At 37.2% G+C, this 72089-nt stretch overlaps 2 protein-coding genes across 2 annotated transcripts in view; both read right to left on the bottom strand.

The window, feature by feature from the left end:
- Nucleotides 1-5225, bottom strand: part of zgc:174917 (uncharacterized protein LOC565650 homolog) — a 6337-nt gene extending 1112 nt beyond the window's left edge. Inside the window, exons 1-4 of the mRNA XM_062043783.1 lie at nucleotides 5034-5225; nucleotides 4591-4764; nucleotides 1216-1468; nucleotides 1041-1132 (exon numbers count right to left, since the gene is read on the bottom strand). Coding sequence (XP_061899767.1) covers nucleotides 1041-1132; nucleotides 1216-1468; nucleotides 4591-4720 — 475 coding nt within the window. The 5' untranslated portion in view covers nucleotides 4721-4764; nucleotides 5034-5225. The remainder of the gene's footprint in view (nucleotides 1-1040; nucleotides 1133-1215; nucleotides 1469-4590; nucleotides 4765-5033) is intronic.
- An 11140-nt stretch (nucleotides 5226-16365) lies between these two features.
- On the bottom strand, nucleotides 16366-57620 carry si:ch211-153b23.7 (TNFAIP3-interacting protein 3). Its single transcript, XM_062043782.1, has 7 exons — nucleotides 57436-57620; nucleotides 41300-41441; nucleotides 30880-31023; nucleotides 25479-25580; nucleotides 25349-25414; nucleotides 25019-25144; nucleotides 16366-17356 (listed from the first exon to the last, which is right to left on the bottom strand). Exons 1-7 carry the CDS (start codon nucleotides 57540-57542, stop codon nucleotides 17123-17125), a joined length of 921 nt encoding a protein of 306 aa, XP_061899766.1. The 5' UTR covers nucleotides 57543-57620; the 3' UTR covers nucleotides 16366-17122.
- Between the last annotated feature and the right edge of the window lie 14469 nt (nucleotides 57621-72089).

The raw sequence follows: 72089 nt of genomic DNA, 5'->3' as shown, positions 1-72089 counted from the left end.
TGGAGAGGACCGCATATGTGGGTAACCCCCCCCTCTAGGGGAGACCGAAAGCAACGGATGTCGAGTGGGTCTGACATAACATTGTGAAAGTCCAGTCCACAGTGGATCCAACACAACAGCGGGAGTCCAGTCCACAGCGGGGCCAACAGGAAACCATCCCGAGCGGAGACGGGTCAGCAGCGCAGAGATGTCCCCAACCGATGCACAGGCTAGTGGTCCACCCGGGGTCCCGGCTCTGGACAGCCAGCACTTCATCCATGGCCACCGGACCTATGCAACTCCCCCTCGCAAGGGACAGGGGAGAAGAGGAGAGAAGAAAAGAAACGGCAGATCAACTGGTCTAAAAAAGGGGGGGTCTATTTAAAGGCTAGATTATACAAATGAGTTTTAAGATGGGACTTAAATGCTTCTACTGAGGTAGCATCTCTAACTGTTACCGGGAGGGCATTCCAGAGTACTGGAGCCCGAATAGAAAACGCTCTATAGCCCGCAGACTTTTTTTTGGCTCTGGGAATCACTAATAAGCCGGAGTTCTTTGAACGCAGATTTCTTGTCGGGACATATGGTACAATACAATCGGCGAGATAGGATGGAGCTAGACCGTGTAGTATTTTATACGTAAGTAGTAAAACCTTAAAGTCGCATCTTAAGTGCACAGGAAGCCAGTGCAAGTGAGCCAGTATAGGCGTAATATGATCAAATTTTCTTGTTTTTGTCAGAAGCCTTGCAGCCGCATTTTGTACCAACTGTAATCTTTTAATGCTAAAATAAGTAATGGTTATAAACTGAAACTAAATGACAGGTTAGTCTGTGACAAAGAAGCATACTTATTCATGCAAGCTTTCTCATTTCTACATTTAACACATTTAGTTGGACTGTGCATCCCTCAGTTTAATACAGGTCTATTCAACTCTGCCACAGAACTAATTAAGGTTAAGCAAGTTGAGGTACTGTATATACTGTTGTCATTTATCTCCCATAAAGACCATAGTTATGTTGGCGTGTATTGAGAGTATAAATGTAAAAAGCTATACATCTACCTGGTATTACCCGAAGGGCTCCGTTCTCTTTCACCGAGTCATCGAGAGCGAGCCATACAGACAGAACGAGCCCACCAGCAATACCCCAATACCTGACAACATGAATTACAATCAAACATTTGCATTGCATTGTATATAAAAAAATAACTTTTGTCATTTTGGGAAGTTTCTGTACCTCATATCCTGATGCCAGGCCACATACGGCAGTACGACATCAGCTTTAGTTTCCACCTTCCTGTCCTCTTGGCCCAGGGGGCTGCCAGGTGTGAGTGTTGGATATTTGCAGATGAAGCGGGAGTCCAGCAGGATGACGTCAGGGCCCACAATGGCTTTGACCACTTGCAAGATGCGGGGGTGTTGGGTTAGGCCCATTACCCAAGGAGTTTGAAGGTGAACATTATGGAGGCTGTACTTTGTGTAGTCTTCCCCTGGTGGTTAAAACTCAACATTAGGGCACAGAGTTTGCTTTTTGGAATCAAACAATATAAACATTGGCATTGATTGCTGTGGCGGTAGGCAAACAACTGTTTGTTTGTTTTTTAATCCCACAAAATAGAAGTAGCTTCATTAGAAGTCTTATACAGAGCTTTATCTACCTCTGCATGCGCTTTAAAGTTATCTGTAATTCCTATATTAAATTTACAGTTAGCCTGTATCCCTCAGGATAAGATGGATACATCCAATAATTACTGTTCTGTTGGTAGATTATTTAGCTTTTTAAAAAAAAAAATACACTACCGTTCAAAAGTTTGGGGTCACATTGAAATGTCCTTATTTTTGAAGGAAAAGCACTGTACTTTTCAATGAAGATAACTTTAAACTAGTCTTAACTTTAAAGAAATACACTCTATACATTGCTAATGTGGTAAATGACTATTCTAGCTGCAAATGTCTGGTTTTTGGTGCAATATCTACATAGGTGTATAGAGGCCCATTTCCAGCAACTATCACTCCAGTGTTCTAATGGTACAATGTGTTTGCTCATTGGCTCAGAAGGCTAATTGATGATTAGAAAACCCTTGTGCAATCATCTTCACGCATCTGAAAACAGTTTAGCTCGTTACAGAAGCTACAAAACTGACCTTCCTTTGAGCAGATTGAGTTTCTGGAGCATCACATTTGTGGGGTCAATTAAACGCTCAAAATGGCCAGAAAAAGAGAACTTTTATGTGAAACTCGACAGTCTATTCTTGTTCTTAGAAATGAAGGCTATTCCACAAAATTGTTTGGGTGACCCCAAACTTTTGAACGGTAGTGTACATATACTTTGGTTGTTATTGCATATTACTAACATATGCAAATTGGTTTGACATTTGACAAAATATTGGAAAAAAAATAGGTATTTTTGCTAAATGTATTCTATATATTGTTTAGGGCTGCAACTAACGATTCATTTGATAATCGATTAATCTGTCGATTATTACTTCGATTAATCGATTAATAATCGGATAAAAGAGACAAACTACATTTCTATCCTTTCCAGTATTTTATTGAAAAAAAATAGCATACTGGCACCATACTTATTTTGATTATTGTTTCTCAGCTGTTTGTAAATGTTGCAGTTTATAAAGGTTTATTTAAAAAAAAAAAAAAAAAAAAAAAAAAAAAAAATTAAAGCTTTAGACCAGTGATGTCAAACGTACGGCCCGTGGGCCGGATCAGGCCCGCGAACAGGTTTTATGCGGCCCGCGTGATGAGTTTGCCAAGTATTAAAGTATTTTGAAAGAAAGAAACTGCTGTTCTAAATGTGTCCACTGGATGTCACAATAGCATTTCTGTTAGGACTAGCAAGAAGTACAAAGTAAAGCGTGGCGTCTTCCTCTCCCTCGACCGAAATGAAACAGAAAAAATCTTGGGTTTTATGTCTTCTGCTTCAAACACATCGTTATTTGGCTCCCTTACTCCCCCATCATGTCTCTGTCAAAAACGAGAAAACTTAACCCTTCTGAATAGTTTTTACCTCCGTTTCTTACGGTTTGTTGAGTTAGCACTGGATTGATACGTGGACATGACAAAGGAGGTATTAGATACCTAGAAGAGTTTACACGTTGTGATTAAGGGATATATAAATAAACATTGATTGATTGATTGATTGAATCTTTAAAGTTTAATCCTAGCTTTGTAGATACACCGAGACAAAGTCTAAGCTCATTGTTTTTTTTGAAGCTGCACCAATTTCCTCAGAATTTTCAACAAACTTGAAGTGATTTGTCCAGAGGATTATCTGTGATTTGTACGTTTTCAGAATGTGCTTGTTCTATTTTTGGCCAAAATAAAACGAAGAAAACAACCCAGAGTTGTCTTTATTTTTAAGTTATCATGCCATGATTTTACCATTCCGGCCCACTTGGTAATAGATTTTCCTCCATGCGGCCCCTGAGCTGAAATGAGTTTGACACCCCTGCTTTAGACCAATGTCTTGAAAAAATATATCACTCTAGAATCAACACAGTAGTTAATACTATGATCAATGTTAATTCAAATACTAAATGTGGGTTATAAATAATAATGGAAGTACAATTGTTTGTATATAGTATATAAATTGGTACAAAGGTTTAACATGTCTACAAGGATATTTCACATGCCTTTACTGTGTATATAATTGAACTGTGTTTATGTTATGTATAATGTGTATTTATAATATGTTGTACAATGGACATTCAATAATTTTCGGAAGTTTATTTTGTACTTGACATTGTTTATAGGGTTAGGCGCAATAAGTGTTCAACTTCAGCCTAAACCCTTTCGGTCTGCAACATTTTCATTTTCAATTTAAGAATGTACAACTGTTTGTTTATTTTGTTGACGATTGACCGAAGAATAATACACTTCAAACTTGAAACTTGAAAGCCACTGCGCATGCGCATAGCATGGATCCAACGAATCGATGACTAAATTAATTGGCAACTATTTTTATAATCGATTTTAATCGATTTAATCGATTAGTTGTTGCAGCCCTAATATTGTTTATGCTCAAAATGCAGTTTTAGCATTAGCACATTGTCCAATTAAGACATGTTGCATCTTTAACTTTTTACACAGGAAGCTTGTTTACTAAAGTGTGGTCGTGTTCATTAAAATGTATTATATAATAAATAAAATACATGTTTTAGAATACATGTATTGATTAACCATTTCATTTTGTGTTTTGGAAGTTAATTCATTATTTATTCATTTTTTTTTTTTTAACAGTTGGGTAAGATGAAAAAAACCTAAATACTAATTAATACAAACTTAATTTAAGAACGGTTCTATATACACTGCAAAAAAAACTGAAACACAAAATTAAATAACTGGAACCAAGGTAGAAAGAAAATACTTAATTGTGACCGGCAATGGTTTTCTTCCCAAACACTTTCTATACACTATAGCACATTTTAAAAGAGACATACTTTTTAAAATAAGCAAAATAATATGTTCACACTATTCGAAAATTGTACTTTTTGACAAAAGTTTAAACATTTTTTGCAGCCTAACTAAGTTTAACCAATATTGTATTTAATTACAAATACAAGCATTTATCTAGGAGTTTTTTTATTTTCATTTTTACCAAATTCTTTCTCCAGCTGTGAAAAGGCAAGCGTGGCCTCCCTCAGCTCGGTCTCAGTCAGCACAGGAAGGCCTGAGAGGAAGCCCTGTTGCTTGTAGGTCTCCTGGATCTTGCTGGTGGATGTAGTCATGTCTGCACGCACGCTTTCACTGCTTCACGTCTTCTCTATCCAGCCTGTTGGGAGTGAAAATAAAGACGTGACCAAGGTGGCTGAGACTGTTCCATGAACTATTTTATGTATTTTTCCTAACATAAGGGCCACCTGACTATGGGAAAAAAAACAGAGTTTGTTAGGGTCACACTTTACTTTGTTATTTCTGACCAGTAGCGACAATAAGAAGCTGTTTCAGTTTTGACAAAGACCACCTGGCGCTGTACGGTGGGCTGTTTATTGTCCACAGGTCGCGGCACCTCGTACTTCATAGCGAAGGAGCCAACATTACCTTTTTGTGTGTCCAGCTTGTCGCGCTCTGAGTGGTGCTCTGAAGCAGCCTTGTAGGTCAGGTGTTTTATACTGTTGAGCGAAGCTTCTGTGAATGCACACCCTCTTTCATCATGCTAAGCTGGAAACTTTCAACTCTACGTCAAAATGAGATGATTATCATGCCAACCTCTGACAGAGAAGAGGGGAATTCATGACGCCGTGACGTACATTGTTGGGAGTGACCTGTCCCCACTCCTGGCCTATTGTATTCCCACTCAAAGGAAGGCTTGTCTTACCAACCGACCAGGAAGGTATGTGTATTTTTGCGTGCTTCCTGATGGACCAGGGGTCACCAACCTTTTTGAAAGCAAGAGCTACTTCTTGGTTACTGATTAATGCGAAGGGCTACCAGTTTGATACACACTTAAATGAATTGCCGGAAATAGCCAATTTGCTCAATTTACCTTTAACTCTATGTTATTATTAATAATTAATGTTATTTACACTTAATTGAACGGTTTAAAAGAGGAGAAAACATGAAAAAAATGACAATTAAATTTTGAAACATAGTTTATCTTCAATTTCGACTCTTTAAAATTCAAAATTCAACCGAAAAAAAGAAGACAAAAACTAGCTAATTTGAATCTTTTTGAAAAAATTAAAAAAAGAATTTATGGAACATCATTAGTAATTTTTCCTGATTAAGATTAATTTTAGAATTTTGATGACATGTTTTAAATAGGTTAAAATCCAATCTACACTTTGTTAGAATATATAACAAATTGGACCAAGCTATATTTCTAACAAAGACAAATCATTATTTCTTCTAGATTTTCCGGAACAAAAATTTTAAAATAAATTCAAACGACTTTGAAATAAGATTTAAATTTGATCCTACAGATTTTCTAGATTTGCCAGAATTTTTTTTTTGAATTTTAATCATAATAAGTTTGAAGAAATATTTCACAAATATTCTTTGTCGAAAAAACAGAAGCTAAAATGAAGAATTAAATTAAAATTGATTTATTATTCTTTACAATAATAAAAAAAATTACTTGAACATTGATTTAAATTGTCAGGAAAGAAGAGGAAGGAATTTAAAAGTGTTTAAAAATCCTAAAATCATTTTTAAGGTTGTATTTTTTCTCTAAAATTGTCTTTCTAAAAGTTATAAGAAGCAAAGTAAAAAAATGTATGAATGTATTTAAACAAGTGAAGACCAAGTCTTTAAAATATTTCCTTGGATTTTCAAATTCAATTTGAGTTTTGTCTCTCTTAGATTTAAAAATGTCAGGCAAAGCGAGACCAGCTTTTTAGTAAACAAATACAATTTAAAAAATAGAGGCAGCTCACTGGTAAGTGCTGCTATTTGAGCTATTTTTAGAACAGGCCAGCGGGCTACTCATCTGGTCCTTACGGGCTACCTGGTGCCCGCGGGCACCACGTTGGTGACCCCTGTGATGGACTATTCATGTCATATAAAAATAAAAAAATCCTCTTTGCTGATTCATTTACAGTATTATATACCCAAGAGTAAACCAGTTATTTTTATTTTTTATTTTTTTGTCAGAAAAAAATACAATCATGTGTGCTTACGGACTGTATCCCTGCAGACTGTATTGATCTATATTAGGGATGTCCGATAATGGCTTTTTGCCGATATCCGATATTCCGATATTGTCCAACTCTTTAATTACCGATACCGATATCAACCGATACCGATATCAACCGATATATGCAGTCGTGGAATTAACACATTATTATGCCTAATTTGGACAACCAGGTATGGTGAAGATAAGGTACTTTTTAAAAAAATTAGTAAAATAAGATAAATAAATTAAAAACATTTTCTTGAATAAAAAAGAAAGTACAACAATATAAAAACAGTTACATAGAAACTAGTAATGAATGAAAATGAGTCAAATTAACTGTTAAAGGTTAGTACTGTTAGTGGACCAGCAGCACGCACAATCTTGTGTGCTTATGGACTGTATCCCTTGCAGACTGTATTGATATATATTGATATATAATGTAGGAACCAGAATATTAATAACAGAAAGAAACAACCCTTTTGTGTGAATGAGTGTAAATGGGGGAGGGAGGTTTTTTGGGTTGGTGCACTAATTGTAAGTGTAATAAAAAAACCGATACCGATAATTTTCGATATTACATTTTAACGCATATATCGGCCGATAATATCGGCAGGCTGATATTATCGGACATCTCTAATCTATATTGATATATAATGTAAGAACCAGAAATATTAATAACAAAAAGAAACAACCCTTTTGTGTGAATGAGTGTAAATGGGGGAGGGAGGTTTTTTGGGTTGGTGCACTAATTGTAAGTGTATCTTGTGTTTTTTATGTTGAATTAATAAAAAATTTTTTTTTTAAAAAAACAAACAAAAAAAACAAAACCGATACCGATAATAAAAAAAACGATACCGATAATTTCCTATATTACATTTTAACGCATATATCGGCCGATAATATCGGCAGGCCGATATTATCGGACATCTCTAATCTATATTGATATATAATGTAGGAACCAGAATATTAATAACAGAAAGAAACAACCCTTTTGTGTGAATGAGTGTAAATGGGGGAGGGAGCTTTTTTGGGTTGGTGCACTAATTGTAAGTGTATCTTGTGTTTTTTATGTTGAATTAATAAAAAACAAAAAAACAACAAAAAAAAACAACGATACCGATAATAAAAAAACCGATACCGATAATTTCCGATATTACATTTTAACGCGTATATCGGCAGGCCGATATTATCGGACATCTCTAATCTATATTGATATATAATGTAGGAGCCAGAAATATTAATAACAGAAAGAAACAACCCTTTTGTGTGAATGAGTGTAAATGGGGGAGGGAGGTTTTTTGGGTTGGTGCACTAATTGTAAGTGTATCTTGTGTTTTTTATGTTGAATTAATAAAAAACAAAAAAACAAAAAAACAAAAAAAACGATACCGATAATAAAAAAACCGATACCGATAATTTTCGATATTACATTTTAACGCATATATCGGCCGATAGGCCGATATTATCGGACATCTCTAATCTATATTGATATATAATGTAGGAACCAGAAATATTAATAACAGAAAGAAACAACCCTTTTGTGTGAATGAGTGTAAATGGGGGGAGGGAGGTTTTTTGGGTTGGTGCACTAATTGTAAGTGTATCTTGTGTTTTTTATGTTGAATTAATAAAAAAAAAAAAAAAAAAAAAAAAAAAAAAAAAAAAAAAACGATACCGATAATAAAAAAAACCGATACCGATAATTTCCGATATTACATTTTAACGCATATATCGGCCGATAATATCGGCAGGCCGATATTATCGGACATCTCTAATCTATATTGATATATAATGTAGGAACCAGAAATATTAATAACAGAAAGAAACAACCCTTTTGTGTGAATGAGTGTAAATGGGGGAGGGAGGTTTTTTGGGTTGGTGCACTAATTGTAAGTGTATCTTGTGTTTTTTATGTGGATTTAATCAAAAAAAAAAAATAATAATAATAATTTTTTTATTTCTTGTGCGGCCCGGTACCAATCGATCCACGGACCGGTACCGGGCCGCGGCCAGGTGGTTGGGGACCACTGCTCTAGAGCTCCCAGCACCCCACTGTATGTATTTATTTAGTTAGCCTTTTTTTTTTGGCCCACCTCTATAATGTTATTAATTTTCTCTACTTACAGTAAAACTTGTGTGTTGTTTGGGAACAGTTGGTAATGGTTATGTGCAGTAAAACTGGTCATGTACTTCCATCCATCCATCCATTTTCTACAGCTTGTCCCTTTCGGGAGGTGCTGGAGACTACCTCAGCTGCATTCGGGTGGTAGGCGGGGTACACCAACTTAACTCACCTTAATGTGTGTTTTTTAAGTGTGTGTTCCATGTCTTAGATGAAGAGAGTTTTGGTGTACAGAGTAAATAACTAAAAACTAAGGTTTTTGGCATTGTTTTCTCTAAACGCATACGTTTTAATGTCGTAAATGTGATGTTTTATGTATTTGTTTACTGTTTTTAATGTAACCTTGCTGCTGCCCTCTTGGCCAGGTCTCCCTTGGAAAAGAGATCCTTGATCTCAATGGGATTTTACCTGGTTAAATAAAGGCTAATAATAAATAAATAAAAGTTTGTCCAAATATGGCCATGGACACGCATTATTGTGGGTTTCCTGCACGTCATCTTAATCACGAAAGGAAAAATCTATTCTGCTCTGCCATTTTCAAGTACGTTTTTTTTTTTTTTTTGTGTGGTGTGACATTTCTGTTATGATTTTGCTTCCTGGTTTAGATGACCCACCTTATCTTTCCTGATTGGCCAGTTTTGTAATGTTTCGCCCTAACCTTAGCCAATTGTGACTCATCATACGAACACTACAGATGTCCGATAATGGCTATTTTTTTCCGATATTGTCCAACTCTTAATTACTGATTCCGATATCAACCGATACCGATATATACAGTCGTGGAATTAACACATTATTATGCCTAATTTTGTTGTGATGCCCCGCTGGATGCATTAAAAAAATGTAACAAGGTTTTCCAAAAATAAATCAACTCAAGTTATGGAAAAAAAATGGCAACATGGCACTGCCATATTTATTATTGAAGTCACAAAGTGCATCATTTTTTTTAACATGCCTCAAAACAGCAGCTTGGAATTTGGGACATGCTCTCCCTAAGAGAGCATGAGGAGGTTGAGGAGGGCGGGGTTGGAGGGGGCTGGGTTTATGGGTAGGGGGTAGCGGGGGGTGTGTATTGTAGCGTCCCGGAAGAGTTAGTGCTGCAAGGGGTTCTGGGTATTTGTTCTGTTGTGTTTATGTTGTGTTACGGTGCGGATGTTCTCCCGAAATGTGTTTGTCATTCTTGTTTGGTGTGGGTTCACAGTGTGGCGCATATTTGTAACAGTGTTAAAGTTGTTTATACGGACACCCTCAGTGTGACCTGTATGGCTGTTGACCAAGTATGCTTGCATTCACTTGTGTGTGCGAAAAGCCGTAGGTATTATGTGATTGGGCCGGCACGCAAAGGCAGTATTGTATATATTATTGGCGCTCTGTACTTCTCCCTACGTCCGTGTACACAGCAGCGTTTTAAAAAGTCATACATTTAACTTTTTGAAACCGATACCGCTAATTTTGAAACCGATACCGATAATTTCCGATATTACATTTTAAAGCATTTATCGGCCAATAATATCGGCAGTTCGATATTATCGGACATCTCTAACGAACACCAATCGATCATCATGGATTTTCTCCGGATGCTCTCATTCATCCAGGTACTTGTATTTTCTCAATTTGGAGGGTGGAGGGGCTGGATTCACAGTCCATTTTCTCTTTATGTAGCTTGTAGCTTTGATGTAAGCTACTCGCTACATGGGTCTAAAAGTAGCTAAGCGACCAGAAAAGCTACTCATTAAAAAAGCAGCTAAGCTACCGCCAAGCTACTGGAAAATGTAGTTAAGCTAGTAGCTTAGCTACATGTAGCGTGTTACTGCCCATCCCTGCATACAGTATACTGTTATTAAGACATTCACTACTCACTTGTGTTGCCAGCTATTTAGACAATACCTACTTAGAGTGATGCAATTACGTCACAATACCGTGAGGTCACAGAAATGTCCTTGTGAGTGATGATGTTGCAACTACTGTTAAACAAACAGTATCGGCTATTTCTTATTTTTAATGTCAAATAAATATAAGGGAACAATAGAGTGAGTGACGCAATACAAACTCAAGTACTGTGAACTATTATGTTGTTTGATGATGCATAAGAGTGGTTTGGATGTGGACCAACGACTTGGACAAACAGCATTCTCCTAACTGTGACACTCTACATCAGGGGTCACCAACGCGGTGCCCGCGGGCACCAGGTAGCCCGTAAGGACCAGATGAGTAGCCCGCCGGCCTGTTCTAAAAATAGCTCAAATAGCAGCACTTACCAGTGAGCTGCCTCTATTTTTTAAATTGTATTTGTTTACTAAAAAGCTGGTCTCGCTTTGCCTGACATTTTTAAATCTAAGAGAGACAAAACTCAAATTGAATTGAAAATCTGTAGAATCAAATTTAAATCTTATTTCAAAGTCTTTTGAATTTTTTTTAAAATTTTTGTTCTGGAAAATATAGAAGAAATAATGATATGTCTTTGTTAGAAATATAGCTTGGTCCAATTTGTTATATATTCTAACAAAGTGTAGATTGGATTTTAACCTATTTAAAATATGTCATCAAAATTCTAAAATTAATCTTAATCAGGAAAAATCACTAATGATGTTCCATAAATTATTTTTTTAAGTTTTTGTCTTCTTTTTTTTCGGTTGAATTTAGAATTTTAAAGTTTCGAAATTGAAGATAAACTATGTTTCAAAATTCAATTGTCATTTTTTTCGTGTTTTCTCCTCTTTTAAACCGTTCAATTAAGTGTAAATATCATTAATTATTAATAATAACATAGAGTTAAAGGTAAATTGAGCAAATTGGCTATTTCTGGCAATTTATTGAAGTGTGTATCAAACTGGTAGCCCTTCGCATTAATCAGTACCCAAGAAGTAGCTCTTGCTTTCAAAAAGGTTGGTGACCCCTGCTCTACATTAAAAGGACAAATGCACTACAACAGTGTTTCTTAACCATTGCTGGGCCGCCAGCGCCCCCCAGAGGGCCGCCAAAAAAACATCTGTTTCTCAGCTGTGGTCCCGTATGGGTCGCAGCGGTACTCAGTTGTAATACACTTTTCCACCGCTTGTGGCAGTAATGAGCAATGAACATCTCAAACAAACAGAAAAAGTCCGGAGCTAAAGTCATAGAGAAGTTTCTTGAGCACAAAAATTATGACTAAAGTGGTGAAGCTGTATTTTCACCAGAGGTGGGTAGAGTAGCCAGAAATTGTAGTCAAGTAAGAGTACTGTTACTTTAGAGATGTATTACTCAAGTAAAAATAAGGAGTAGTCACCCAAATGTTTACTTGAGTAAAAGTAAAAAATATGTTGTGAAAAAACTACTCAAGTACTGAGTAACTGATGAGTAACCTGTTCGTTTAATGATGACGGCAACAAATCATGCACAAAAACATTAAAATAGCAATGAGCAAAGTCAGAGCCAGGAATATCTCTTAAGCAACTAAAACAATAATATAAATTAAATAATAATACATTAAAATTAAAAAATTAAGGCAAATTGAGCCACAATAACTTAACAGCACCATAGGCTCAGTAGGCATTCATTGATTGAAACTTGTATTAGTAGATTGCACAGTACAGTACATATTTCGTACAATTGACCACTAAATGGTAACACCCCAATAAGTTTTTCAACGTTGATCAATTCATGGTAAACACACTGTGCACTTCTGATTGGTGTTTCTATGCATGTGTGTGTGTGTGTGTGTGTGTGTGTGTGTGTGTGTGTGTGTGTGTGTGTGTGTGTGTCTGTGAGTCTGCAGTGCATTCATAAATGTCCCCACACGATGTACATTTGACAGTGATTCATAGCAGGAAAGCCAACATCAGCCTACGGTGACAGCCATAATATCTACTAACGTTACTTACCGCAATGTGCTTCCTCAAATTTGAAGTTGAGTTCATGTAAGCCAGGGGTGCCCACACTTTTTCAGCTGGCGAGCTACTTTTTAAATGACCAAGTCGAGGTGATGTACCTCATATATACAGTACATATACACACACATATCATATATATATATATATATATATATATATATATATATATATATATATATATATATATATATATATATATATATATATATATATATGTATATATATATATATATATATATATGTATATATATATATATATATATATATATATATATATATATATATATATATATATATATATATATATATATATATATATATACTGTATATTTTATTATATTTATATTATATAAATATATTACTGTATATTTTATTATATTTATATTATATAAATATATTATATTTTAAAAATCTCCTGATGATTGAGGAAACCCTCATGAAACAGGCCTGTAGAGTTGAAATAGTCTTGTGATTTTTTCCCACACATACATATTACGCTCTACCACGGTATCGAGCACTATTTTTTTTTGGATAATCTAATTAAGACATATATATATATATATATATATATATATATATATATATATATATATATATATATATATATATATATATATATATATATATATATATATATATATATATATATATATATATATATATATATATACATACATACATTTATATATATATACTGTACATTTTATTATAATTATATTATATAAATATATTACTGTATATTTTATTATATTTATATTATATAAATATATTATATTTTAAAAATCTCCTGATGATTGAGGAAACCCTCATGAAACAGGCCTGTAGAGTTGAAATAGTCTTGTGATTTTTTCCCACACATACATATTGCGCTCTACCACGGTATCGAGCACTATTTTTTTTGGGATAATCTAATTAAGACATATATATATATATATATATATATATATATATATATATATATATATATATATATATATATATATATATATATATATATATATATATATATATATATATATATATATATATATATATATATATATATATATATATATATATATATATATATATATATATATACACTACCGTTCAAAAGTTTGGGGTCACATTGAAATGTCCTTATTTTTTAAGGAAAAGCACTGTACTTTTCAATGAAGATAACTTTAAACTAGTCTTAACATTGCTAATGTGGTAAATGACTATTCTAGCTGCAAATGTCTTGTTTTTGGTGCAATATCTACATAGGTGTATAGAGGGCCATTTCCAGCAACTATCACTCCAGTGTTCTAATGGTACAATGTGTTTGCTCATTGGCTCAGAATGGCTAATTGATGATTAGAAAACCCTTGTGCAATCATGTTCACACATCTGAAAACAGTTTAGCTCATTACAGAAGCTACAAAAACCTTCCTTTGAGCAGATTGAGTTTCTGGAGCATCACATTTGTGGGGACAATTAAACGCTCAAAATGGCCAGAAAAAGAGAACTTTCATCTGAAACTCGACAGTCTATTCTTGTTCTTAGAAATGAAGGCTATTCCACAAAATTGTTTGGGTGACCCCAAACTTTTGAACAGTAGTGTATATATATATATATATATATATATATATATATATATATATATATACACATACATTTATATATACAGTATATAATTTGTATTCATTTATTTTGCCGTTTTTGTTCACACGTTAAAGGTGTTTTAATGAATATACATGCATGTTTAACATATAGATTCCTTTCTCTCATGAAGACAAGTATATAAGTTGGTGTATTACCTGATTCTGATGACTTGCATTGATTGGAATCAGACAGCAGTGCTGATAACGTCCACGTTTTCAAAAGGAGGAGAAAAAAAGTTCCTCCTTTCTGTCTAATACCACATGAAAGTGGTTGGTTTTTGGCATCTTATTTGTCCAGCTTCCATTTTCATTTTTATACACTTTACAAGAAATACATCTCACGTGACTTCAAACTAGACACCTCGTTGGCTGGTTTTGAGACAGGATCGATTGCTTCAGCCTTAAATTATCGGAAGTGAGTCTTGCATTTTGAAGCAGCAAATTTTTCGACACTGAATTTTTCAGCAGAATGTTTTTACACTGAACGTTTACACACTTAATTTGTTTTTTTTACGCTGAATTGTTATACACTGAATTGTATATTATCACATCAGTTACATAAATTGAGTGTATAAAAAAAGCTTTCGTAATAAAGACCTGCATAGGATTCGATTCTTGGGCGGGTAACGGTTCGATTCAGAATTGATTCTCAATTCGAAACAATTTTTGATTCAAAATCAATACTTTTTTTCATTAACATTGGGTTCCGGTTCTATAATTAACTACCGGTACATTGAAAATGATAAAACACCTCTAATACATTTCTATATTACTTAAAAGAAAACTGGTTTTGTTTAAGAAAACAATTTTAACCAAACATTTAATACAATCAAATACAAATAAGGCAAGATAAGAATCCAACACTTCTCTTTTCTAAAGTACATCTGTACATCAGATATGATCGTCTAATACAACAATAGGATTTATCTAATTGTGTGGAAAAAAAAAAAAAAAAAAAAAAAAATTTTTTTTAAATCGATTAAAAATTGTTACAAATAAGAAATGCGAGGAATTCCATTTTACAGGATTTATATATACCGTATTTTTCGGACTATAAGTCACAGTTTTTTTTCATAGTTTGGCCGGGGGTGCGACTTATACTCAGGAGCGACTTATGTGTGAAATTATTAACACATTACCGTAAAATATCAAATAATATTATTTAGCTCATTCACGTAAGAGACTAGACGTATAAGATTTCATGGGATTTAGCGATTAGGAGTGACAGATTGTTTGGTAAACGTATAGCATGTTCTATATGTTATAGTTATTTGAATGACTCTTAGGATAATATGTTACGTTAACATACCAGGCACGTTGTCAGTTGGTTATTTATGCCTCATATAACGTACACTTATTCAGCCTGTTGTTCACTATTCTTTATTTATTTTAAATTGCCTTTCAAATGTCTATTCTTGGTGTTGGGTTTTATCAAATAAATTTCCCCCCAAAAATGCGACTTATACTCCAGTGCGACTTATATATGTTTTTTCCCTTCTTTATTATGCATTTTCGGCCGGTGCGACTTATACTCCGGAGCGACTTATAGTCCGAAAAATACGGTACTTACAGTATAAACACTTTGTAGGACTCAACAAAAGACAAGACTGGCACATTCAACTTAATAGCAAAGACTGCTTTCTAGACCTCAGAAAAACTGAAATTAATGCATATTTGCTATGATTGAGATATCCGTCCATCCATTTTCTACTGTTTGTCCCTTTTGGGGTCGCGGGGGGTGCTGGAGCCTATCTCAGCTGCATTCGGGCGGAAGGCGGGGTACACCCTGGACAAGTCGCCACCTCATCGCAGGGCCAACACAGATAGACAGACAACATTCACACTCACATTTACACAATTTAGTGTTGCCAATCAACCTATCCCCAGGTGCTTGTTTTTGGAGGTGGGAGGAAGCCGGAGTACCCGGAGAGAACCCACGCAGTCACGGGGGGAACATGCAAACTCCACACCGAAAGATCCCAAGCCCGGGATTGAACCCAGGACTACTCAGGACCTTCGTATTGTGAGGCCCATGCACTAACCCCTGTGCCACCGTGTGTTGGATTTTATCAAATACATTTTCCCCCAAAAATGCGACTTATACATGTTTTTTTCATTCTTTATTATGCATTTTCGGCCGGTGCGACTTATACTCCGGAGCGACTTATACTCCGAAAAATACGGTACTTACAGTATAAACACTTTGTAGGACTCAACAAAAAAACAAGACTGGCACATTCAAATTCATGGCAAGGACTGCTTTCTAGACCTCAGAAAAACTGAAATTAATGCACACTTGCTATGATTGAGATATATTAAAATCAATTATTTTCAAAATTATAAATTAATTTAGAAAAGGGGTGAATGAATGAATCCAATTTTTTCTGCATATTGTACCAAAAATTGCTTGACACAAAATGTAACCAGGTTGCATGTTTAACTGAATCAGCATACTAGAAGATATTAATGTGTCAAATAAATTTCCCCAAAAAATGCGACTTATACTCCAGTGCGACTTATATATGTTTTTTTCCTTCTTTATTATGCATTTTCGGCCGGTGCGACTTATACTCCGGAGCGACTTATACTCCGAAAAATACGGTACTTACAGTATAAACACTTTGTAGGACTCAACAAAAGACAAGACTGGCACAAAATACGGTACAACATTTTGACAAGTCAGATAACAAAATAAACATAACATTGAACAAAAAGAGCCTTCATTCATGTTTACATTTTTCTAATTCTTATTACAGGTTTAATGTGTTTTTATTTATGATTATTATTTGAACACTAGTATGAATTCAAGTAACTGCATCCATGCTCCCACATCATGTTTTCTTTTTTTTTTTTAGTCTTCTTTAATTTTTTCATGAGTTCAGCGACATGAATATTGTTTTTCCTCAGTCTTTGTCCCTGTTTGGGTGCTTGGGACAGAGGAGGTGGTGCTGTTCTCTCGCTGGGTGGACTCCCTCTGCATTTTGTGTGCCTTTGTCTCTCTCTAGTGGCGGCAACACGTTATTGCAGCGGTGCACCAGCACTGGTTCCTTGCTAGGAAGGGTTTTTTTCAACAGCAGCTTCTGCAGCATCTGTTTGTCTGACCGCTCACGTCGGAAGTCGTCCTCATACACTTTGAGCTGCAATCCACAGGCAAAGAAAAAAAGTATCGAATTAAAAAAATACTATTTAAAATATAATTACATAGTAAGTCAATCATTTTTGCATTGCAGTCTGTTGAAAATAAAGAAACGCGCCAACCTACAAAGCAACTGATACTGTGGTCACAGTTGGAGTTGCCCCAAAACACATTTAAAGACTTTCAACATCTAGTGGCTAAAGTGAATAATACACTCCCCCAAATTGTCACGTTTCATGTGTCAGGTAAACCGATCAACATATGCTTTACTGGAAAATAAAATGAAGAACACATAAACAAAACATGTCTATTTGTACTAAAGCATATACATACAGAGGTGGGTAGAGTAGCCAGAAATTGTACTCAAGTAAGACTACTGTTACTTTAGAGCAGGGGTCACCAACGCGGTGCCCGCGGGCACCAGGTAGCCCGTTAGGACCAGATGAGTAGCCCGCTGGCCTGTTCTAAAAATAGCTCAAATAGCAGCACTTAAAGAGCTGCCTCTATTTTTTTAATTTTATTAATTTACTAGCAAGCTGGTCTCTCTTTGCCTGACATTTTTAATTCTAAGAGAGACAAAACTCAAATAGAATTTGAAAATCCAAGAAAATATTTTAAAGACTTGGTCTTCACTTGTTTAAATAAATTCTTTAATGTTTTACTTTGCTTCTTATAACTTTCAGAAAGACAATTTTAGAGAAAAAATAAAACCTTAAAAATTATTTTAGGATTTTTAAACACATATACCTTTTTACCTTTTAAATTCCTTCCTCTTCTTTCCTGACAATTTAAATCAATGTTCAGGTAAATTAATTTTTATTGTAAAGAATAATAAATACATTTTAATTTAATTCTTCATTTTAGCTTCTGTTTTTTCCACGAAGAATATTTGTAATATTTCTTCAAACTTATTATGATTAAAATTCAAAAAAATTATTCTGGCAAATCTAGAAAATCTGTAGAATCAAATTTAAATCTTATTTCAAAGTCTTTTGAATTTCTTTTAAAATTTTTGTTCTGGAAAATTTAGAAGAAATAATGATTTGTCTTTGTTTGGTCCAATTTGTTATATATTCTAACAAAGTGTAGATTGGATTTTAACCTTTTCAAAACATGTCATCAAAATTCTAAAATTAATCTTAATCAGGAAAAATTACTAATGATGTTCCATAAATTATTTTTTTTATTTTTTCAAAAAAGATTCGAATTAGCTAGTTTTTCTCTTCTTTTTTTCGGTTGAATTTTGAATATTAAAGAGTCGAAATTGAAGATAATCTATGTTTCCAAATTAATTGTCATTTTTTTCGTGTTTTCTCCTCTTTTAAACCGATTAATTAAGTGTAAATATCATTAATTATTAATAATAACATAGAGTTAAAGGTAAATTGAGCAAATTGGCTATTTCTGGCAATTTATTTAAGTGTGTATCAAACTGGTAGCCCTTCGCATTAATCAGTACCCAAGAAGTAGCTCTTGCTTTCAAAAAGGTTGGTGACCCCTGCTTTAGAGATTTATTACTCAAGTAAAAGTAAAGAGTAGTCACCCAAATATTTACTTGAGTAAAAGTAAAAAGTATGTTGTGAAAAAACTACTCAAGTACTGAGTAACTGATGACTAACCTGTTCGTTTAACGATGACGGCAACAAATGCACAAAAACATAACAATAGCAATGAGCAAATTCAGAGCCAGGAATATCTCGTAAACAACTAAAACAATAATATATATTAAATAATAATACATTAACATAAAAAAAAAAAAAGGCAAATTGAGCCACAATAACTTAACAGCACCATAGGCTCAGTAAGCAGAGATTACAAAGGAAAATAACAAGTTAGCCTTTATGCAAACCATAAACTGATAGGTGTGGGCTGCACCTGGGAACACACTGTGCACTTCTGATTGGTGTTTCTATGCATGCGTGTGTGTGTGTGTGTGTGTGTGTGTGTGTGTGTGTGTGTGTGTGTGTGTGTGTGTATGTGTCTTTGTCTGTCTCTCTATGAGGCTGCAGTGTGGTAATAAATGTCCCCACACGATGTACATTTGACAGTGATTCATAGCAGGGAAGCTAACATCAGCCTACGGTGACAGCCAAAATATCTACTAACGTTACTTACCGTGATGTGCATCCTCAAATTTGACGTTGAGTTCATGTAAGCTTAAGCTTGTTGCCGCTGAAACTTTATGTGCAGTTAATCACGTGACCGCCTGGCTCTGTTTGATTGGTGAAACGGAGTCAAACGTCACCAGTGACTGTATTTGATTGGTGAACTGCAGGCATGCGACAGATCCTACTTTGAAGGTCTGTCTGACAAACCAAAACAAACAAAGCGTGCATTAACAGATCGATAAAAATCTGTAGCGAGTAGCGAGCTGAATGTAGATAAATGGAGCGGAGTAAAAGTAGCGTTTCTTCTGTATAAATATACTCAAGTAAAAGTAAAAGTATGTTGCATTAAAACTACTCTTAGAAGTACAATTTATCCCAAAAGTTACTCAAATAGATGTAACGGAGTAAATGTAGCGCGTTACTACCCACCTCTGTATATATATATATATATATATATATATATATATATATATATATATATATATATATATATATATATATATATATATATGCATATTTTCACCAGTGCATAATGATGCTTAGTCAAATGACAGAAATGCAGCAACACGTCAACAACAACAGAGGTAGACTGTGGGAAGCTAATGATGTGCAGAGAAGTGCATAAACACGGACACGCTAACATTGCTGAGTGAACATGACAATCTTCTAATCGCCGGAACAAATAATGTCTCCACATAAGACTATTGGACTATATGTGGCAATTTCTCATTAGATACTGTTGATATGGGTTAATATTGGAAAACTCTTTAATGTTAAAGGGTAATAATGGTGTCCATGGACTAATGTACTTACAGTAACCACCCGTAAAAAGGAGGTGCTTCTTTGAGGGAAAATGTTTATTTCTCATAAATTGATATTGCACTATACTAACTTTTCTTATTGTAATAACTTCTGATATTCTGACAAAAAAAAAAAATGGTCTCATTTACATTGCAGAGTTGTTTTCTTAGTTTGTAGCTGTTGTTACTATAACAATGTAAAAGGTTAACATAGTCTGCTCCTCTTTCTTCAATTCAATTAAAAAAATGTTATTTGTCCCCGTGCAGTAATTACATATACATATACATATACATATACATATACATATACATATACATATACATATACATATACATATACATATACATATACATATACATATACACATACATATGCATACATATATTTCTCTCCCCGTCTCTATCTGCTTCCTTTTGTAATTCAAGTATTCATTACATTTCTGTATTGTTGCATTTGAAGCGATTGTAATGTTGATAATATAGAGGCAATTCTATTGTTATTCATTATCAATATTGTTATTTATTTAGGTATTTTTATTGCTCTATTTATAATGCAAACTAGTTTATTGTCATTTCTGTGTTATCAATATTTACTTCACTAAACTGTTCTTCTTTATCATTTTTGGTATCATATTTCTATATATCGTACATGCTGATGTTGTTCTGTTGTTGTTGTTGTTTTTCATTGTTGTTGTATTTCTCAGATTTATTCCCCTCTTGTCTTCTTTTTCTTCTTCTTTCCATCCCCTCCTGTTCCAGTCAGGCTGCGCCAAACATTAAATAAATACATTTAATATAGTCAAATACAAGTACTATAGGCATCTATCAACAATATTATTGGCCTGAGTGCAGGACATATTCAAAATTAAAATACACAGTTTGTACATGTTTGTTTTGTCCCTCTGTCTTATTAGCATATTTTCCATATACACGATAGTGCAGACCTGGGCATTCTGCGGCCCGCGGGCCGCATCCGGCCCTTTGTGCGTCCCTGTCCGGCCCGCGTGAGGCCAATTATAAATTACAAAATACATTTTAAAAAGTATCTATGTCGAGTGTGCAATACAATGGTGCTGCTTTTGTTTTGAAAATCGTTATTTGTATTACTTCCGTGTGGACGTATGCGTGTGCGTGATTGTGAGTGAATGTGAACAGCTGCAATCACAAATTACAAAATAAAGTTGAAAAAACATCTATGTTGTGCGCGCAATACAACTGTGCTACTTTTATTTTGAAAAGTATTATTTATGGGCGTATGTCCGTGTGTAACCTGCGAGTGAAGGTGCACATGCAGCGACAAGTGATGCACGGTTTACACCCAATACACTAAAAAGAGAAAAGTTGATGACGAATGGCATGTTTTCAACAAGACATGGACTGCCAAGCAACGTTCCCTCTAAGGTGCGTGCCTGCGCAATTGCGCACTGCTCAAGCGTCCGCTGCGCACAGCAAGTATATGCCGCGCACCAAATCAAATCCCATCTGAATTCTAAACAAAATAAACATATTTATTCTATGTAATTTTGCAATGCAACTTTGAGTGACAGTGACAACAAGCGGCCCTAACGGTGTTCGTCAACACCGTTCAATTGAACACCGTTCAATTATTGTAACGTCTATCGAGATGCTTCGAGGACAGGAATTATATCGATCACTTTATTGAGCAAAACTGTTTATATTCGGACATAACCACACCAAAAACATGAGTAAAACACTTCTATCTCGAAAAACTAGTCATTTTCTGCCGTACAAACCAGGCCAAAACCAACTTGTCATCTGTCACCAACACGCATAGCACTAAACCACTGGTGCGTTTAAGGCCACACAAAAATTCGGACAACTCAAACACCACACAAAGTTACACTATGACTCCTCAGTCATACGTGTGCTTATTTTACTGTCATTTATTATTCATGTTAATTTATTTATATTAGTCATGGAATGCTGTTACACACACTATGTTGAAGTATTATTATTATTATTAATTATTATTATTATTATTATTATTATTATTTATCTTACAGTATATATCAAAAATAATATTGAGCAAAATTTAATTGAAATATTGTCGATGTGGCCCTCCAGCAGTGCCCGGGTTGCTCATGCGGCCCCCGGTAAAAATTAATTGCCCATCCCTGCGATAGTGGGTCTAGACATCACTCCTGGTCAATGGTGTGTGAGTGAGTGACAGGAAGAAAAGCTCTGTCACACTTGAAATGTTGCAGGGGTTCTTCAGGGCCTTGGACCTGCTCAAATATTAAGACTGAATTAGTCATCTTACGCTTGTCAAATGATATGAAACCATGTGTTAATCACAAAGACTTTGGTTAAGGCTTAGGTCAGGCTAATTACAAAATTAATACTAATCAAATATACTGAAAAAGAAGGGAGTCTGAAAAACTGTTTAAATACATTTACACACAATTACGCACTGCAAAAATAAATGAATTCTAACTAAATTAATAACCAACAATAATGATAACATATACAGTACGTTTCTTAAATTAACTATCAATAGAATTTAAGTGCAAATAAAATAAAATGTTCACCACTTTAGTCATATTTTTCACGCTTAAGAAACTTCTCCATGACTTCAACCCCAGACTTCTTCTGTTTGTTATTGTCATTACTGCCACAAGTGGTGAAAAGGTGTATTACAACTGGGTACTGCTGAGGAACAGATATTTTAAACAATGGGCTCAAGCCCTATGTTTAAGAATCACTGCTGCAGACAACCTGTCTTTTAAAAAAAAAAAAAAAAGTTTCATATGTGAGTACAATTGAGAGAAATTGAAAGTAAAGAAAAAAGCCCCTCTCTCTTTTCGGTTGTTTTCCTGTTATGTAGGCTGTAGAACAGGAGTGTCAAACTCATTTTAGCTCAGGGGCCGCTTGGAGGAAAATCTGTGCCATACGCGGCCCGGACTATTAAAATCATGGCATTAAAGGCCTACTGAAAGCCACTACTACCGACAACGCAGTCTGATAGTTTATATATCAATGATGAAATTTTAACATTGCAACACATGCCAATACAACCGGGTTAGATTACTAAAGTGCAATTTTAAATTTCGTGCAAAATATCTTGCTGGAAACGTCTCGGTATGATGACGCCTGCGCGTGACGTCACAGAGTGTAGCGGACATTTTGGGACAGCATTGCGGCCAGCTATTAAGTCGTCTGTTTTCATCGCAAAATTCCACAGTATTCTGGACATCTGTGTTGGTGAATCTTATGCAATTTGTTTAATGAACAATGGAGACAGCAAAGAAGAAAGCTGTAGGTGGGAAGCGGTGTATTTCGGCCGGCTGCAGCAGCACAAACACGTAGCCGGTGTTTCATTGTTTACATTCCCGAAAGATGACAGTCAAGCTTTACCATTGGCCTGTGGAGAACTGGGACAACAGAGACTCTTACCAGGAGGACTTTGAGTTGGATACGCAGACGCGGTGCCGTGAGTACGCAACCAGAATGTTGCCATAAGCATTTTGTTTAATTTGTATGTGTAACGCAGTACGCAGCTGCGGCTTCCAAACATTTGATCGCTTGCCCGTACGTGCGTGCCGCTATGTGCATGTCACGTACGTAACTTTGGGGAAATATATGTGCTGTATGAACTTTGGGGAGGTGAACGGTACTTTGGGCTGTGGGATTGAGTGTGTTGATTTGTATTGGCGGGTTATATGGACGGGAGGGGGGAGGTGTTTGTTATGCGGGATTAATTTGTGGCATATTAAATATAAGCCTGGTTGTGTTGTGGCTAACAGAGTATATATATGTCTTGTGTTTATTTACTGTTTTAGTCATTCCCAGCTGAATATCAGGTCCCACCCGCCTCTCACAGCATCTTCCCTATCTGAATTGCTTCCACTGCCCTCTAATCCTTCACTCTCACTTTCCTCATCCACAAATCTTTCATCCTCGCTCAAATTAATGGGGAAATCGTCGCTTTCTCGGTCCGAATGGCTCTCGCTGCTGGTGGCCATGATTGTAAACAATGTGCAGATGTGAGGAGCTCCACAACCTGTGACGTCACGCTACTTCCGGTACAGGCAAGGCTTTTTTTTTATCAGCGACCAAAAGTTGCAAACTTTATCGTCGATGTTCTCTACTAAATCCTTTCAGCAAAAATATGGCAATGTCGCGAAATGATCAAGTATGACACATAGAATGGACCTGCTATCCCCGTTTAAATAAGAAAATCGCATTTCAGTAGGACTTTAAAACCAAAACTAAACACTAAAACGTCAGATTGTTTTCTTTGTCTTTGGCCAAAAATAGAAAAAAAATACATTCTGAAAATATTACAATACAAGTATAGATGAAAATACTGGCAGCGGTAAAGTTTAGATCCATGAAGGAAAGAAGAAAGTGAATGAATGTTTATAACTGAATATATTTACATATGCATCAAAATTTGTTTTCTTTTCTTTAATGAATTAACGTTTATGACAACCTTTTTCCAAAACACAATATAGAATGTGAGCTATAACAGGATAATGCATACATTTATCAATTGTTTTCAAAACGCTTACAAAAAAGTGGGACGCCGACAATTTACTGTGGGACCCCATTTTCATGACTTGATGGGGGTCCCTGGGACCCCATTTAGAAAATGATGGAGTATTGGTGCGTGCGAAACAGCAGCAGGCGGCCGTGGCCTGTGGGCCGGTTCTAATACTAATCAAGTATCATCCCGGGGGCCATAGATCATTCATTGACTTTGGACACCCCTGCTGTAGAACAATAACACCATACCTGCTCCTGCAGTAGCTCCACCTGTTGGCGCATCTCCTCCCTTTTCCTCCTCAGCCTGCGGTTGTCCTGCTGTGTGTGTTTGTGCTTGTTGTGCTCCGTCTGGTATTCCGTCTCGTAGATCTCGTTCTGCCGACATCATCATGACAGCGAGTCGATACCAATACAACGTATCAATACCTTCAATCTCATGCCAGAGCCTCGGCAGCGACCACTTGGTGGTGCGTTTGACCATTTAATTCTGAGCCCTCTCTCCATGACAACAGTTGACTGTCGAGCGGTTTTCACCACAAAAAAAATGATTTACATTCCGTGCTGAAATGTGAAGCTCACCTGACACCGCAGAGTCTCTAGCTGCTCTTTTAGATCCTGCACGTCTGGCCTGGAAGAGGCACTGCACTGCAATGATAAACAATAGCTACGTTACAGATAATCCAGAGACATAATAAAAGGGTCAAGGTACCTTTTGGTGCGTTCTGCCCTCCAATAGCCTGATATATGCTTGGTGCTCTTCATTCTTCTTCAACTCCAGCATGAGTGCCTGCTCGTAATAATCCTTGGCATTCTGCACCACGATACATGAAGACGAGCAATTCAGTGATCACATGTTTCTTCCATGCATCAACATACATGTTAGTGTGTGTGTTCTTGTATTTCTACCCTTCATGAGACACCAACAAGGAACGGTACCGTCCATATGGGGACCGGTGAACAAGTTAGGACCGAAATCATAGTCCCAATACGGAAAAACCATTGCATCTAATAGAGAATGTCTCATTTGCACCCCTGGTGGTGAAATCTATCAAAAATAGGGGGGTCCCATAAATGAGGTATTTTTCAAATTTACTGAGTGTCGGTTTTAAAAGTGTTCCCCCTCTGGTCAACATATGAAATAACAAGTGTGTGTAGAAATTGAATTGCTCCCCCTCTGGCCAACGTATGTAATAACAAGTGTGTGTGAGGAATTGAAATGCGCCCTCTTTGGCCAAAATTAATAAAAAACATAAAATAAATATGTATATAGGGACATATTGTAATAACTTGAAGTAAATAATTAAAATAAATACAAATAAAGATTTTCAACCAATTTCAAACAAAAAATATAAAACTATTATTAAATAAATATATATATATGAATACATTTTTTCACAATGTGTCGACTTTTTTCTTATATAACTGAGAACGATTACTCATATTCTTTCTGTTTCTGTAATATTGCAATATTTTCTTGTAAAATTATTACTTTTTTTTAATGTAAAATTACTACTTTTTAATGCAAAATAGTGACGTTTGTCATATAAAATTCAGACTTTTATCACAACATTGCCAATTTTTTTGTTGTTCTTGTAAAATAGTGACATTTTTGGGGTAAAATGATGACTTGTGTCATAATTTTGCCAAGTAAAATTTCGGATTATTATTATAATATTGGGAAAATTTTCTTATAAAATTGTGACTTTTGTCGAGTAAAATTACGACTCTTTTCATAAAGTTGCCAAAATGTTACGCTTTTCTTGTGAAATTGCGACTGTTATTGGGTAAAATTCCAACTTTTATCATAATATTGCACAAATGTTCAATTTGTCTTGTAAAATTTTGACTTGCGTTGAGTAAAATTACGACTTTTATTATAATACTGCCCAAATCCTAAGTTTTTCTTGTGAAGTTGTGACCTTTTTCTTGTGACATTCCAACTCATTTTTCACAACAAGCTTTTTAATATTTGCATAATCTGTATATATTATTAATGTTGTAAATACAAATCTTTATATATCTAGAAAGGGTGGTCCTAAAGAGGTAGGCATTTTTCAGAGGTCTCAAGAAGGTAAGAAACACAAGAGTGTGTAATAATCCTTGGCACTCTGCACCGTGATACATGAAATCAAGCAATTCACTAATTACATGTTTCTTCCATGCAGCAACGTGAATGTTAGTGTGTGTGTGCGTGTGTGAGTGTGTGTGTGTGTGTGTTCTTGTATTTCTACCCTTCTTGAGACATCAACAAGGAAAGGTACCGTCCATATGAGGACCGGTGAACAAGTTAGGACCGTAATCATGGTCCCAATACGGAAAAACCATTGCATCTAATAGAGAATGTCTCATTTGCACCCCTGGTGGTGAAATCTATCAAAATTAGGGGGGTCACATAAATGAGGGATTTTTCAAATTTACTAAGTGTCTGTTTTAAAAGTGTTCCCCCTCTGGTCAACATATGAAATAACAAGTGTGTGTAGAAATTGAATTGCTCCCCCTCTGGCCAACGTATGTAATAACAAGTGTGTGTGAGGAATTGAAATGCGCCCCCTTTGGCCCAAATTGATAAAAACATAAAATAAATATGTATATAGGGACATACTGTAATAACTTGAAGTAAATAATTAAAATATATACAAATAAAGATTTTCAACCAATTTCAAAGAAAAAATATAAAAATATAATTAAATAAATATATATATATAAATACATTTCCTCACAATGTGTCGACTTTTTTCTTATATAACTGAGAACGATTTCTCATATTCTTTCTGTTTCTGTAATATTGCAATATTTTCTTGTAAAATTATTACTTTTTTTAAATGTAAAATTACTACTTTTTAACGCAAAATGGTGACGTTTGTCATATAAAATTCCGACTTTTATCACAACATTGCCAATTTTTTTGTTGTTCTTGTAAAATAGTGACATTTTTGGGGTAAAATGATGACTTGTGTCATAATTTTGCCAAGTAAAAATTCGGATTATTATTATAATATTGGCAAAATTTTCTTATAAAATTGTGACTTTTGTCGAGTAAAATTACGACTCTTTTCATAAAGTTGCCAAAATGTTACGCTTTTCTTGTGAAATTGCGACTGTTATTGGGTAAAATTCCAACTTTTATCATAATATTGCACAAATGTTCAATTTGTCTTGTAAAATTTTGACTTGCGTTGAGTAAAATTACGACTTTTATTATAATACTGCCCAAATCCCAAGTTTTTCTTGTGAAGTTGTGACCTTTTTCTTGTGACATTCCAACTAATTTTTCACAACAAGCTTTTTAATATTTGCATAGTATGTATATATTATTAATGTTGTAAATACAAATCTTTATATATCTAGAAAGGGTGGTCCTAAAGAGGTAGGCATTTTTCAGAGGTCTCAAGAAGGTAAGAAACACAAGAGTGTGTAATAATCCTTGGCACTCTGCACCGTGATACATGAAATCAAGCAATTCACTAATTACATGTTTCTTCCATGCAGCAACGTGAATGTTAGTGTGTGTGTGTGTGTGTGTGTGTGTGTGTGTGTGTGTGTGTGTGTGTGTGTGTGTTCTTGTATTTCTACCCTTCATGAGACACCAACAAGGAAAAGTGCCGTCCATATGTATGCACAAGTTAGGACCGAAATCCATATGTATGCACAAGTTAGGACCGAAATCATGGTCCCAATACGGAAAAACCATTGCATCTAATAGAGAATGTCTCATTTGCACCCCTGGTGGTGAAATCTATCAAAAATAGGGGGGTCCCATAAATTAGGTATTTTTCAAATTTACTGAGTGTCGGTTTTAAAAGTGTTCCCCCTCTGGTCAACATATGAAATAACAAGTGTGTGTAGAAATTGAATTGCTCCCCCTCTGGCCAACGTATGTAATAACAAGTGTGTGTGAGGAATTGAAATGCGCCCCCTTTGGCCAAAATTAATAAAAAACATAAAATAAATATGTATATAGGGACATACTGTAATAACTTGAAGTAAATAATTAAAATATATACAAACAAAGATTTTCAACCAATTTCAAACAAAAAAATATAAAAATATTAGTAAATAAATATATACATATAAATCAATTTCCTCACAATAAGTCGACTTTTTTCTTACAAAATTGGGAACACTTTCTCATATCCTTTCTGTTTCTGTAATATTGCAATATTTTCTCGTAAAATTATTACTTTTTTTTAAATGTAAAATTATTACTTTTTAACGCAAAATGGTGACATTTGTCATATAAAATTCCGACTTTTATCACAACATTGCCAATTTTTTTGTTGTTCTTGTAAAATAGTGACATTTTTGGGGTAAAATGATGACTTGTGTCATAATTTTGCCAAGTAAAAATTCGGATTATTATTATAATATTGTGAACATTTTAAATTTTTCCTATAAAATTGTGACTTTTGTCGAGTAAAATTACGACTCTTTTCATAAAGTTGCCAAAATGTTACGCTTTTCCTGTGAAATTGCGACTGTTATTGGGTAAAATTCCAACTTTTATCATAATATTGCACAAATGTTCAATTTGTCTTGTAAAATTTTGACTTGCGTTGAGTTATTATAATTCTACCCAAATCCTAAATTTTTCTTGTGAAATTGTGACCTTTTTCTTGTGAAATTCCAACTCATTTTTCACAACAAGCTTTTTTATATTTGCATAGTATGTATATATTATTAATGTTGTAAATACACATCTTTATATATCTAGAAAGGGTGGTCCTAAAGAGGTAGGCATTTTTCAGAGGTCTCAAGAAGGTAAGAAACACAAGAGTGTGTAATAATCCTTGGCACTCTGCACCGTGATACATGAAGACAAGCAAGTCAGTGATTACATGTTTCTTCCATGCATCAACGTGCATGTTAGTGTGCGTGTGTGTGTGTGTGTGTGTATATGTGTGTGTTCTTGTATTTTTACCCTTCTTGAGACACCAACAAGGAAAAGTACCGTCCATATGAGGACCGGTGACCAAGTTAGGACCGTAATCATGGTCCCAATATGGAAAACCATTGCATCTAATAGAGAATGTCTCATTTGCACCCCTGGTGGTGAAATCCATAAAAATTAGGGTGGTCCCAAAAAGGAGGGATTTCTCAAATTGACTGTGTGTTGCTTTTAAAAGGGATCCCCTTCTGGTCAACATATGAAATAACAAGTGTTTGTAAACATTTGAAGTGCTCCCCCTCTGGCCAATGTATGTAATAACAAGTGTGTGTGAGAAATTGAAATAAGCCCCCTTTGGCCAAAATGAATAAAAAACATAAAATAAATATGTATAGAGGGACATACTGTAATAAGTTGAAGTAAATAATGAAGATTAAAAACATATTACAAACAAAAAATTCCCCAAAATTAACCAAAAGCAGTCTTTTTCACACAACGTGTCAACTTTGTTGTTATAAAATTGGGAACAATCTCTGATGTTCTTTCTGTTTCTGTAATATTGCAATATTTCGTGAAATTATTACTTCTTTTTTTTAATGTAAAATTATACTTTTTAACGCAAAATGGTGACATTTGTCATATAAAATTCCGACTTTTATCACAACATTGCCATTTTTTTTGTTGTTCTCGTGAAATAGTGACATTTTTGGGGTAAAATGATGACTTGTGTCATAATTTTGCCAAGTAAAAATGTGGATTATTATTATAATATCGGGAACATTTTTAAGTTTTCTTATAAAATTGTGACTTTTGTCGAGTCAAATTACGACTCTTTTCATAAAGTTGCCAAAATGTTACGCCTTTCTTGTGAAATTGCGACTGTTATTGAGTAAAATTCCAACTTTTATCATAATATTGCACAAATGTTCAGTTTGTCTTGTAAAATTTTGACTTGCTTTAAGTAAAATTACGACTTTTATTACAATACTGCCAAAATTTCAAGTTTTTCTTGTGAAATTGTGACCTTTTTCTTGTGAAATTCCAACTCATTTTTCACAACAAGCTTTTTTACATTTGCATAGTATGTATATATTATTAATGTTGTAAATACAAATCCTTGTATATCTAGAAAGGGTGGTCCTAAAGAGGTAGGCATTTTTCAGAGGTCTCAGGAAGGTAAGAAATACAAGAGTGTGTGTGTGTGTGTGTGTGTGTGTGTGTGCACCTGCTGGTTCTCTACTTTAAGCAGCAGTTTGCTGTTTAGCTCTTTCAGGCTGCTGTTTTCCAGCTCTAAACTCTCCATCCTGTGCTGCAGCCTCAGTGTGGTGCTGTGGTACGTCTGGTCCCACTCCTCATTCAGCTTCATCAGCTGCAACACAGCGTTTCCAACATTGATATCAGCATGGGGTGGTGAATAATCTTAGACATTAAACATATACTTCTATGTATAACATACAGTATCTCAGAGAGGTGAGTCATGTCAAAAGGCAATACTGCAGAAATTGAACCTGTACACTCGGGATGTCCTGATCAACATTTTTGGCCTGCGGTTCCGTCCAATTTGTAGGCCTCGAAAGCGATCCCATACTTTGACAATAGATTATAGAACTTACATTTTTTTTATAGTGAGAAACTAAAGTAAACATAATAACACATTTTTATGGCGCTTCTTGAATTTAGAATTGTGAATCAGATGTAATGGTTTTGCAGTGTTAAATGCTACACGCAGGCCCGGCCCTAACCAATCTGGCGCCCTAGGCAAAATTTTAGGTGGCGCCCCCCCCCCCACATCGGCAGTGAAGTGTATATACTCACAAGAAACCGAATAGCTTTGTCTTTGACCTTTTTTTTTACTCAAAGAAAGCAAATTAACAATCAGAATAGTTAACAAGATAAAAAAAAATATGAATAAATAAATGAATACAAAAAAATAAAAAATGAATATATGAAATACAATATTTTTTACATACATAAACACAAAATAAAACGTGTCAACAAGTTGCATAAAATAAATTAAAAATACAATATAAATAAGGCACTGCACAAAACAAGATATCAAACCAGTATGACTTTAACAACTATATTATAAAAAAAGGGGATCCTACAGAGTTCTCTATTTGTGCTTTTTAATATTGCATTAACTAGAATGACTTACAAATTACTGTACACCAGGGAGTACTGTAATTACCTAACGTTACATTATTATTTTCCATAACAATTTAGCCCCCTCCACAATATTAACCCGACGTTAAAACAGAACTAGCTATTTATTGATTAGCAATTGCCGAATCATGTAACATTAGCTTAATGCTAATAAGCCAGGTTACTATCACATTCTGTAACAGACAAATAATTTCATGTAGGCTAACGTTACCTACCTGCTACCTCTGTCTTTTTCTCGTTTGTCCTCCTCTTCTTTTCTCTTTTTTCTTCCCTGGGCACCTGACAGTTTTGGCCGTTTTGACATCTTGTGTTGATTGTTTTGATGTGGTGACGTCCAAAAAGAGACATGATACGGGAAGGGAGGGGACGCACCGTGCCGGGGGAAGGGGGGGAGGGGGGCGTAATGTTGTAACAAATAATATTTCTATTAAATAGGCTTTACTTTGCATTTTAATTAACGTGGGATTATTTTTTGTATTTAGAAAAATTAGTACCAACTTTCTTTTTTTCTTTTTTTTCTCCAACATTTGTGGCACTGGCGTGGCGCCCCCTGATGGACGGCGCCCTTAGCATCTGCCTATACGGCCTATGCCACGGGCCGGCCCTGGCTACACGCAATTGTTTTACGACAAAATAAAGTGGCCACTGCTCAATAACTACAGCCGTCCCTTGTTAATCACTCTTAATTGGTCCCTGACATGACTGCGATGAATTAATGTCCGCCAAGTAGGAATCATTAATTATAAATCAAATATTTTTTATAATTAGAGCATAAAAAACTCTGTATTACCTTCTAGATGTTTCTTCAACATTATGAGAGCTCTCTAGACATGAAATAACACCCTTAAATCACCTTTACCCTCTTTTAATCCAATATAGTAATGCTAGTAATTTGCTGAGCTAATGAGTGGCCACAATACTGAACAGTGCGCTCTGATTGGTTTGGCCGCTTCCAGTGGACTAAACTGCTGTATTTCTGAGAATTTATATATATTTTTAATTCAGCCATTTCTATGCTTGAAAATGCTTAAATTAGGGCAAAGATATTGGAGATGATGCTTTAAAACAGAACATATATGCAATGTGGTATAGCCGCAATTTTTGGAGTGCGATGTATAGCGAGGGCCGACTGTAAATAAAAGCAAAGACTTTATTGGGTCCCATTTAAATAATTTTGGTCAGCCAAATCATAACAGACACACACTCGTGTCACATGACGACGAGGGAGTCGGAGACAGAGGGACGCTTCAAGCTGACGACTAAAATAAGCCAACACGAAACCCACAATAATGCGTGTCCTTGGCCATGTTTAGACAAATGTATGTGTTTAGAAAAAACAACTCCCAAAACCTTAGTTTTTAGTTATTTACTCTTTAAACCAAAATCATAGCTGCTCTCTTCATCTAAGACGTCCAACACAAATTTAAGAACACTCATTAAGGTGAGTTATTTTCATGAAAAGTTTTACTGCACACAACCATTACCATACTTGCCAACCTTGAGACCTCCGATACCGGGAGGTGGGGGGGTGGGGGGCGTGTTCAGGGGTGGGGCGGGGGGCGTGATTGGGGGCGTGGTTAATAGGGGAGTAGTATATTTACAGCTAGAATTCACCAACTCAAGTATTTCATATATATATATATATATATATATATATATATATATATAATATATATATATATATATATATATATATATATATATATATATATATATATATATATATATATATGAAGTACTTGACTTTCAGTGAATTCTAGCTATATATATTTTTATTTTATTATGCATATAAATAAAATAAATACTTGAATTTCAGTGTTCCGGAGGCTATCCAGTAGATGGCAGTATTGTCCTGTTTAACTTCTCCGTTCATGAATGAGTATATCATTTCGGCCACCGTGTTCAATGGAGAAGTCTGTTCTACAAAATGTACAGGCAACATAATTACATACCCCTTCCCCTTCGAACTGTCCTGGATGAACTGAAATTCTTGTTTCCATTTGTTTTGGAACTTGCAAGCGTATTTCTTCATCTTGCTCGTCGACGGCGTCGCCATGTCTGTAACTTCCTCGTTCGTCTGCTTCGTCTCCTTGTTGTGTGCACAGTTGTGCACTCTACTCTCTAAAAGCCCTAGATGTTATGACGTCATTGGGCAGGCAAGCTGTTTATACTGTGGGAAAGCGGACGTGAGAACAGACTGTCCCCACTCAAGTCCGCATTGAGCTGGAGGGGGCGTGGCCTCCAGCTCCAGCTGAATACCGGGAGTTTGTCGGGAAAACATTTCTGCCGGGAGGTTATCGGGAGAGGCGCTGAATACCGGGAGTCTCCTGGTAAAACCGGGAGGGTTGGCAAGTATGACCATTAGCAACTGTTCCCAAACCACACACAAGTTATTGTGTAGAGAAAACAAATCACATTATAGGGGTGGGCCAAAGAAAAGGCAAACCTAAATAAATACATACAGTGGGATGCGGGGACCCCTAGAGGTAGTTGTAGGGTGTCCCCAGCTAAATGACAGATAGTTAATAGTAATGGACCTTTATTATGTCCATTTGTACACTCTCAGGTACATTAATATTGATATTATACATGTGGGCGCATAGATAAATGGGGGTCGGTAGCTTAATGCATGTCATCCTACGGGTCATATATACATATGTACATATACATATATATATATATATATATATATATATATATATATATATATATATATATATATATATATATATATATATATATATATATATATATATATATATATATATATATATATATATATATATACCATATTTTTCGGACTATAAGTCACAGTTTTTTTTCATAGTTTGGCCGGGGGTGCGACTTATACTCAGGAGCGACTTATGTGTGAAATTATTAACACATTACCGTAAAATATCAAATAATATTATTTAGCTCATTCACATAAGAGACTAGACGTATAAGATTTTATGGGATTTAGCGATAAGGAGTGACAGATTGTTTGGTAAACGTATAGCATGTTCTATATGTTGTAGTTATTTGAATGACTCTTACCATAATATGTTACGTTAACATACCAGGCACGTTCTCAGTTGGTTATTTATGCCTCATATAACGTACACTTATTCAGCCTGTTGTTCACTATTCTTTATTTATTTTAAATTGCCTTTCAAATGTCTTGGTGTTGGGTTTTATCAAATAAATTCCCCCAAAAAATATATATGTATATATATCTATCTATCTATATATATATATATATATATATATATATATATATATATATATATATATATATATATATATATATATATATATATATATATATATTAACTCTGTACATCTTGTATGTTGTATACATTTGATTTAAATTAAAACAGACTGTTTTACTCAACAAATACTCTGAATGTTGAGGCTACCTCTCACTAGCAAACGTGCTGCTGCTTCTTGCTGTCTTAATGGGTGCTGTCATTATGAAATATTATCCATTACAACTACATAAAAGGATGACACAATGTCATCCATTATAACCACAGCCCCTCTGTGACGTCACCCTTCACTGCAACCCAGCAGCAGCAGTTCTGGTTCGCAAAGACTTGTTTTAATATTGAGGTTTTATTATTGTTTATGGAAAAGAAAATGTCCCTAGTAAGTGTACAAAGTGTGTTTCATTATACATCCATTTTCATTTACCTATTTTTTATTATTGAATATTTTATTTTCAGTTTCTGCAATTTGGTGCCCCCGCCAACAGAGGGCAGCATGCCTGGGTCGCAGGAATAGGTTGTACTTAGAGATGTCCGATAATATCGGTCTGCCGATATTATCGGCCGTTAAATGCGTTAAAATGTAATATCGGAAATTATCGGTATCGGTTTTTATTATCAGTATCGTTTTTTTAATTTTTTTTAAATTAAATCCACATAAAAAACACAAGATACACTTACAATTAGTGCACCAACCCACCCCATTTACACTCATTCACACAAAAGGGTTGTTTCTTTCTGTTATTAATATTCTGGTTCCTACATTATATATCAATATATATCAATACAGTCTGCAAGGGATACAGTCCGTAAGCACACATGATTGTGCGTGCTGCTGGTCCACTAATAATACTAACCTTTAACAGTAAATTTTACAAACTTTCATTAATTACTAGTTTCTATGTAACTGTTTTTATATTGTTTTACTTTCTTTTTTATTCAAGAAAATGTTTTTAATTTATTTATCTTATTTTATTTGATTCATTTTTTTAAAAAGTACCTTATCTTCACCATACCTGGTTGTCCAAATTAGGCATAATAATGTGTTAATTCCACGACTGTATATATCGGTTGATATCGGTATCGGTTGATATCGGTATCGGTAATTAAAGAGTTGGACAATAACGGCATATCGGATATCGGCAAAAAGCCATTATCGGACATCCCTAGTTGTTTGTTCCACCACCAGTGTGTTTAATCGTTGTGAGTCCGCTGACTCGAGTCAGGGAAGCGATTCATCTTAATAAATCAGCCGTGTTGCCTGTGAGTCTGTTAAGTAGCTGTGTGCGGGGCCAGCCCCAGACTTTGTGTGGCCCTAAATAAGATTTAGTTTCTGGTCTTTAATTTTACTTTTTAAAACATTTTCTTATTAGATTCCTGGTTTATTAAACACCTAAACGTAACGTCGCCGCCCCACATACACACACTCAGCATGTCTGCATGCACGTTTGTTTTTACATTTTTGAGTCAACTTAGTTGAAACAAGCTTTTAAAACACATAGGGCCTGATTTACTAAAGGTTTGCGTGTACTAAAACATGTGCAAACTTAAAGGCCTACTGAAAGCCACTACTACCGACCACGCAGTCTGATAGTTTATATATCAATGATGAAATCTTAACATTGCAACACATGCCAATACGGCCGGGTTAACTTATAAAGTGACATTTAAAATTTCCCGGGAAATATCCGGCTGAAACGTCGCGGTATGATGACGTATGCGCGTGACGAAGTCAGAGTAACGGAAGTTATGGTACCCCGTAGAATCCTATACAAAAAGCTCTGTTTTCATTTCATAATTCCACAGTATTCTGGACATCTTTTGCAATTTGTTTAATGAACAATGAAGGCTGCAAAGAAGACAGTTGTAGGTGGGATCGGTGTATTAGCGGCGGACTACAGCAACACAACCAGGAGGACTTTGTTGGAGAGCAGACGCGCTAGCCGCCGACCTCACCTTGACTTCCTACGTCTCCGGGCCGCCAAACGCATCGGGTGATGTCCTTCGTCCTTCTGCCGATCGCTGGAACGCAGGTGAGCACGGGTGTTGATGAGCAGATGAGGGTTGGCTGGCGTAGGTGGAGAGCTAATGTTTTTAGCATAGCTCTGTGCGGTCCGGTTGCTAAGTTGCTAAGTTAGCTTCAATGGCGTCGTTAGCACAGCATTGTTAACCTTCGCCAGCCTGGAAAGCATTAACCGTGTATTTACATGTCCACGGTTTAATAGTATTGTTGATTTTCTATCTATCCTTCCAGTCAGGGGTTTATTTTTTTTGTTTCTATATGCAGTTAAAGCACGATGCTATCACGTTAGCTCGTAGCTAAAGCATTTCGCCGATGTATTGTCGTGGAGATAAAAGGCACTGAATGTCCATTTCGCGTTCTCGACTCTCATTTTCAAGAGGATATAGTATCCCAGGTGGTTTAAAATACAAATCCGTGATCTACAATAGAAAAAGGAGAGAGTGTGGAATCCAATGAGCCAGCTTGTACCTAAGTTACGGTCAGAGCGAAAAAAGATACGTCCATCACTGCCTCTCAAGTCCTTCACTGTAACGTTCCTCATCTACGAATCTTTCATCCTCGCTCAAATTAATGGGGTAATCGTCACTTTCTCGGTCCGAATCTCTCTCGCTCCATTGTAAACAACGGGGAATTGTGAGGAATACTAGCTCCTGTGACGTCACGCTACTTCCGGTACAGGCAAGGCTTTTTTTTTTATCAGCGAGCAAAAGTTGCGAACTTTATCGTCGATTTTCTCTACTAAATACTTTCAGCAAAAATATGGCAATATCGCGAAATGATCAAGTATGACACATAGAATGGATCTGCTATTCCCGTTTAAATAAAACAAAATCATTTCAGTAGGCCTTTAATAGCGCACGCAAAGCTGATCCACTACACGTCTGTTCAGTGAGCAGAATAAGGCTTTTTTTGTCTTTATTATTATGCAAAATATATGCTGATCCTCAGAACGCCCACCAGGAGGAGAAAATGCAAATACAAATATTTAGCACGCGCAATGTGATTTACTGAATTAGAAAGTGATTGCGGCAGTAAATTAGCGTCTTTATGTCTGAAAAGTATGTGCAAAGTGATCGGTGTTGGCGCGGCAAAGTGTCAGACCTTGGACGGAGAAGAATCCTCCGTCCTACGTGTGTCTGTGTAACATATGGACTGACATAAACAAAAAAAATATTAAAGATATCGTTTATTCAGCAACCTCCTTTTATAATTCTATACTGCATGCTGGGTGACTTAAAAGGATGATTTAAAAAAATTCAATTGACGCATTTTGGTGTCCTTTGTCCTGTAAAATATAAATAATAAATGAATAAATCAAAAACACAGTACAGGCCACAAGTTTGCACACACCTTCTCATTCAATGCTTTTCTTTATTTTCATGACTATTTACATTGTAGATTGTCACTGAAGGCATGAATGAACTATGAATGAACACATGTGGAGTTATGTACTTAATAAAAAAAAGGCGAACTAACTGAAAACATGTTTTATATTCTAGTTTCTTCAAAATTGCCACCCTTTCCTCTGATTACTGCTTTGCACACTCTTGGCATTCTCTCGATGAGCTTCAAGAGGTAGTCACCTCAAATGGTGGTCACTTCACAGGTGTGCCTTATCAGGGTTGATTAGTGGAATGTCTTGCTTTATCAATGGGGTTGGGACCATCAGTTGTGTTGTGAATGGGAAGGTGCGTCTAAACTTTTGGCATGTACTGTACATATATATATATACCGTATTTTTCGGAGTATAAGTGGCAAAGGCCGAAAATGCATAATAAAGAAGGGAAAAAACATATATAAGTCGCACTGGAGTGTAAGTCGCATTTTTGGGGGAAATGTATTTGATAAAACCCAACACCAAGAATAGACATTTGAAAAGCAATTTAAAATAAATAAAGAATAGTGAACAACAGGCTGAATAAGTGTACGTTATATGAGGCATAAATAACCAACTGAGAAGGTGCCTGGTATGTTAACGTAACATATTATGGTAAGAGTCATTCAAATAACTATAACATATAGAACATGCTATACGTTTACCAAACAATCTGTCACTCCTAATCGCTAAATCCCATGAAATCTTATACGTCTAGTCTCTTACGTGAATGAGCTAAATAATATTATTTGATATTTTATGCTAATGTGTTAATAATTTCACACATAAGTCGCTCCTGAGTATAAGTCGCACCCCCGGCCAAACTATGAAAAAAACTGCGACTTATAGTCCGAAAAATACGGTATATATATATATATATATATATATATATATATATATATATATATGGCCAAGGACACACATTATTGTGGGTTTCCTGCACGTCATCTTCATCACTAAAGGACAAATCTAATCCGCGGGAGAGAATCCCTCTGCCATTATCAAGTGTTTTTTTGTGTTTATTTTAGTCGTCAGCTTGAAGCGTCCCTCTGTCTCCGACTCCCTCGTCGTCATGTGACACGAGTGTGTGTCTGTTATGATTTGGCCGACCAAAATTATTTAAATTGGACCCAATAAAGTCTTTGCTTTTATTTACAGTCGGCCCTCGCTATACATCGCACTCCAAAAATTGCGGCTAGACCACATTGCATATATTTTCTGTTTTAAAGCATCATCTACAATATCTTTGTCCTAACTTAAGCATTTTCAAGCATAGAAATGGCTAAATTAATAAAAAAAAATATATATATATATATATATACACTACCGTTCAAAAGTTTGGGGTCACATTGAAATGTCCTTATTTTTCAATGAAGATAACTTTAAACTAGTCTTAACTTTAAAGAAATACACTCTATACATTGCTAATGTGGTAAATGACTATTCTAGCTGCAAATGTCTGGTTTTTGGTGCAATATCTACACAGGTGTATAGAGGCCCATTTCCAGCAACTATCACTCCAGTGTTCTAATGGTACAATGTGTATGCTCATTGGCTCAGAAGGCTAATTGATGATTAGAAAACCCTTGCGCAATCATGTTCACACATCTGAAAACAGTTTAGCTCGTTACAGAAGCTACAAAACGGACCTTCCTTTGAGCAGGTCGAGTTTCTGGAGCATCACATTTGTGGGGTCAATTAAACGCTCAAAAAAAGAGAATTTTCATCTGAAATCTCGACAGTCTATTCTTGTTCTTAGAAATGAAAGCTATTCCACAAAATTGTTTGGGTGACCCCAAACTTTTGAACGGTAGTGTATATATATATATATATATATATATATATGTGTGTGTGTGTGTGTGTGTGTGTGTGTGAAGATGAGGTGGATCACCTTAATTCAATGCATACGACCTCATTACTGAAATGCGAAATTTGACGGCAAAATTAGGTTTATCTGAACTTGTATGACGTGCACGATTTGATAGCTGACAGATTAACATTTTTTTTGTCAAAGGCCATGAAAATGTGGCCTCACCCGTGGTTGTGGCCGTGAACAAGCGCAGCGTTTATGCGACAGGCGGACACAGTGGCAGTGTGTACTTACTGTAGCGCAGTGGTCCCCAACCAGTGACCGATTGGTACCGGGCCGCACAAGAATTAAAAAAAATAAATAAAATAAAAATAAAAATTATGAAATCAACATAAAAAACACAATATATACATTCTATATCAATATAGATCAATACAGCCTGCAGGGATACAGTCCGTAAGCACACATGATTGTATTTATTTATGTAAAAAAAAAAAAAAAAAAAAAAAAAAAATTAAATACACACCCCCCCCCCCCCCCCCCCCCCCTCCCCACCGGTCCATGGGACAAATTTTCAAGCGTTGACCGGTCCGCAGCTACAAAAAGGTTGGGGACCACTGCTGTAGCGCCCACCCAGGCGCTGCATTAATTTGAAGATTCGGATCATTAACTCGAGTGATTCGAGACGACCAGCACTATCACGCTCCTCTCTTTAGACAAAGTTATACATTCATTTTGTTTTATCCGCCATCACATTAAGACTGTTCATACTGGGCTTTGACCAGAGGGTGAAATTACATGAAAGGCCAATAAATAATGTCTAAACCAGTTGACGGATTCATATTTCTTCCCTCTAAAAAATAAAATCGAGCTCAAGGTTGAATGATTTGTGTGTGTGTGTTGGGGGGTGGAAAAGTCATTTAATTGAATATTTCTTCACACCTCAGCTGCAATTTTTCTCACACCGCCTACGTCCCACAGAGAACTGTGTCATTTCCAGCGGTACAGATCGTCAAGGTGAAGTTGTACCTCTTTGTTGACTCTGCGGAGCTCCGTGTTCTTATTGAGGAGCTGCAGCTTCTCCTGGTCGGCCCAGGTGATGCTCATACTCTCGGTGACATGTTGGAGCTCAGACACTGACCTGTCACCTTCTGCACACACAGCATTTGACCTGCACACACACACACACACACACACACACACACACACACACACACACTGGTTATCATTTGGAATGGGGAACAAGTTTTTGATTATCACTTGTGGGAACCACCCTTTCTACAGGTTGTGGAGGCATAAAAAAAATGAGGTATTATGGCCACTGACCATTTAGCTCATACACGTCTTTAAATCTCTGGATTGATGAAGTAATGTGCTGATCATTCTTACTGGGGACCCTGGGGAAAAAGAGTTGATATGGTTCATGGGGACCAAATTTTAATAATTTTGCATAATTCACACAAATTTGTACGTGACTACTGAGGAACATTGATTAAAAAAATAAAATAAAATGAAATAAAATTATATACCACATTTTTCGGAGTATAAGTCGCACCGGCCGAAAACGCATAATAAAGAAGGAAAAAAACATATATAAGTCGCTCTGGAGTATAAGTCGCTTTTTTGGGGGAAATTTATATACCTCTGACGGTATGGGGACACAAAAACAGGTCCCCTAAAGGGAAACCTTTTTAAATGATAGTCAGATCCATTCTGAAGATGCCTAAATGGGCTTTGGCCCAAAAAACATGTTTACTGATTACCGTATTTTTCGGAGTATAAGTCGCTCCGGAGTATAAGTCGCACTGGAGTATAAGTCGCATTTTTTGGGGAAATTTATTTGATAAAACTTAACACCAAGAATAGACATTTGAAAGGCAATTTAAAATGAATAAAGAATAGTGAACAACAGGCTGAATAAGTGTACGTTATATGAGGCATAAATAACCAACTGAGAACGTGCTTGGTATGTCAACGTAACATATTATGGTAAGAGTCATTCAAATAACTATAACATATAGAACATGCTATACGTTTACCAAACAATCTGTCACTCCTAATCGCTAAATCCCATGAAATTTTAAACGTCTAGTCTCTTACGTGAATGAGCTAAATAATATTATTTGATATTTTACGCTAATGTGTTCATAATTTCACACATAAGTCGCTCCTGAGTATAAGTCGCACCCCCGGCCAAACTATGAAAAAAACTGTGACTTATAGTCCGAGAAATACGGTAAATTCAAATTAAATATGACATGATCCTCAGAATACAGCACTACAGCGAGTGCAGTACCAGCTACAGCCCGATAAGGGGGCTGCTGTGCAAATGTCTCACACTCAAACTACCGTATTTTTCGGACTATAAGTCGCAGTTTTTTTCATAGTTTGGCCGGGGATGCGACTTATACTCAGGAGCGACTTATGTGTGAAATTATTAACACATTACCGTAAAATATCAAATAATATTATTTAGCTCATTCACGTAAGAGACTAGCAACGTGATAGCATCAGTCTCAAATGCAGATAGAAACTAAATAAAAAAAAACCCTGACTGGATGGATAGATAGAAGATCAAAAATACTATTAAACCATGAACATGTAAATACACGATTAATAATATTCAGCTTTTCGAAGCTAAAAAAATAGAAGCTAACCTAGCTACGTAGCCAACGTGATAGCATAGCAGTCTCAAATGCAGATAGAAACTAAATAAAAAAAACCCTGACTGGATGGATAGACAGTAGATCAACAATACTATTAAACCATGGACATGTAAATACACGATTAATAATATTCAGCTTTTCGAAGCTAAAAAAATAGAAGCTAACCTAGCTACGTAGCCAACGTGATAGCATCAGTCTCAAATGCAGATAGAAACTAAATTAAAAAAAACCCTGACTGGATGGATAGACAGAAGATCAAAAATACTATAAAACCGTGAACATGTAAATACACGATTAATAATATTCAGCTTGGCGAATTAAACAGGACAATACTGCCACCTACCGGATAGCCTGCAGAACACTGAAATTCAAGTATGTCTTTTATTTATATGTATAATAAAATAAAAAATAAAAATAAAATATATATATAGCTAGAATTCACTGAAAGTCAAGTATTCATACATATATATATATATATATATATATTATATATATATATGTGAAATACTTGATTTGGTGAATTCTAGCTGTAAATATACTCTCCTCTTAACCACGCCCTTGGTAACGCCCCAACCACGCCCCCGCCCCCCCCCCCCTCCGCCCCCCACCTCCCGATATTGGAGGTCTCAAGGTTGGCAAGTATGCTGTAGTGCGTCTGCTATCCTGCTCAAAACACAACACAACCTCCTGGTGTTGGTGTTGCTGTAGTCCGCCGCTCCACCGATCGCACCTACAACTTTCTTATTTGCAGTCTCCATTGTTCATTAAACAAATTGCAAAAGATTCACTAACACAGATGTCCAGAATACTGTGGAATTTTGTCGAAGAAAACAGAGGTATTTGAATTGGGTCCAAACACTTCCCTTGACCTCGTTAGGTCACGCGCATACGTCATCATACCGCGACGTTTTCAAGCGGAAGTTTCCTGGGAAGTTTAAAATGTCACTTTATAAGTTAACCCGGCCGTATTGGCATGTGTTGCAATGTTAAGATTTCATCATTAATATATAAACTATCAGACTGCGTGGTCGGTAGTAGTGAGTTTCAGTAGGCCTTTAAATTGCCTTTCAAATGTCTATTCTTGGTGTTAAGTTTTATCAAATAAATTTCCCCAAAAATGCGACTTATACTCCACTGCGACTTATACTCAGAAAAATACGGTAACCAGTAAACATGTTTTATGGGCCAAAGCCCACTTAGGCATCTTCAGAATGGATCTGACTATCATTTAAAAAGGTTTCCCTTTAGGGGACCTGTTTTTTTGTCCCCATACCGTCAGAGGTCCCCTAAAGCAGTGGTCCCCAACCTTTTTGTAGCTGGGGACCGGTCAACGCTTGAAAATTTGTCCCACGGAGGGGGATTTTTTTTTTTTTTTTTTCATTTTTTTTTTTTCATAAAGCAATACAATCATGTGTGCTTACGGACTGTATCCCTGCAGACTGTATTGATCTATATTGACATATAATGTATATATTGTGTTTTTTATGTTAATTTAATTTAAAAAAAAAAAAAAAAAAAAAAAATTAATTAAATTTCTTGCGCGGCCCCGGTACTAATCGGTGTTTGGGGACCACTGCCCTAAAGGTGACCGTGTAAACAGAGCCATGTCCCCATTAAGTAAGCATAGCCAGAACACACACACACACACACACACACACACACACACACACACACACACACACACACACACACACACACACACACACACACACACACACACACACACACACACACACACACACACACACACACACACACACACACACACACACACACACACACACACACACACACACAGATACTGTAGATCAGTGCATATACAGTGCGAGGACCTCGACAAAGTCATGGTGGACAGCATTAGCAGAGGATTTCCATTAAGAAAAGCAAACACATATATGCACAAAAGAGCTTCCGGGTACTTTTGAACACCCACTCGCTTAGAGTGAGTGCACTTTCGGAGAATAAAACCTGAGCCATTATGTTCACCCACGCACACACACACACACACACACACATATATATATATATATATGCACACATTAGGCACTCAAGATGTGCAGAATTAAAATATGTTTACCGTTACACAGAAAATGGAGACCAAGTGCTTTATTCGACGCGGATGACCACATTATAATGTATTCGTTGATATTTGTTTGCATCAAGAAAATATCCTTAATAGTATTAATAAACCTGATGAATACATCTCCCGTATTGTATTGTATCCAATACAAAAAGCTCTGTTTTCATCGCACAATTCCACAGTATTCTGGACATCTGTGTTGGTGAATCTTTTGCAATTTGTTTAATGAACAATGAAGACTGCAAAGAAGAAAGCTGTAGGTGGGACATTTTTTGCAGGGATTAATTAGCCAGAGCTGTTTCCATGTTGCGATATGTCGTCTCAGAAGAATAGCCTACAGCAGGGGTGTCAAAGTCAGGACCCGCGGGCCAGATCCGGCCCGCAAATTAATTATCTATGGATGATATTTGATCAGTATTAGAGCCGGCCCGCAGGCCACGGCCGCCTGCTGCTGTTTTGCACTCACCAATACTCCCTCAGTGTTGGCGCTAGGAAGTCCCAGGGACCCCCATCAAGTCATAAAATGGGGTTCCACAGTTTTTGTAAGCGTTTTGAAAACAAATGATAAATGCATGCATTATGCTCACATATCTCACATTCTATATTGTGATTTGGAAAAAGGTTGTCATAAACGTTACTTAATACATTAAAAAAAATAATACAAGAAACATTTTTTTTCAAGCATATGTAAATGTATTCAGGTATAAACATTCATTCACTTTCTTCTTTCCTTCATGGATCTAAACTTTACCACTGCCGGTATTTTTTTTTCTATATTTTTATTGTAATATTTTCAGAATGTGTTTGTTCTATTTTTGGCCAAAGTAAGACAAAAAAAAAACATCTAGAGTTGTTTTTATTTTTTATTTTTAATGCCATGATTAGTCTGGCCCACGTGTGCACAGATTTTCCTCCATGCTAAAATGAGTTTGAGTTTTTTTTTAACTTTCAAATTCTTTCAATTGTACTCAGAAATGAAACAATCTATAAAAAAAAAAAAGACATGTTGTCTACAGCAGGGATTCTTAAACCTAGGGCTGGATTTACAATATTAACTATGAATGATAAAACACTGAATATTGACAACATTTGAACGTCACACCCCCTCTTGATCCACATATTTTACAATCAAGCGAAACGCAACAAAAATGCAAAAACACAGCGAAATATGAACGCGAAGGGTAAAAAAACCTCCACCTAAGATCTTTTATATCTGATATATCACTAAGCTTTAGAACTTTGTTGTAAAAAATCTCCTTCCGCGTCTGTCCCTGACACCCGCATTTCAGGCTGGCCGCTCTGGAAACACTCTGTGGAAACGCTCCCCACCCACACTGCTTGGTGCCTCGTCTGAGCTGCTGTGATTTAGATTACCATAGTTACTGCTTAGATTACCATTGTAACTAATTAGATTACCATAGTACCTAGTATATCATGCAAAAGGGCAGATTCCAACCATTGAAATACTTTGTATAGTTCAAGACTTACGGTCATTTGCACATCATAATGGCAGCTACAGTTTCCATCTTAGAGATCTAAAAAAAATATTTGGAAATGTCCGGCAGGCAAGATTGAAAAGCTTAGCGGGCCTTAATTTGCCCAGGTCTGTTGTATACAGACAGGTGTGTGCCTTTCCAAACCATGTCCAACCAACTGAATTTACCACACTGCAAAAAGTCAATGGTCAAAATACAAAAACTAGGGGTATTTTATTTGAACTTAGCAAAATTATCTGCCAATAGAACAAGAAAATTTGGCTTCTTAAGGCTTTCCAAAACAAGTAAAATTAGCTAACCTCAATGAACCCCAAAATACATTAAAATAAGTATATTCTCACTAATAACAAGTGCACTTTTCTTGGTAGAAAAAAAAAAAGAAGAGGCCTCTTTGCTCAATATGTTGAAAAATATTATTAAATTAAGTAAATGCTAGTGCCATTATCTTGACATAATGATATGCGCTCGGCATTACATTTCTTGAAACCAGAAAACTTATACTAAAAACAAATGTTTTGTTCTTAATGGAAAGGCAACAAGGCAACCGCTTGTTACTCTCGGGGTCTCCTAGCCGCTCAGGCAAATCATATTGTCTAAAAATGCATTTTTCCATCGATAACATGACATTATCGCGCCAAGTGCGTGCTCTTTCAGTCAATTAGTGCGCGAGGAGTATATATATATTATATATATATATATATATATATATATATATATATATATATATATATAATATATATATATATTATATATATATTATATATTATATATATATATATATATATGTCTTAATTAGATTATCCAAAAAAAGATAGTGCTCGATACCGTGGTAGAGCGTAATATGTATGTGTGGGAAAAAAAAAAATCAAAAAAAAAAAAAAAAAAAAAATCACAAGACTATTTCATCTCTACAGGCCTGTTTCATGAGGGGTTTCCTCAATCCTCAGGAGATTGAGGAAACCCCTCATGAAACAGGCCTGTAGAGATGAAATAGTCTTGTGATTTTTTTCCCCCACACATACATATATATATATATACTGTATATATATATATATATATATATATATATATATATATATATATATATATATATATATATTATATATATATATATATATATATATATATTATATATATATATATATATATATATTATATATATATATATATATATATATATATATACACACAATGTTTACAGCCCAGCCACCAGCCAAATTTGTTTTTATTGTAATTTTTAAAGAATTTATCTGAATGCGCATGAACTATTTCTGTTCAAAATAGTTTGAAATTTCTAATGTTAAATGTTTAAATAGTCCGTTTATCCGTACTTGTGCCAACTGTACTACTATATGAGTACGTATTTTCTCTTGTTTCATTGAAAATAAAACTGCAGAGTCCATTTGGCTGTCATCTGTTTTAATTATGAGAACACAATTGTGTCAAAAGTCAGGATTTTTTTGTTCATGCTTGAAATAAGAAATTATTACTTTAAAAAAGTAGTTGTATACTTGTGAGTGTTGATGACACAGCTTTGCAACAGTTGATATTCTAGTTTCAAGCATGTTTTAACTCAATATAGGTCATCAAATCTCAGCAACAAGCTGTAATATCTTACTGAGATCATTTAGGACCAAACAACTTAAAACAAGTAAGACACTCTAACATAAAATCTGCTTAGTGAGAAGAATTATCTTATCAGACAGAAGATAAGCAAATATCACCCTTATTTGAGATATTTAATCTTACTTAGAATTCAGTTTTTGCAGTGCAGCCCTGCATGGAGCGCCCCTGGGCATCCTCACACAAGTATGCTGAGATAAAGACTGGGAGGAACTGCAACCCCTCTTCTCCCTTAAGACCAGACTCCCCCGCAAAAAACTCTTGCTTTCATCCACTTACTGTAGGTGCACCGCGCTGCTCTGTGAGGGCTGCAAAGCTTTTCAGGACTGTGCTGTCAGGTCATGGAAGGGGGAAAAAAAATGGTGGTATTTTAAATGTCACATTCACATTGTGGAAAGGTAATTATTTGCAGGTTGCTATAATGAGCCACAGCAGTGGTTCTCAAAGTTGCGGGCTAGTTTATTTTTGCCGGTGCAAAACAATAACAAAAGGATATTTTTTTTAATGCATCGGGGTGTTGTCTTGTATAGAAGTAGTATAGAATAAGTTTGTTAGTGGTCTACTATAACAGTGTTTCTTAATCATAGGGCCATTGTTGGGTTGCGAGTGCCCCACAAAAGGATTTTTTCAGCTGTGGTCCATATGTACTTTACTTTTCCACCACTTGGGGGCAGTCATGACAATCTCGAACAAACAGAAGAAGTCTGGAGCTAAAGTCTTAGAGAAATGTCTTAATTGCAAAAATAACGACTAAAGTGGTGAAGCCGTATTTTCATTTGCACTTTGATTTTACTGAGAAGCATATTTATTTTTAATTTAGTATACACTACCGTTCAAAAGTTTGGGGTCACATTGAAAATGTCCTTATTTTTTAAAGAAAAGCACTGTACTTTTCAATGAAGATAACTTTAAACTGGTCTTAACTTTAAAGAAATACACTCTATACATTGCTAATGTGGTAAATGACGATTCTAGCTGCAAATGTCTGGTTTTTGGTGCAATATCTACATAGGTGTATAGAGGCCCATTTCCAGCAACTATCACTCCAGTGTTCTAATGGTACAATGTGTTTGCTCATTGGCTCAGAAGGCTAATTGATGATTAGAAAACCCTTGTGGCAATCATGTTCACACATCTGAAAACAGTTTAGCTCGTTACAGAAGCTACAAAACTGACCTTCCTTTGAGCAGATTGAGTTTCTGGAGCATCACATTTGTGGGGTCAATTAAACGCTCAAAAATGGCCAGAAAAAGAGAACTTTCATCTGAAACTCGACAGTCTATTCTTGTTCTTAGAAATGAAGGCTATTCCACTAAATTGTTTGGGTGACCCCAAACTTTTGAACGGTAGTGTATTTATTATTGCCCAAAATCACTGTAAATAAATACAATTATGCAGTACATTCGGTGAGTACCTCATTTTCTAATCAGCCTGACCTAAGCCTTAGGTTTATGTGTTAAATACAAAAAATATTTTGCATATTTGCAATTAACACATAGCTTCATATCATTTGACAAGGTTGCAAACTGCAAGTAGATTAGATATAATTATTGCATACCGTATTTTTCGGACTATAAGTCGCAGTTTTTTTCAAAGTTTGGCCGGGTGTGCGACTTATACTCAGGAGCGACTTATGTGTGAAATTATTAACACATTACCGTAAAATATCAAATAATATTATTTCGCTCATTCACGTAAGAGACTAGACGTATAAGATTTCATGGGATTTAGCGATTAGGAGTGACAGATTGTTTGGTAAACGTATAGCATGTTCTATATCAGGGGTCACCAACGCGGTGCCCGCGGGCACCAGGTAGCCCGTAAGGACCAGATGAGTAGCCCGCTGCCCTGTTCTAAAAATAGCTCAAATAGCAGCACTTACCAGTGAGCTGCCTCTATTTTTTAAATTTTAATTATTTACTAGCAAGCTGGTCTCGCTTTGCTCGACATTTTTAATTCTAAGAGAGACAAAACTCAAATAGAATTTGAAAATCCAAGAAAATATTTTAAAGACTTGGTCTTCACTAACTGACAAAGAAACAGATAACAGATTTGGTGTCCAGTTGAAAGTGTGACATGATTTACTTAAAAATTTGAGAGTTGACTTTTGTATTTTTCATGAGTTATTATTTGTACAAACATGGTGCAAAGTAATTCATGATTTGTTAAAAAATGTTAGTGGCTAGCTAGTTAAAATGGGATATTGTGATTTCACAAGACTGTCTTAGAAGTGATCATTTGAAAATGTTCAATTTGAAAAATGTGCACTGAGAGAAAATATAAAAATAAAGTGTTGCATATTGATATTTATCTGTTTCTATATATATATTTATTGTGAGGAATCATTAAGATGATCGGTGTTTCCACAAAGATAAATATCATTAATTATTAATAATAACATAGAGTTAAAGGTAAATTGAGCAAATTGGCTATTTCCAGCAATTTATTTAAGTGTGTATCAAACTGGTAGCCCTTCGCATTAATCAGTACCCAAGAAGTAGCTCTTGGTTTCAAAAAGGTTGGTGACCCCTGTTCTATATGTTATAGTTATTTGAATGACTCTTACCATAATATGTTACGTTAACATACCAGTTGGTTATTTATGCCTCATATAACGTACACTTATTCAGCCTGTTGTTCACTATTCTTGATTTATTTTAAATTGCCTTTCAAATGTCTATTCTTGGTGTTGAGTTTTATCAAATACATTTCCCCCAAAAATGCGACTTATACTCCAGTGCGACTTATATATGTTTTTTTTCCCTTCTTTATTATGCATTTATGTCGGTGCGACTTATACTCCGTAGCGACTTATACTCCGAAAAATACGGTAGTTCTATTTAGTTCCACCTGGGTCACTCCTTCAGTGCTGGATCTTTGTTCCTTTGAGACTGATGCTGAGTGTGCTGTCTCTTGTTGAGCCTTTTGAGTACAATATTATATACCTATTGTATATCAGCTTCTTTTTTATTTAATTGTCATATTTGGAGGTGTTTGAAATCGCCATGTAAAATCACTAATGCTAATCACTAGCCCATATACAGAGTTTTCAATGTAAATTAGCATCAAACCCTCTTTCGATCGACACATATTTACAATCAAGCGAAACGCAACAAAAATGCAACAAACAGCGAAATATGAACGAGAAGGGTAAAAAATAAGACCTCCTACAATCTGATGTATCTGATACATCACTAAGCTTTAGAACTTTGTTGTATTGTAATCTCCTTCCGCGTCCGTCCCTGACACCCGCATTTCAGGTTGTCCGCTCTGGAAACACTCTGTGGAAACGCTCCCCACCCACACTGCTTGGTGCCTCGTCTGAGCTGCTGTGACTTAGATTACCATAGTAACTGCTTAGATTACCATAGTAACTAGTATATCATACAAAATGGCAGATTCCAACCAGTGAAATACTTTGTATAGTTCAAGACTTACGGTCATTTGAAAACATCCCTGCACATCATAATGGCAGCTACAGTTTCAATCTTAAAGATCTAAAAAAATTATTTGGGAATGTCCGGCGGGCCAGATTGAAAAGTTTAACAGGCCTTAATTTGCCCACGTCTGCTCTAGAAAAAAGCGCTGTATAACTATAATTCACTAACTCACAATAGCAAAGACTACTCCCTTACTAGGCAACACATCGTAGTCTATACACTACGGCCATCTAATGTGGTGGAATTGCAACTGAATGTAAAGTCTTGCAAATAACTCAGAAATATGTCAGAAATGAAGATATTACATCTGCACAGCACTGTGTTGTGATTATTAAAATACTTAACATTTATTAACACATCAACACACAAAAGTATCAAAAACTGGTACTGCTGATTAGAGCTGCAACTTTTGATTGATTGATTGAGACTTTTATTAGTAGGTTGCACAGTGAAGTACATATTCCGTACAATTGACCACTAAATGGTAACACCCGAATAAGTTTTTCAACTTGTTTAAGTCGGGGTCCATTTAAATTGATTCATGATACAGATATATACTATCTTGTATACTATCATCATAATACTAACAACTAATTTGATAATCGATTAATCTGTCGATTATTAATTAGATTAATCTGTCGATTATTGATTCGATTAATTGATTAATAATCGGATACAAGAGACAAACTACATTTCTATCCTTTCCAGTATTTTATTGGGGGAAAAAAACAGCATACTGGCACCATACTTATTTTGATTATTGTTTCTCAGCTGTTTGTAAATGTTGCAGTTTATAAATAAAGGTTTATTAAAAAAATAAAATAAATAAATAAAATAAAAAGTAGCCTCTGCGCATGCGCATAGCATAGATCCAACGAATCGATGACTAAATTAATCGCCAACTATTTTTATAATCAATTTTAATCGATTTAATCGATTAGTTGTTGCAGCCCTACTGCTGATACCGGTAATTGTTACCATATCAGTTCAAATGTGGAAGGAATCCATTGATGGTTGGTCCTGCAGCAAAACCATTGAAGAACCACTGATATACAATATTTACGCATAATTCTCTCAAATTGCTATAGATAATGAATTGACTTGAAATATTATGCATTTCTCATTGACTGAATAAAGTATATGTGGAATAACTATGACATTATTGCATTTTCTAAAGGAATTTTGGGATGGATTTTCATATTCGCAAATTAAACAGAAACAATACTCATAATATTATACATTACAGTGAGACAATGTATACTTTAACTTGATAAATGTGTGTACAATATAGTCTCAAGACCAAAACCTTGTTATAGTAAATCAGACACAGCCCACGTTAGATCTCGATCTTTTTCCCCCCTTCTTTCTTGCTTTCCTGGCAGCTGATAAACACTGTGACCCAGTTTAACAACGTTTGCGACCACACGCTGTCTTGGAAGGACACCAAAACGCCAACGCCTCGCTCAGCGATATGTAAATACCCTGTCATGTTCTCTGATAAAGAGGGTCTAGATCGGGGGTCAGCAACCCGCAGCTCTAGATCTTTAGCGCCGCCCTAGTGGCTCAATGGACCTCTTTCAGAGATGTGTGAAAATGGAAAAAGATGAAGAAAAAAATGTAGGAGAACAAACATGACACAAACCTTCCTAATTGTTAGAAATCCCACTGTTTATATTATACATGCTTCACTAATGAGAGTATTTGGCAAGCACCGTTTTGTCCTACTAATTACAGCGATCGTTGAACTCATCATATAGTTTGTTTACATGTCCAACTTTCTCCGCTGCTGCCTCAGAATGATGTGTTTTATGCCACTCCTTCTTTGTCTCATTTTGTCCACCAAACCATTTATACTGTGTGCGAATGCACAAAGGTGAGCTTTGTTGATATTATTGAATTGTTGGAGTGTTAATCAGGCATATTTGATCAGTGCATGACAGCAAGCTAATCGATGCTAACATGTTATTTAGGCTAACTGTATGTACATATTGCATCACCATGCCTCGTTTGTAGGTATATTTGAGCTCATTTAATTTCCTTTACTTATTTCCTCTGTGTATTTAATTTATATTTGCATGTCTCATGACACATTATCTGTCTGTAATTTTGGCTGCATTTCTCATAGTTGTTTGTGTGCCATGTTGTTCCAGACCACAGCAAACATTACCTAGCTTGCAAAGATTGTAATAAATCCATTAGAAGAAGACAGCCTGCCGTTTCCTTAAACTTGGACACACACATCTATACCTTTGGCCATTATAAGCCAATCATTTCCAGGAGTTATCTCACCCTCTGAGAAGCCTCCTTTTTACTAATGGTTTCTAATGTTGCAAAAATGTGTAGAATACAAATTAAAATACAACATTTCTGTCAACGAAGATTTGCGTTAGCCTTTGATAGTAGGCTAATATAGCTAATATAGACACTTACATCATGTGTTGTCGTCGTTATAACACTTATATAAGGCTTTTCATTTTTTGTGGCTCCAGACAGATTTTTTTTTTTTAGTATTTTTGGTACAATATGGCCCTTTCAACATTTTGGGTTGCCGACCCCTGGTCTAGATTGACCCGATCTATGGTTAACTGGCTCAAGACAATATTTTATTTAAGGCTGATCACAAAATACAAATACTCATATATACTCACATACACACCATTATTCATACATACAGTATATACATACATACGCACACACATACATACACAGATACAGTACATACTGTACCTACACACTCAAAGTTCGTACATCCACACGCACAATCACTGTACAAACATACATGTATGTACACATGCTGTACATAAACATTCACTGTACAAACACATATACACATACTGTACATATACAAGCACATATACATACATACACTCATGCATATAATCACGTTTCATCAAACATATATTAACGTTGTTGCCCTAGGGTAAACTGGGTAACACTGACAAAGCTTAACCCATTGTAACTATAACAATCTACAAGGTTAATGTAGTTGGCTTCTCTTTCTTTCTCTCCATTTATCTGCTTTCTTTTGTATTTGAAGTTACCATTACATGTATGTATTGTTGCATTTGAACAATTGTAATGTTGATAACAGAGGTAATTATTGTCATTATTCATTATCAATAGTGCTATTTCTATTGCTATTTGTATTGCTCCATTTGTAGTGTAATAATGTTCATTGTCATTTCTGTATTATTTATTTATTTCACTAACTGATTCTTTGCTATCCCTAGGGATGATGTTTGATAAGAAATTATCGAGTTGGAGCCCATTATCAAATCCTCTTATCGAACCGATTCCTTATCGATTCTCTTATCGAATCCAGATAGGTTGTTGTATATGGAAAAAAACACAATATTTGGTTGAACAAAAGCTCACTTTTATTTTATAAGAAAAAAATAAAATAAATAAATAAATACATATTGACTGTTACCCAAATTATATTAAGTGGGATTTTTCAGAAAAACAAATATATACAGTAACACAAAAACAACCTGTCTCTGTGATCACTATAGGTGAATAGCCATGCTTTGAGGCGTTTTTTCCGGTCCATTCTTTTTACTGCTTGTGTGACATCACAGGAAATGACGTAGCTCAGTCCAATGACTGAGCTACGTCATTTCCTGTGATGTCCCACAGGGCATTTCTTTTGGGACGGGATTCGTTCCCAGGGATTCGAATAAAGAACCAACTCTTTTTCTTTACTATAGTGGCCTCGATAACGGGAACCGGTTCTCAAAAAGGGATTCGAGTCCATGGAATCGGTTCTTTTCTTATCGAACAACCGGGAGAACCGGTTTCGAACATCATCCCTAGCTATCACTTTTACCATCATATTTGTACATATCCTATTTGCTGATATTGTTCTCTTGTTGTTGTTGTTGTTATTGTTGTATTTGCTGTTGTTGTTGTTTCCCCCTTTGCCTTCCTTTTATATCTCTTTCTATACCCTCCTGCTCCGGCCCGGCTGCACCAAATAATAATATAAATCCATTTAATAAAGTCAAATACAAATAAGGCAACAAGAGAAGTATCTCACACTTTTCTTTTGTAAAGTAAATTTGTACAGCCGATATGGGCATATACATAACACAATATGATTTGCCTGAGTAGTTGGACAGGACAAAAAAAAAATAAAAATGGAAAAATAAAAAAAGCCAGTCACAGTATTCACCTAAAAAAACAAACATGCAACCTTAAATAAAGGCCTACTGAAAGCCACTACTACCGACCACGCAGTCTGATAGTTTATATATCAATGATGAAATCTTAACATTGCAACACATGCCAATACGGCCGGGTTAACTTATAAAGTGACATTTAAAATTTCCCGGGAAATATCCGGCTGAAACGTCGCGGTATGATGACGTTTGCGCGTGACGAAGTCAGTTTAACGGAACTTATGGTACCCCGTAGAATCCTATACAAAAAGCTCTGTTTTCATTTCATAATTCCACAGTAGTCTGGACATCTTTTGCAATTTGTTTAATGAACAATGAAGGCTGCAAAGAAGACAGTTGTAGGTGGGATCGGTGTATTAGCAGCGGACTACAGCAACACAACCAGGAGGACTTTGTTGGAGAGCAGACGCGCTAGCCGCCGACCTCACCTTGACTTCCTACGTCTCCGGGCCGCCAAACGCATCGGGTGAAGTCCTTCGTCCTTCTGCCGAACGCTGGAACGCAGGTGAGCACGGGTGTTGATGAGCAGATGAGGGCTGGCTGGCGTAGGTGGAGAGCTAATGTTTTTAGCATAGCGTTGCTAAGTTGCTAAGTTAGCTTCAATGGCGTCGTTAGCACAGCATTGTTAACCTTCGCCAGCCTGGAAAGCATTAACCGTGTATTTACATGTCCACGGTTTAATAGTATTGTTGATTTTCTATCTATCCTTCCAGTCAGGGGTTTATTTTTTTTGCTTCTATATGCAGTTAAAGCACGATGCTATCACGCTAGCTCGTAGCTAAAGCATTTTGCCGATGTATTGTCGTGGAGATAAAAGGCACTGAATGTCCATTTCGCGTTCTCGACTCTCATTTTCAAGAGGATATAGTATCCGAGGTGGTTTAAAATACAAATCCGTGATCCACAATAGAAAAAGGAGAGAGTGTGGAATCCAATGAGTCAACTTGTACCTAAGTTACGGTCGGAGTGAAAAAAAATATGTATTTCACTGCATTCCAGTCCGTCACTCTAACGTTCCTCATCCACAAATCTTTCATCCTCGCTCAAATTAATGGGGTAATCGTCCGAATCGCTCTAACTGCGTTGAAAACAATAGGAACATATGAGGGAGGGAACAACTGACAACGTCACGCTACTTCCGGTAGGGGCAAGGTTTTTTTTTTATCAGAGACCAAAAGTTGCAAACTTTATCGACGTTGTTCTACACTAAATCCTTTCAGCAAAAATATGGCAATATCGCAAAATGATCAAGTATGACACATAGAATGGATCTGCTATCCCCGTTTAAATAAAAAAATGTCATTTCAGTAGGCCTTTAAGTTGATGACTTGTCATGAACTTGTTAAAAAAAGAGAAATTATCCCTTACGATTACCTCACTGGAAAGTCCACACTTATGCTCTACTCCTCCTCTTCCTTTAAAGACTACTGTATGTTTTTTTAAATTTTTTTTAAACATGTGACTGTCAGAAAAGCTCATCCATAATAGTAAAGTCTGTATTAATGGCACAAATGTGCCTTTAATAGACACAAATTGGCAAAGTGGTGTAGAAAATGGATGACAAGCTCGAGAATGAAGGAATGTAGTTATGACAATACGCCTCATCAATATCTTATTAACTCCAGTGTGGGCAGCTGTTGTGTGAGATCGTACTCTATAAGGTCTATTAGGATCATACATACCATAATACTTCGGATGATTTGGCTCCTCTGGAGTGGTTGATTTCTCTTCTTCCTGATGACTTGTTGTGTTTGCCAGTTGATAACGAAGGCAGATCCTCTTCATCCATGGCTGATCCGACGTATCCCAATAACGAAGAGACAGTTTTCTCCTCACACAGCCGCTCCGGCAAAAGTGCAAAGCCAGTGTCGGTATTGCCGCGTGACAAAAAGAGGAAGTCCCCGAGGTCGGGGGCCCACATCATAAATGTTTTGAGAAGAGGAAATGACACCTAGACAATGACAAGTTGTTTGGGCACAAACCATGGTGGTTTGTTGTCAGGGCTTATTGAAACTCTCACAATGTGATGAAGTTTTCACAATGTTACCATGGAAACGTGAAAGCGAAAAAAGATCAGTGGTTGGTGTTTAAACACAGAAGACAGTATTCTAGTTTTTTAAATGAATAAAATGGTTACAAATAGGGATGTCCGATAATGGCTTTTTTGCCGATATCCGATATTCCGATATTGTCCAACTCTTAATTATTGATACCGATATCAACCGACACCGATATATATATATTAACACATAATTATGCCTAATTTGGACAACCAGGTATGGGGAAGATAAAGTCCTTTTTAAAAAAATCAATAAAATAAAATTTTTTGAATAAAAAAGAAAGTAAAACAATATAAAAACAGTTACATAGAAACTAGTAATTAATGAAAATGAGTCAAATTAACTGTTAAAGGTTAGTACTATTAGTGGACCAGCAGCACGCACAATCATGTGTGCTTACGGACTGTATCCCTTGCAGACTGTATTGATATATATTGATATATAATGTAGGAACCAGAATATTAATAACAGAAATTAACAACCCTTTTGTGTGAATGAGTGTAAATGGGGGAGGGAGGTTTTTTGGGTTGGTGCACTAATTGTAAGTGTATCTTGTGTTTTTTATGTTGATTTAATTTAAAAAATAAAATAAAAATGATACCAATACCGATAATAAAAAAACGATACCGATAATTTCCGATATTACATTTTAAAGCATTTATCGGCCGATAATTTTGGCCTGCCGATATTATCGCACATCTCTAGTTACAAACTATAGAACTGTATGACCTGCTCCCACATTTGAATACACCACGATTACCAAAGATCCTACGCTATCCATACAGTAAAGAGAAATGTTAGACATGCAATATCAGATGTGAAGTATCGTATTTTCCGGACCATTATTATTATTATTATTAGGTTAGAATGTGGGTACACTATGGATCCTCCAGCTGGCTGCAGGGGGTGGCAGGGAGACGTCCCTGTCGCTGCTCCACCACCCAGAGATGTTCCGGGATTAAAGGAGCGAAACATCTGTGAAGGGTGGCTCCCGGCTGACGACCCTGCAGCCAGCACCACATGGCACTGTCGGAGGTGCGTCAGGCAGTAATGCCCTGCAAGTGTTAACTTGTGCTTACATCTATCTTAACTGGCTTTCCAGTGACTACTGTGAATAGAGCAGTTGGCATCCAGGAAAAGACTGGTGGGCTGCCAGGGAAGACTGGCTGGCAGCAGGAAAGACTGCACCAGGGGTGGAGGGGCTAGTTACCCTTTTCCACATGTCTGTGAAGCAAGCTCCATGGACTCCCTAACCTAACTACAAGCAATTTAAGGAAGAAACAGCCCGGTGGTCCACCGAGAGGCGGGATGAAAGATGGACCAATCAGGACGGATTACACGGAAACGACTGGCACGACAATGACGAACGAGCAGAGGATCCTCAGAGAATGTGGCTGTGGGTGGGCCAAGGAAACAACCTACAGGGGCCTGCGAATACACCAGGGAAAGGCAAAATGCGGCGGTGGCCGCAACCAGATGCAAGCTTGCACTGCAGAAGCAGATCAGACAAGGAGGAATCTTAGCCAGGTTGAGCACCACAGTGCTATTGATCCCACCATTGCAACTGGTGAGAGAGAGGAGGACCAGCCTTCCCTGCAGGATGTGCAGCAACAACAGCACAGCCCACAGCACAGTGAAACACCAAGTAGAGAACCCACAAGAGGAACATCAGAGAAGCTTATCCGGAAAGCCAAAGTGAAGTGGCCAAAAGCCAACGACAAAGACTCCTGGAGCAGCTTCGATTTTAACTTATGCACCACCCTCCAAAGTGCGCTAAGAGGCAGTGTAACTTCCAAACTAAACATTATGGGAGACATCATCTACGAAGAAGGGAAAGAGCGTTTTGGATTGATGCCACAGAGGAAGATCGTTCCCAAACAGAGCGGGAGACGGGAGAGAGAAATCCTCCAGCTCGTAAAGGAACGCCGCCTCTTACGCAAGCAGTGGAGGAAAGCCAATGACCAGGAGAAAGTCGGCCTGAAGAACCTGTGGGACCAGATTAAAGTAAGACTCGCACAACTGAGGAGAGCTGAAAGAATCAGGAAACGCAGAAGCCGCAGGGAGAAAGCAAGGGCAAGCTTCTTCCGGGACCCCTTCAAGTATGCTCGAAGCCTGCTAGAGGAAAAGAAGAACGGGACACTCCAGACCAGTGAGCAGGAGTTGGAGGAACACATCAAAGTCCAGCTCAGTGATAGCCAAAAGGATCTCCCCCTCGGATCACCGGGGCACGTACCTCGCCCACCTGAGCCTTCCTCGCAGTTTGACACCACCCCCCCGAGATGGGCTGAGGTTAAGCAAGTGGTTGAGCGTGCAAGAACTGCTTCAGCACCCGGACCGAACGGGGTACCTTACAAGGTTTTCAAAAACTGTCCTGGACTCCTGAAGCTGTTGTGGAAGCTGATGGGCGTTGCCTGGAAAACCCAGTCCATACCATCATCGTGGAGCAGAGCAATAACAACTTTTATCCCAAAAGAGAGTAATTCTTGTAACATTGACCAGTTCAGAGGTATTGCCCTACTGAATGTGGAAGGGAAGCTTTTCTTCACCGTGGTGGCGAAGCGGATGACCAACTACCTTCTGGCAAACAATTACATCGACACCAGTTGTCAGAAGGCAGGCGTTCCAGGCTTCCCTGGCTGCGTGGAGCACTCGGCCATGATCTGGGAGCAAATCCAGTCAGCCAAGCGCAACAAAGCGGACCTGCATGTGGTTTGGTTGGATCTGGCCAATGCCTATGGATCGGTTCCACATCAACTCATCAGTTTTGCACTCAACTTCTTCCACATTCCATCATGCATCCAAAGCCTGGTAGTAAACTACTTTAACAACTTCAAAGTCTGCTACACGACTCAGGAGATCTCAACTGGTTGGCACCAGTTAGAGAAGGGAATAGCAATGGGTTGCTCTATCTCTCCAATACTGTTCATAACAGCCTTCGAGATCATCCTTATCGGTGGAAGACAGATGGCCCGAGGAGTGAGATCTGAGTCAGGCCAGCGACTCCCGGCGCTGCGGGGCTACATGGATGATGTTACCATCCTCCTCCAGACGGCTGCATGTACCTCCAGACTCCTGAAAAGACTCGGGGAGCTCCTAGCATGGGCACGGATGAAAATAAAACCTGCCAAGTCCCGCAGCCTCTCCATCCGGAAAGGAGCCAGGAATGACAACATCTCATTCTCAGTGGATGGTGAATTAATCCCACGCGTGGTCGACCAACCTGTGCGGAGCCTCGGAAGGCGTTACACTGCTGACATGTCTGATAAGCACATGGCTGCCTCTGTCACTTCTCAGCTGAAGGATGGCCTGAACACAATTGACCAAAGCCATATTCCAGGGAAATTCAAGGTCTGGTGTTACCAGTTCACCTTATACCATCGCCTGATGTGGCCCTTGAAGTTGTGCGACATCACCTCCACAACAGTCCTCAAGATGGACTCAAAAGCCAACAACTACATTCGCAAGTGGCTGGGCCTTCCCAGATGTCTTTCCAACACGGCGCTGTTTGGAAGAACCATTCTGAAGCTGCCACTGAAATCCATCAGCTTGGGCTACAAACAGGAGAAGGTGAGGCTCGTGTTCGAGCTCAGAGACTCACCTGATCCGTCTGTCCGTAACACCAAGACCCAAGTCTGTACAGGGCGTAAGTGGAATGCGACGCAGACAGTAGACCAGGCCATCGTCCGACTGAAACACCAGGAGATGGTAGGACAGATACAGTCTGGCAGAGCCGGCTTTGGATGGGGAGCAGCATCCAAGATGTGGTCCAAAGCCTCAAGGAAGGAAAGAAAAGATCTGGTGATCTCAGAAGTGGTTAAGATGGAAGAGGAGAGCTATATGATCAAGGCTGTGGGCCAACAGCAGCAAGGGAGATGGACCAATTGGGAGGCTGTTGTCAACAGAGTTGTTACGTGGGCAGACATGTGGAAGATGCCCCAGGCGAGGCTAAGTTTCCTCATCAGGGCCACGTACGATACCCTCCCCAGTCCCGGGAACTTGCATGTGTGGTACGGGGCAGAGGTGACTTGCCAGCTCTGTGACTCCCAGAACCCAAGCTTGCGTCACATTCTTTCTGGCTGCAAGGTAGCTTTGTCGCAGGGCCGGTATGGATGGCGGCACGACCGCGTCCTGCGAAGGCTAGCTGAAATCCTGGAGGCACGCAGAGTGGAAGCAAATGGGGCCAGTCCGGGAACAGCTCAGCGGTTGATTAAGTTTGTCAAGCAAGGTGGCCAGCCTCAGAGCAGCAGCAAGAGCATCCAGTCTCTCCTGTCAGCTGGCGGAGAATGGAACATGAGGGCTGATCTAGATCGTCAGTTGAAGTTCCCTCAAGAGATCACAACAACCTCGTTACGCCCAGACATTGTCCTGTGGTCCACCTCTACTAAAACTGTCATCATGGTAGAATTAACGGTACCATGGGAAGAGGGAATGGAGGCTGCCTTTGAAAGAAAGAGGGACAAGTACTCAGAGCTGGCAAGTGAGTGTGCACAAGCAGGATGGAGGCCCTTCACCTATCCAGTAGAAGTTGGCTGTCGAGGCTACACTGGAGCATCCACCCAGCGACTCCTAAAGTCCCTTGGGATCAAAGGCTCCAATCTAAAGAAGGCCCTCAAAGCCCTGGCAGAGGAGGCAGAACAGGGGAGCTTCTGGTTGTGGCTCAGAAGAAACGACAAGGCGTGGGGAAAGCAAGGCGTGTAGACAAGGGGCAGTAGGGAGGCTTCCCTGCTGCCATGTTATGGTATGCGGTCAGGCCCACGCTTGACTCAGGGAGATGGACGTCCCTGCCATGCATAGTCCCTTGGGACTCATTCCATATACACAACAGCAATAACACCGGGGTTAGAATGTGGGTACACTATGGATCCTCCAGCTGGCTGCAGGGGGTGGCAGGGAGACGTCCCTGTCGCTGCTCCACCACCCAGAGATGTTCCGGGATTAAAGGAGCGAAACATCTGTGAAGGGTGGCTCCCGGCTGACGACCCTGCAGCCAGCACCACATGGCACTGTCGGAGGTGCGTCAGGCAGTAATGCCCTGCAAGTGTTAACTTGTGCTTACATCTAGGTCTGTCAAACAATTAAAATATTTAATCGCCATTAATCACATTTTGATCACAGTTAACTCAAAATTATACGTGTATATTCGCAGATAGATATACTTTTTCATCATTAGTAAGTGCACCCTAGACCAGGGGTGGGCAATTAATTTTTACCGGGGGCCGCATGAGCAACCCGAGCACTGCTGGAGGGCCACATCGACAATATTTCAATTACATTTTGCTCAATATTATTTTTGATGTATACCGTAAGATAAATAATAATAATAATAATAATAATAATTAATAATAATAGTAATACTTCAACATAGTGTGTGTAACAGCATTCCATGACTAATATAAATACATTAACATTAATAATAAATGACAGTAAAATAAGCACACGTATGACTGAGGAGTCATAGTGTAACTTTGTGTGGTGTTTGAGTTGTCCGACTTTTTGTGTGGCCATAAACGCACCAGTGGTTTAGTGGTATGCGTGTTGGTGACAGATGACAAGTTGGTTTTGGCCTGGTTTGTACGGCAGAAAATGACTAGTTTTTCGAGATAGAAGTGTTTTACTCATGTTTTTGGTGTGGTTATGTCCGAATATAAACAGTTTTGCTCAATAAAGTGATCGATATAATTCCTGTCCTCGAAGCATCTCGATAGACGTTACAATAATTGAACGGTGTTCAATTGAACGGTGTTGACGAACACCGTTAGGGCCGCTTGTTGTCACTGTCACTCAGAGTTGCATTGCAAAATTACACAGAATAAATATGTTTATTTTGTTTAGAATTTAGATGGGATTTGATTTGGTGCGCGGCATATATTTGCTGCGCGCAGCGGACGTTTGAGCAGTGCACAATTGCGCAGGCACGCACCTTAGAGGGAACGTTGCTTGGCAGTCCATGTCTTGTTGGAAACACGCCATTCCTCATCAACTTTTCTCTTTTAGCTTCTCGGGTGTAAACCGTGCATCACTTGTCGCTGCATGTGCACCTTCACTCGCAGGTTACACACGGACACACGCCCATAAATAATTATTTTCAAAATAAAAGCAGCACAGTTGTATTGGGCGCACGACATAGATGTTTTTTCAACTTTATTTTGTGATTTGTGATTGCAGCTGTTCACATTCACTCACAATCACGCATACGTCCACACGGAAGTAATACAAATAACGATTTTCAAAACAAAAGCAGCACCGTTGTATTGCACACTCGACATTGATACTTTTTAAAATTTATTTTGTAATTTATAATTGGCCTCACGCGGGCCGGACAGGGACGCACAAAGGGCCGGATGCCCAGGTCTGCCCTAGACCGATAATTGTCAATTGTTTATTACAATAACTGGACAATTAGTTTGCTTCGAATAACTGTTTATTTTTTTCCAACATTATGCTTTTTTCCCCCACAAAAAACACACTTTTAATGACAATAAAATAAATTACCTGCAGTGCGTTTTTGTATATTTGTAGGAATTGCGAATTCCACTGGAGGAGCACTTGCATTCAGAGGAGAGGAGCTACACCGTGTTTAGATATGAGTTTCACGCATTAACAACACAACAAGTGGATTGTTACGAAGGTTTGATTGTCAAAGATGTTTGGTAATGTAATTTGTGATATTTCTACCTGAAATAAATTTGTCTGACATTATATCTACATTACATGTTGTACAAGTTAATGGTATTAATGTCTGTCAGGATCAGGTGAGTGTTGCTTGCAGCGTGACCCCAAGGATGCAGAGAACGGCAGGCGGAATGCAAGTAAAACCAATGTTTTACTTACAAGGAAGCAGGGAACAAACAAAAACAGCACACTCAGCATCCGTCTCAAAGGAACAAAGATAAAGCACTGAAGGAGGGACCCAGGTGGAACTAAATAGAACTACCATATTTTTCGGAGTATAAGTCGCTCCGGAGTATAAGTCGCACCGGTTGAAAATGCATAATAAAGAAGAAAAAAAACATATATAAGTCGCATTTTTTGGGGAAATTTATTTGATAAAAGCCAACACCAAGAATAGACATTTGAAAGGCAATTTCAAATAAATAAAGAATAGTGAACAACAGGCTGAATAAGTGTACGTTATATGAGGCATAAATAACCAACGTGCCTGGTATGTTAACGTAACATATTATGGTAAGAGTCATTCAAATAACTATAACATATAGAACATGCTATACGTTTACCAAACAATCTGTCACTCCTAATCGCTAAATCCCATGAAATCTTATACGTCTAGTCTCTTACGTGAATGAGCTAAATAATATTACTTGATATTTTACGGTAATGTGTTATAATTTCACACATAAGTTGCTCCTGAGTATAAGTCACACCCCCGGCCAAACTATGAAAAAAACTGCAATTTATAGTCCGAAAAATACGGTAATTAAAATGAGGAACAGGTCTGCTGACACGACATGGAACAGAAAGTAAAGGTGCTTCAAAACACGGAGACCAAACAGGAAACACTGACAAAACAAGAGCACCAGGACAGGAAGTGAACACACAGGGATTTCTAATCACTGCTATGTTGGAATTCTTATTAATATTGATACTGTTGCTGATATTATTACATTTTTGTTTCACTACTTTTGGATTGTTTTATGTCATGTTTGTGTGTCCTCTCAATTGCTCTGTTGATTGTTATTCTGAATGTTGCCGGGCCGGATTTAGTTTTGAAATTGGAATTGTATTATTATTGTATTATTGTGTAATATTTTATTGGACTGATTAATAATAAATTTAAAAAAATACAAATATAAAAAAAACACAGGAAAACCCAAACATAACCAAACTATCAGTAACAATTCTGACAATGTTGATGCATGTCAGAGTTTCAACCTTCTCTTTTTATGGATAAAGACCTATATTCAGCCTGTTAAACATTCTGTAATTACTGACCATCAACCAGAGCTGGTTATAAAATAATTAACACTTCATTTCGGATAGTCGAACCTCGGATTCAGGAGGAACAGTGTGGTTTTCGTCCTGGTCGTGGAACTGTGGACCAGCTCTATACTCTCGGCAGGGTCCTTGAGGGTGCATGGGAGTTTGCCCAACCAGTCTACATGTGTTTTGTGGACTTGGAGAAGGCATTTGACCGTGTCCCTCGGGAAGTCCTGTGGGGAGTGCTCAGAGAGTATGGGGTATCGGACTGTCTGATTGTGGCGGTCCGCTCCCTGTATGATCAGTGTCAGAGCTTGGTCCGCATTGCCGGCAGTAAGTCGGACACGTTTCCAGTGAGGGTTGGACTCCGCCAAGGCTGCCCTTTGTCACCGATTCTGTTCATAACTTTTATGGACAGAATTTCTAGGCGCAGTCAGGGCATTGAGGGGATCCGGTTTGGTGGCTGCAGGATTAGGTCTCTCCTTTTTGCAGATGATGTGGTCCTGATGGCTTCATCTGGCCAGGATCTTCAGCTCTCACTGGGTCGGTTCGCAGCTGAGTGTGAAGCGACTGGGATGAAAATCAGCACCTCCAAGTCAGAGTCCATGGTTCTCGCCCGGAAAAGGGTGGAGTGCCATCTCCGGGTTGCGGAGGAGAGTCTGCCCCAAGTGGAGGAGTTCAAGTACCTCGGAGTCTTGTTCACGAGTGAGGGAAGAGTGGATCGTGAGATCGACAGGCGGATCGGTGCGGCGTCTTCAGTAATGCAGACGCTGTATCGATCCGTTGTGGTGAAGAAGGAGCTGAGCCGGAAGGCAAAGCTCTCAATTTACCGGTCGATCTACGTTCCCATCCTCACCTATGGTCATGGGCTTTGGGTTATGACCGAAAGGACAAGATCACGGGTACAAGCGGCCGAAATGAAAGCAGTTTGTGTAACAACAGTTTGCCATCATGTTTTCCAACGCTGCGGAACGGGCCGAGGGTCAGAAAGAAAGTTATGGTTAACGCGTTATTATCCCGTTAACTTTGACTGTCTTAATTATTATCTAGCAGTTGGTGTTTTATTAGTATCACCCAGTTGGCCACAATCAAATGCGACAATTAATCAAATACATGATGTGAGGGCATTACAGCGGCTGTGTATTGTGTTGCTATGGAAATATAGTTAACTTGCATAGTTAGTGGTCAGATAATCAACCAAGAGCGTTGTTCTGCATGATAATGTCATGCCGGACCTGTGACTGATGATAATGGTGTGTCATTTATTCCTGATAAATAATGAAAGGGTCAGACTGATTGTATGCGCCAATCTCCTCTCTGCTGCAGGTTAATTAGAAAATCACACGCTCATGCGAGGGACAATTAAAGCAATTGAAAAAAATGTTGTTAATTATTTTCCATCAGGTTGAGCTGTCTTTTATTAGCACGGGGTAAATTAATACATTTGTGTCTCCTTTGCCAGAGTCCAGTCAACTGAAGTCCGACGTATAAAGTAGAGAATTGGCCTCAGATGTGAGTGAATGGTCAGCAAGTGAGTGGTAGAATACGTTTTCAAGATTAGATGAAAGACGATCAGTAAAAACTGTGCCATGCTTTGCTTGTTTTTGTTTTTTTTCTCCCAGAAATCCCCTTTTATCCGGTTCAAGGCCGTCACACAGCCGGTTCAATGACAAAGAATGCAAGCTGGAAAACGAAGAAATGAGAAAAACACAGCCTCAGCAATTTAAATTGACATCGAGCAGAGGAGACAAAACACAGAGTTTTGAGGGAGGTGTTAAACAGGCAAAAAACGCTCGTATATGGCTAGAAAAAAACAGCTATTAAGCATGCAACACTAAAGTTAAAGTTAAAGTTAAAGTTAAAGTACCAATGATTGTCACACACACACTAGGCGTGGTGAAATTGGTCCTCTGCATTTGACCCATCCCCTTGATAACCCCCTGGGAGGTGAGGGGAGCAGTGGGCAGCAGCATAGCCGCGCCCGGGAATCATTTTTGGTGATTTAACCCCCAATTCCAACCCTTGATGCTGAGTGCCAAGCAGGGAGGTAATGGGTCCCATTTTTATAGTCTTTGGTATGACCCGGCCGGGGTTTGAACTCACAACCTACCGATCTCAGGGCGGACACTCTAACCACTAGGCCACTGAGTAGGTTGTGTGGCCTATCAACAAACTATAAACCAACATTTCAGATCGTTATAGTACAGTATGTATTTATCGAAAAATTATATTATTGACTACAATGTGGAGCTAAATTAGGGCCAAAAGTTTTGTACTTTTATACTTAAAGTAAAATATTACGTTTTGATGTTGAATTTAAAAAATACATTAGCGCATTCAAAATATAAATAAGTGCATACAATGTTTTTTTCCATTTACATCAAATTAGAATTTACTGGTGATTCTTTTGAATACATTCTTTATTTTCAGTTTTTACTTTCATATATGTTTTAATCTTTGAGCTTCTGTTTTTTTCAGATTCAAATCAAATTATATATATGTATACACTACCGTTCAAAAGTTTGGGGTCACATTGAAATGTCCTTATTTTTGAAGGAAAAGCACTGTACTTGTCAATGAAGATAACTTTAAACTAGTCTTAACTTTAAAGAAATACACTCTATACATTGCTAATGTGGTAAATGACTATTCTAGCTGCAAATGTCTGTTTTTTGGTGCAATATCTACATAGGTGTATAGAAGCCCATTTCCAGCAACTATCACTCCAGTGTTCTAATGGTACAATGTGTTTGCTCATTGGCTCAGAAGGCTAATTGATGATTAGAAAACCCTTGTGCAATCATGTTCACACATCTGAAAACAGTTGAGCTCGTTACAGAAGCTACAAAACTGACCTTCCTTTGAGCAGATTGAGTTTCTGGAGCATCACATTTGTGGGGGCAATTAAACGCTCAAAATGGCCAGAAAAAGAGAACTTTCATCTGAAACTCGACAGTCTATTCTTGTTCTTAGAAATGAAGGCTATTCCACAAACATGTTTGGGTGACCCCAAACTTTTGAACGGTAGTGTATATATATATATATATATATATATATATATATATATATACATATATATATACAGTCGTGGTCAAAAGTTTACATACACTTGTAAAGAACATAATGTCATGGCTGTTTTGAGTTTCCATTAATTTCTACAACTCTTATTTTTTTGTGATTGGGAGCACATACTTGTTTGCCTCAAAAAACATTCATGAAGTTTGGTTCTTTTATGAATTTATTATGGTCTACTGAAAATGTGACCAAATCGGCTGGGTCAAAAGTATGCATACATTTTTTGACCACTGAAGAAACAAGTCCATGTTAGAAAACCAACAATTTTAGCTCAACTGCACCAATTTTGTCAAGAGGAGTGGTCAAAAATTCAACCAGAAGTTTGCCAGAAGCTTGTGGATGGCTACCAAAAGCGAAAAGTGCACTTGTTATTAGTGAGAATATACTTATTTTAAGGTATTTTTGGGTTCATTGAGGTTAGCTAATTTTACTTGTTTTGGAAAGTCTTGACAAACCGAATTTTCTTGTTCTATTGGCAGATAATTTTGCTTACCGTATTTTTCGGACTATAAGTCGCAGTTTTTTTTCATAGTTTGGCCGGGGGTGCGACTTATACTCAGGAGCGACTTATTTGTAAAATTATTAACACATTTCCGTAAAATATCAAATAATATTATTTAGCTCATTCACATAAGAGACTAGACGTATAAGATTTCATGGGATTTAGCGATCAGGAGTGACAGATTGTTTGGTAAACGTATAGCATGTTCTATATGTTATAGTTATTTGAATGACTCTTACCATAATATGTTACGTTAACATACCAGTTGGTTATTTATGCCTCATATAACGTACACTTATTCAGCCTGTTGTTCACTATTCTTTATTTATTTTAAATTGCCTTTCAAATGTCTATTCTTGGTGTTGGCTTTTATCAAATACATTTCCCCAAAAAATGCGACTTATACTCCAGTGCAACTTATATATGTTTTTTTCCTTCTTTATTATGCATTTTCGGCCGGTGCGGCTTATACTCCGGAGCGACTTATACTCCGAAAAATACGGTGTTTCAAATAAAATACCCCTAATTTTTGTATTTTTTTTTCTTGTTTTTGAACACTGACTTTTTGCAGTGCATTAATATAATCCAGTAGCTCAGACTTCTTTGCTGTTTCCATTCCCGCATCTTTCCCATCCATCTTGGACGCCAGTCAGTGTATTGCTGCTCCAAGCAGAGGCTTTGCTGGGCGGCCCCACTGCAGTGCCTTTATTGACCCCAGACTCCGTCACAGTCAAGGACAAATGGGCTGCTGCTTCCACGGGGACTAAGAGGGGGCATAACACGCAGGTGGATAGTTCATTTATCTGCCTGAACTCCAGCAGGAGTTAAGAAGACATCAGAGTTTGGGATTTAGACAGCACGGGGGACAAATGAGCTCTCGAGCCGCCCGATGAAATATATGTCGTCCTTGGCGCCGAAAGTTGGAGCGGCTCATCCAGGGTCGGTGATCAAATGCGACAGCTGGTACGGGTTCTGACAGAATGGCCCCCGTGTCGGTCCCAAATGGCATCCACTAAAACGAGTCAGCTGTGGCGTGAGGGAAGTGGGAGAATTTTAGTCAACACATTTATCCCTCCCCCTTCGTGTTTGCTCGGCAAAGAACTGCATGTGCCGTTAGGGGTGCATGTCTGATGCGAGGGCTGTTTAACACCTTTCTTACGTCACCACTCTGGAGACCGATGAGCGTTGTCAGCAGGTTTATTGACATTCAAAAGGGTGAAACTAAAAAGACAATACATACCAGGGCTGTCCAAATTTTTTCCACTGAGGGCCGCACACGGAAAAATTAAAGCATGCGGGGGCCATTTTGATATTTTTTATTTTCAAACCATAAAAAAAATATAGATTTTTTTTTTTTTAACAATCAGGGCTCCTGGGGCCCGTAAAGGGTCTCAGTCATTAAAATGTTAAAAACAAGTCAAACTATTATTGCCTATTATTATATATGCCTTTTCTGTCAAAGACAACGTTGTTTTTTATAGTGAAACTAAAATATGCAGTATTTCCCCCACCGCCCAAAACATTCAGAAAGCAATGTTTGATGTGAAGTAATTGGAGCCCTGAACAGATCAATAATGCATGACACCATTGATTTTATTTTCATTATTATTTTTGAGTAATCACAATGAAAAGATAAATAAAATCCCACTACAAATCTTTGGGATCCAAAAGGTACCCCACTCATAAAGTGATAATAAATAAATAAATGGGTTATACTTGTATAGCGCTTTTCTACCTTCAAGGTACTCAAAGCGCTTTGACACTATTTCCACATTCACCCATTCACACACACATTCACACACTGATGGCGGGAGCTGCCATGCAAGGCGCTAACCAGCAGCCATCAGGAGCAAGGGTGAAGTGTCTTGCCCAAGGACACAACGGACGTGACTAGGAAGGTAGAAGGTGGGGATTGAACCCCAGTAACCAGCAACACTCCGATTGCTGGCACGGCCACTCTACCAACTTCGCCACGCCGTGATACATTTTTATGATTATTTGTTTTACTTTCAACACTTAAGTGACGAGATCAACTTCAGATATATCTGTCGATTTTACGTTTGAACTATTATTTTGTTTGTTTTATGCTCTTTTGTCAAAGAAAACTTGGATGTTTTTATATGGCAACCACACAATATATGCAATATTTTTCCACATAAAACATTTTAATGTGAAATATTTGAAGTAATTGGAGCCTTGAAGATGTCAACAATTCATTTTTATTGATTTTTTGTCTTTTTTTTTTTTTTTTGAGCAATGTCAAAAAAAGGAAAATAAATATAGACAAAATTTAAAAAAAAACAGCCTGCATGGCAGCTTTGTGTCAACATTGCAACGTTTTCTAGTCAGATTTCACCTCATTCCACTTTTTTAATGTTTTTTGATTTTTGCAATTGCATTTCCACAATGTGTGGCGGGCCGCTAAACAATTAGCTGCGGGCCGCAAATGGCCCCCGGGCCGCACTTTGGACACCCCTGATACATACATATGTTCAGAGGTGGGTAGTAACATGCTACATTTACTCCGTTACATCTACTTGAGTAACTTTTGGGATAAATTGTACTTCTAAGAGTAGTTTTAATGCAACATACTTTTACTTTTACTTGAGTATATTTACAGAAAAGAAACGCTACTTTTACTCCACTCCATTTATCTACATTCAGCTCGCTACTCGCTACCGATTTTTATCGATCTGTTAATGCACGCTTTGTTTGTTTTGGTTTGTCAGACAGACCTTCAAAGTAGGATCTATCGCATGCCTGC

The sequence above is a fragment of the Entelurus aequoreus genome, linkage group LG04 (genome assembly GCF_033978785.1).
Source record: "Entelurus aequoreus isolate RoL-2023_Sb linkage group LG04, RoL_Eaeq_v1.1, whole genome shotgun sequence".
NCBI lineage: Eukaryota > Metazoa > Chordata > Actinopteri > Syngnathiformes > Syngnathidae > Entelurus > Entelurus aequoreus.
Note: the sequence above shows the minus strand (reverse complement) of the source record. Positions and strands in the feature narration are given on the sequence as shown.

What these genes read in the sequence shown, in the direction of transcription:
- si:ch211-153b23.7 (XM_062043782.1), bottom strand. Translation starts at nt 57,542, where the DNA reads ATGGATGAAGAGGATCTGCCTTCGTTATCAACTGGCAAACACAACAAG. An exon ending in AAATCATCCGAAGTATTATG is followed by an intron (nt 41,442 to 57,435) that starts GTATGTATGATC and finishes GTGTGTGTGCAG; the next exon opens with GTCAAATGCTGTGTGTGCAG. An exon ending in TAGAGACTCTGCGGTGTCAG is followed by an intron (nt 25,145 to 25,348) that starts GTGAGCTTCACA and finishes TGATGTCGGCAG; the next exon opens with AACGAGATCTACGAGACGGA.